Source organism: Dryobates pubescens, chromosome 19 (genome assembly GCF_014839835.1).
Source record: "Dryobates pubescens isolate bDryPub1 chromosome 19, bDryPub1.pri, whole genome shotgun sequence".
NCBI lineage: Eukaryota > Metazoa > Chordata > Aves > Piciformes > Picidae > Dryobates > Dryobates pubescens.
Window position 1 is genome coordinate 1,398,860 of NC_071630.1, and position 60,948 is coordinate 1,459,807.

General features: G+C 63.1%; 3 protein-coding genes across 6 annotated transcripts; 2 read left to right on the top strand and 1 right to left on the bottom strand.

Moving 5' to 3' along the window:
- Positions 1 to 3,315: 3,315 nt before the first annotated feature.
- LOC104308658 (C-factor) lies at positions 3,316 to 5,199 on the bottom strand. Its single transcript, XM_054170252.1, has 6 exons — positions 4,977 to 5,199; positions 4,676 to 4,727; positions 4,275 to 4,462; positions 3,963 to 4,121; positions 3,730 to 3,849; positions 3,316 to 3,504 (listed from the first exon to the last, which is right to left on the bottom strand). The coding sequence occupies exons 1-6, from the start codon at positions 5,121 to 5,123 to the stop codon at positions 3,391 to 3,393; spliced, it is 780 nt and encodes a 259-aa protein (XP_054026227.1). The 5' UTR covers positions 5,124 to 5,199; the 3' UTR covers positions 3,316 to 3,390.
- A 4,767-nt stretch (positions 5,200 to 9,966) lies between these two features.
- LOC104303036 (C-factor) lies at positions 9,967 to 12,510 on the top strand. Its single transcript, XM_009903611.2, has 4 exons — positions 9,967 to 10,132; positions 10,451 to 10,609; positions 10,888 to 10,998; positions 12,090 to 12,510. The coding sequence occupies exons 1-4, from the start codon at positions 10,082 to 10,084 to the stop codon at positions 12,201 to 12,203; spliced, it is 435 nt and encodes a 144-aa protein (XP_009901913.2). The 5' UTR covers positions 9,967 to 10,081; the 3' UTR covers positions 12,204 to 12,510.
- A 3,079-nt stretch (positions 12,511 to 15,589) lies between these two features.
- RIPOR1 (RHO family interacting cell polarization regulator 1) lies at positions 15,590 to 58,089 on the top strand. Of its 4 annotated transcripts, XM_054169938.1 has the most exons (24): positions 26,068 to 26,181; positions 43,309 to 43,435; positions 45,957 to 46,106; positions 46,434 to 46,512; positions 46,801 to 46,824; positions 48,133 to 48,186; positions 48,342 to 48,494; positions 48,577 to 48,640; positions 48,715 to 48,758; positions 49,073 to 49,198; positions 49,400 to 49,548; positions 49,769 to 49,898; positions 50,033 to 50,173; positions 51,038 to 51,829; positions 52,393 to 52,532; positions 52,858 to 53,032; positions 53,569 to 53,704; positions 54,006 to 54,167; positions 54,273 to 54,431; positions 54,790 to 54,986; positions 55,071 to 55,154; positions 55,742 to 55,832; positions 56,069 to 56,132; positions 56,986 to 57,089. In XM_054169938.1, the coding sequence occupies exons 1-23, from the start codon at positions 26,115 to 26,117 to the stop codon at positions 56,089 to 56,091; spliced, it is 3,267 nt and encodes a 1,088-aa protein (XP_054025913.1). In that variant the 5' UTR covers positions 26,068 to 26,114; the 3' UTR covers positions 56,092 to 56,132; positions 56,986 to 57,089. The 4 variants fall into 4 exon arrangements, with proteins under 4 accessions (XP_054025914.1, XP_054025913.1, XP_054025915.1 ...); XM_054169939.1 differs by lacking the exons at positions 26,068 to 26,181; positions 56,069 to 56,132 and adding an exon at positions 15,590 to 15,683 and having other exon boundaries at positions 56,986 to 58,089; XM_054169937.1 differs by lacking the exons at positions 26,068 to 26,181; positions 56,069 to 56,132 and adding an exon at positions 31,499 to 31,787 and having other exon boundaries at positions 56,986 to 58,089.
- The last annotated feature ends 2,859 nt before the right edge of the window (positions 58,090 to 60,948 follow it).

A 60,948-nucleotide genomic window follows, 5' to 3' on the forward strand; every position in this document is an offset into this window, starting at 1 on the left:
ATCCTGGAAGTGCTGTGTGATTGCACTCAAGGTAACCTGTTCCATAATCTTGCCTGGCACTGAGGTCAGGCTGACAGGCCTGTAATTCCCTGGCTCATCCAACCGGCCCTTCTTGTGGATGGGCACCACGCTGGCCAGCTTCCAGTCCTCTGGGATGTCTCTAGTGAGCCAGGGCTGATGAAAAATGATGGAGAGTGGCTTAGCCAGCTCATCTGCCACAGGAGCAACCAGGTGTGCAGACACTGATGGGACTTGGAAATTCCCGGCTGGCTCGGCAGAAGCGGTTGTGCTTCTTTGGGTGCTACCAGGTGCTCTTTGGGACCCCACTGCCGCTGCTGGGCTCGCTTGCGTTCCAGCCGCTGCAGGCGGAAGGCTTTGTGCCTCTTTAGCTTCGGTAATGCCCACAGCTGGCGGAGTTGCCGCCGGTGCTGCTGCAGCTTTCCGCAGGGTCTGCCGGCGCCCTTACACATTATACACTGGCAGACCTGCATTTTGTACGCCGCAGTTCTTCCACCTCATTCCTACGAGCGATGTTACCGCATGCACCACCGCTCACAGCTGTGCTCCCCGCCGCCTGCACAGGGGCTGCAGGCGCAGCCGCCATGGGCGCAGGGCTTGCCGGCGCTGGAGTGGCTACTGCCGGCGCCGCTTGAGCTACCAGCCACGGCCCCACTGGCTTTTTGCCAGCGGTGCCGCTCGTCCCTGCCGGGGCTGCCGGGGTTTTGCTTTGCTGTCTTACATCAGGCACTAGAGGAACCACCTTGCCTGTTGCTTCCAGATCTCTGGGTTGGTGGGAAATGGGGGATCTGGACGTGGTCTTTCCCTTTCTAAAGGTATTGTGGCTATGTGTTTCTTAGCTCGGTGCTTCTGTTGTCTTCTCCCTCCCCTGTCGTGATCTGAAACTGCTTTTTTGTTAACTCTTAGCTCCCTGCCGCTGCCTGCAGAAGGAGTAAAATCTTGCCTAGTTTTAACGTTTTTCTCTCTCCACAAAGCTATTGCCAACCCCAATATAGCAACAAAACCCAGGAAGTTCAGGCACAGAGGACAAAGCATAGTAGGATTCAAATCTTACAGTCATGGGGACTGTGAATTGAAAAACTCAGGAGGAGTATGTACAGAAGTGTTACCATATTCCCCATAACAGACAAAACCAAAGCAATGATCACCGACACCTCCAAACATTGCTTTCACCAAATTCCACAGCTTCATTTTGGTTTCCTTAGTCTGAGCACTAATTAATCAATCAACTGAGCAATGCCCCACATGGGGTGCCTATTAAAGAATGTGGTGGGTTGAAATTACCTCCCCCCCCAAACTAATTTGAGAGAATTTGAGGCCCAGGGGGATCCTGGGACATTCAGAAGAGTGCATCCAGCAAATCCAGGGAGGTTCTCCTCCCCCTCTGCTCTGCCCTAGTGAGGCCCCTCCTGGGATACTGCATCCAGGTCTGGGCTCCCCAGTTCAGGAGGGACAGGGATCAGCTGGACATAGTCCTATGGAGGGCTACAAGGATGCTGAAGGGAATGGAGCACTACCTGATGAGGAGAAGCTGAGAGCCCTGGGGCTGTTTGGAGAGAAGACTGAAGGGGAATCTGATCAATGTCTATAAATATCTGAGGGCTGGGTATCAGGAAGGAAGGGACAGGAGCAGCCTCTGCTCACTTGTGTCCTGGACTGAGATCCTCCAGGACAGAGATCATGGGTGGGTGCCAGCCCCCCTTACCAAAGGGCAATACTCCCTTGGCTTTCTTTGCCACATCCATGCCCTAGGTGCTGCTGGTATGGTGCTGTCTCTTCCAGGCTGCCTGGGACATGGTGACAAGGTGCATGACTGCAGAGCTCCAAGACAGCTGGGCACCAGTAGTGTTCCCCAGGGCTCCCTGCTGGGCCAGTTCTCTTTAACATCCTTGTCAATGGTCTGGGCAGGGCCATGAAGGCACATTAGTGAAATCTGCAGATGACACTAAATTGGGTGGCAGTGTAGAGGAGCTCTGCAGAGGGACCTGGCCAGGCTGCATCCATGGCTGAGGCCAGTGGGCTGAGATTCAAGAAGGCCATGTGCTGGGTCCAGCACTTGGGTCACAACAATCCCAGGAACACTCCAGGCTTGGGGCAGAGTGGCTGGAAAGTGCCCAGCAGAAAAGAACCTGGGGGTGCTGGGTGACAGCAGCTGGTGGCTAAGAAGGCCACCAGCAGCCTGGCCTGGATCAGCAATGGTGTGGCCAGCAGGAGCAGGGCAGGAATTATCTCCAGTTTATCCCCAGTATTGGGCACTGGAGAGGACACAGCTTCAGTACTGGGATCAGTTTGGGGCCTCTCACTCCCAGAAAGACACAGAGAGGCTGGAGCAGGTCCAGAGAAGGGCAACAAAGCTGGGGAAGGGTCTGGAGAGCAGGGCTGGTGAGGAGCAGCTGGGGGTGTTTGGTATGGAGAAGAGGCTGGGGGGAGACCTCATTGCTCTCTACAGCTCCCTGAGAGGAGATTGCAGTCCAGAGGGGTTGGTCTCTTCTCCCAGGTAGCAAGTGACAGGATGAGAGGAAATGGCCCCATCTTATTCCAGGAGAGGTTTAGGTTGGACATAAGGAATAATATCTTCCCTTTGAGGGTCAACAAGACCTGGAACAGGCTGCCCAGGTGGGGTCTCCATGCCTGGGAGGGTTTCAGAGAAGTGGAGATGTGGTGCTGAGGGCCATGGGTTAGTGGTGCCCTGGCAGTGCTGGGTTCACTATGGGACTTGAGCACCACAAAGGTCTCTTCCACCCAAACCCATTCTGTGAATCCACGACAAGGGGATCTTGTGAGCAGCCTTTGGTTCTGCCTCGGTGAAGCCCTGAGAACTGGGGATGCAGAGAAGGCAGAGCTGCTGAATACCTTCTTTGCTTCAGTCTTTACTCCCAAGACCAGACCCTGTCAGCTCCAGTATTACTTTACTGTAATGGTCACAGAGCCCTGCAACAGGCTGCTCAGAGAGGTTGTGGAGTCTTCACCTCTGAAGACTTTCCAGCCCTGTCTGGATGTGTTCCTGTGCCACCTATGCTGGATTCTATGATCCTGCTCTGGCAGGGGGGTTGGAATGCAAGCTCTCCAGAGGTCCCTTCCAACCCCGAACATCCTGTGAGCCTGTGATGGGGACACAGAAGGTCCTGTGCTGTGCAGGGAAGAGTCAGCAGGACCAGGCCCCACCACTCTGGATCTTCCTCTAAGGGAAGGCAGTGGCTGCACAGCCAGCTCTGAAGGCTGCTTCCCTGTGCCCATGGCCATGGGGGCTCCGGAGCCAGGCAAGGACAGGGCAGAGCACAGAGGCTGTGGCTTGCAGGCAGAGGTTTATTGAGGTGTTGGCACAGGGAGCAGCAGCACAGGGTCCCACTGCCAGCAGGCTGGGCTGGCATCTCACCAGGGCAACACCTTCCCTTCCCAGTCCAGGAAGGTGCCAGTGTCCTTCTCAGAGAGGGAGGAGAGCACCTTCAGCATCCCTTGCACGCTGGCATCCACTGTCACTGGGGGCTGTGGGGCAGAGGGGCATGGTCAGCTCATGCCCAGGCCTGGCTCAGGGCTGCTCAGGGGCAGCTGTGGCCAGGGGACGTAGACCCTTGGGCTGAGAGGAGAACGCCAGGCCCATGCTTGAGGCCCAGGGGACTGGGGGCACCAGGAACCCAGGGTCAGGCAGGGAGGTCAAAACAGGGGCCCAGAGCAGCAGCGTTGAGGGCACTGCCATGGTGAGGCTCATACCTGGTGCCCAGCAGCACTCCCCATGTCAGTTTGCACCCAGCCAGGGTGCAGAGCAACGCAGAGGATGCCGTGCTCCCGGTACCCCAGGGACTGGCACTTGGTCAGCATGTTGAGAGCAGCCTGTGGGGACACAGGAGAGGCTGCTGGGGGCAGGGCAAGGCTGGCTGCAGGGGGCCATGTCCAGATGCCAGGACAGGGGCAGCAAATCTGTGCTCAGCATGGCCTGGGGGTACCTTGCTGCAGCGGTAGGAGACAATCTGCATCACATCCCAAGCGAACTGAGAAGTGATGGAGCCACCAATGCTGGACATGTTGACTATGGCTGCCTTGCTGCAGCTCAGTGGTGAGCCTGGGCTCCCCTGGGCAGCCTTCTTCAGCAAGGGCAGGAATGCCTTGGGGGAGAGAAGAGGAAATGGAGGCAAAAAGCAGCCCCACAGGCTCCTGAGCTCTAGGTTGCAGCTCCACAACCTGAGGCAGAGGCAGGACCCTCTCCCACCTGTACTTTATGCTCCTCTGGGACAGCCCAGCCTGGGTGAGGCTCTCACCTGGCCCATCAGCAGGGGCCCAATGGTGTTGGTGGTGTAAATCTGCCTCATGTCCTCCAGGGTCTCATTTGCTAATGAATTAATCTTGATAATCCCAGCATTGTTGATGAGCAGGGTCAGCCCTGAGCCCCCCAGGTGCTTCTCGACTGTGGCTGCAGCTGCCTTGATGCTGCCAGGGTTGGAGACTTCTGCAGAGCCAACACAGGGCAGGTCAGAGCCCACAGCCCCCTGCTGCTATGGGGTCCTCTGTGACCCCCTGGGGATGTTCCCTTGGGGCTGGCCACAGGCAGGAGGGATGGCAGTGCCTGGTGTCCCTGCAGGCACCTGCGTGTTGGCACAGCTCCCTCCTGGGCACTGGGCAGAGGAGCCAAGGTGAGGGACTCCCACCGCGCGGCACCTACCGAGAGGGATGATGACCAGGTTGGGGTGCTTGGAGGCCAACTTCTGTAAGTCCTGCAGAGAGGGAACTGTGTGGGCATGCAGAGGCAGTAGGGGCTGTGCAGAGGCTCCTCCCATGTACCACTGTCCCCTCCTCACAGCCCCTGCCCGGCTGGTCCCACAGCCAGCCCAGCACAGTGCCCTGTGCCATGGGTGCCCAGCTGCACCCCCAGCCCTTTGCAAGCCCCCTCCCTGCTGCAGCTGCTGCCCAGTCCCCCAGCTGCCATCCCCGGCCCTGTCCAGTGCGTCCCAGCCCAGCCTCACCTGTGCTCTCTGCCCCTTGGGGTCCCTGCACCCCGCAAAGACCCACTTGGGTGGGGTTGGCATCCCCAGGAAGTGCTGGACGAGCCCCAGGCCGATGCCCCGGTTGGCGCCGGTCACCAGCACGGAGTGGATGCGAAGTTCTCCCATGCTGCTGCTGCTGCTGCCTCTGCCCCAGCTGCTGCTGTGTGCTCAGCTCCCTGGTGCTTCTTTATAGCATGGCCATGGCCACCCCACCCATGCAGGGTTTGTGCTCACTTGACTCCTGGCACCACCTCCCCAGCTCTTTGGACTCCAGGACAGAGGTCCTGTCTGGGTGCCCGCCCACCTTTATCAGAGGCCAGTCCTCTTTGGCTTTCTCTGCCACATCCACTGTTCAGCCACTGTTCTGAAGGCTGCTGCTGGACACCTGCAGAGTGCATGATTCCTTAGCTTATGTTATAGTTTAAGCTTTCCCAGCATCCAAAAGCCCAAATGCAACAGATTTAGATTGCCTCTCCTCTCCCTTTTTTGCCTGGTAGGGTAAAAGCAAATTAGGCAGTGGAAAGGAGAGGTGAAATGACAAACAGTCTGGAATCACTTTGGAAGTGCAAAAGGTAAGTTTAACAAAATGTATCTAGCATCTGAGTAAGGGGGAGAGTTACAAAGGTATAAGGAAAAGGGTAAATTGAAAAATGTGCAAACCCAGGCCCAGCTGGCGTTGGATTCCCTTGCTGAAAATGTGGATTGTTTTTGGATAAAGCCCTTAGAAGTGTGGAAGCAGTGTGGTGGGTTAAAATTTCCCCCAACATGACATTTGCGAGACAGCTCGGTTAAGCAAGTGAAAGCTGTATTTACAAGCAAAACGACAATCTACAATGAAATGCAATGAATATGTGCCAAATAGACAGTGTGCCAAATAGACAGGTGAGGTGCAGGAGCAAGAGAGGCTTGCTGGGCAGGAATACAGAGTGGAATAGACCTTGACTCCAGGGACCCCTCTCCATGGGAGTTGGGACCCAGTCTCTCCCTGCCCACCTAGGTCAGGTTTCTTTGTCCACCTGAGGGCTGGGGTTCTTTTCAGCCCTTCCAGGGATGGGTGTAATCTGGCATAGCTCACCAATTCCTTAGATTCTGTGTAGAGCAAACCAGTAACATTCCATGTGCCAAGAACAACATCCTCGTGTTGGCACCCTTGGATTGGCACACGCTGGTACCTCGCATTGGGAAAAGATTTCAGCTCATATGTGTGCTTGGGTTTTACTGGTTAAGGGACTGATAACAAAGAGTATGGAAACAGCCACTGCGAGCTGTAAGGTAGATTGGGGTGGGGGCTGCTAGGGACTTCTGCTTCTGTTAGATAGCTGCTGCTGGCTAGGGCTTTGGTGTAGGGTTGCTGTGAGGGATATCCTCAGGACTTGTGTTAGCTGCTTCATCTGTTAAGGGCATCTGGGACTTCTGCTGTAAGTGGCACTCTGAGACTCTGTAATGTCACAGTGCAGGAAGACTTGACAATACAATCAATATGATTGATAAGCAAGCTTCAAACTTTATTCAAAATCACACAGGTTATATAGGAGAGCTCATTCATACATTCAAATCCTTATCATACTATTGGTTACATGTTAAATGTCAAGCCTATCCCCTGTGGTTTTTACAGCCTGCTAAGCTAACCACAAGTTCCTCTTTCTGTGAGCTAAGTTCCTCATGAACCTAAACCCCATGCTTTGCCAAGTCATGCTCTGTCAGCTAAACCAGCTATGTCCTATGCTTTGCTAAATCATTCTCAGTCAGCTCATTCTTATGTCCTTTAGTAACCAGCCAATCCTCCACACTCTAATGCTGGGGGATCCACAATGCAGCAATAAAGGACTTCTGGGAGGACTTCTGAGATTCTCTGCATTTCTGGAATCTCATTGCTATATGGCAACAGGGTTTGTGCCTTCATTCATCACCCAATGGCCCCTGAATCGGGGGAGAAAAATCAACAATCCATGCCCCAGGTGCTGCTGGCACAGTGCTGCCTCCTCCAGGTGGCCCAGGACATGTTGACAAGGTGCATGGATGCAAAGCTCCAAAAAAGATAGCTGGGCACCAGCTGGGCTCCCTGCTGGGTCAGTTTCAATCCATTGCTTAGTGTCCTGTCACTAAAAGGATGAGAGGAAATGGCCTCAGGTTGTACCATGGGAGGTTTAGGTTGGACATGAGGACAAATTTCTTGAACTCAAGCGGTGTCAACACCAGAAACTGCCTGCACTGGTGGAGTTTCAGAGGAGTGGAGATCTGGTGCTGAGGGCTGTGTCTTACTGGTGGCCTGGCAGTGCTGGGTTCACAGTGGAACTTGAGGACCTCAAAGGTCTCTTCCACCGAAAACCATTCTGTGAGGGGAAGGCCATCAAGGGGACAGAGAAGGTCCTGAGCTGTGCAGGGAAGGGTCAGCAGGACCAGGCCCCACCACTGTGACTCTTCCTCTAAGGAAAGGCAGGAGCTGCACAGACAGTTCTGAAGGCTGCTTCCCTGTGCCCATGGCTGTGGGGCCTCCAGAGCCAGGCATGGGCAGGGCAGGGCACAGAGGCCATGGCAACCTGCCAGCACTGGATCCAGGGATCCTTGGAGGAGAAGATGACAGCAGCCTAGGATGGTGTCCCTGTGTGGCCAGGTGTCCTCAGGCCCAGGCTGTCACCACAGAGTGTGTGAACACCCAGAGTAGGAGCAGATCAACACACAGCCACAGCCTGCACAGCCCAGGGCTAGGCCAGGCACGGTTCCCCTGCCTCCTCACCAGTAGTGTGGCCATGCAGGGCAAGGTGTGCTGAATGTCCCTCAGCCTCCCTCACCAGGCTGACACCATCCCTGCTCTCTGGTTGCTCATTGGAGATGTTTTGTCTGCACTCCTCACAGGAACCACAGGAACAATGGAGCTGAAGCAACAGTGCTGACTCACCTGATGGGACCTTAACATCCTTTGTGCATCTGGGATCCCAGAGAACAGCTGAAAATGAAATAGCTCAGCAGAGCAGAGCCTCATCCAGCCTGGCCTTGCAGGGAGGAGGCATCACAGCCTCCCTGGGCAACCTGTGCCACTGTCTCCCCACCCTCAGTGCCAAGATTTTCTTCCTCATCTCTGTAATAAACTACAGATCTATTTTACATTTAATCTTTCTGGGGGTGCTGTCTTCAGGCACTGCTGTAACCTATTTACAAAGTGCATTCAGGTTCTGTTACTTGGTTGTGGGCAGCATCTTCCACAGACAAGGCATATAAGGCAGTTTGAGCAATTGAAGCACAAATCTGAGTGATTTACACTGGAAACAGAGATGCCAGGATCTGCAGTTCCCCACGAGGGGCATTCTGTAGCAAACTGGCTGCTTACTCACAGCTGGCTACTTTGTCTGGGATCCTTGTGGGGTCTGTAATCATAATTCCAGCAGTTTCTTCCCGGTTCATGGGCTGTGTGGCTGGTTCTTGGCTCACAGAGGGCTAAAGGGCCTCTCTCCTCTCATGGCCAGTTCACAGGCTCTAGCAGTGCAGCTCTGCTGGGATTCAGTTCTCTTGGGGCTTTTCTGCTTTCTGCCTCTGGTGCAGGGTTCTTGGAGTGCTGGTTGCCCTGGGCCAGGTGCAAGGCCCAGGTGTGGGTTTGCCTGCTAGGGCAGGCTCTTCAGCTTCACCTCTGGCAGCATTTGGTTCTCGTTGCTTCTTGGTGAGAACAAGGCCAATTTCCACCATCTTGGATGGTGCCCAAAGACAATTAATGCCTGTTGGTAACTGAAATTGTGAAGTGCCAGGCCAATGGATGTACACATCCCAATAGATTCTGTTACCAGCACAACCTCAGGGAGACTCTCCTGGACAAATCCCTGGCCAGTCTGAATAATTTCCCAGGTGAGCTGGTTCTTGGCAGTTGGGTCTCCTCCCTTGCTGTGGCTCCACCTGGGGTGTCCACATAGGCCCTTTGGGAGCGTGGCCATGTTGCAGTTGTGGCCCTGCCACTCTCTGAGTACATTGCTTTGTGGAGCCTAGAAGAGGCCTGAGAAGCTGGGCAGGGGCCCAGTCCAACCATCCACAAGAGCTGAGTAACAGCTGGGAGATGTTTCCCTCCGGGTGCACCACTGCTGGTGGCCCAGGATGATGCTTGGCATCACCTCCACCTCACGCTGATTGTTTCATGTCTCTTTTGTAGGGGCTGAGAGATCTGGCATCCAGACACCCAAACCTGGTTCTTGTGAAGCTGGGTAGGTGTCCCTGAGATGGTGAATTTGTGCCTGCTGGCCACACTTGCACCATTTGTCCTTCCCTCCCTGCCTTCAGGCCCCATATGGGGATCCAGTTCTTCAGTGCTGGCTCAAACGGTGCTGCCAAAAGCCCGGCTTCTCCAGCCCTGGCTCAGCCCCAGTGCTGCGTTCCCTGGAGCCTCCTTGTTCTGTGGCCACAGGACCAGGAGGTTCTTGGTCCCCATCTTGGGTGACCTCCAGCTTCCCCAGCTGAGTCACCACAGCCTTGCTGTGCCATGCAGATGAGCTTCCTTGATCCCGAATGCCAGTGGGGCCAGGAGGGCTGCGGGAGGAAGGCAGCTCCCATGGAAATAGCATGAGATGAACGCAGGCCCTGGTGAGGAGCTGTGGGAGCCTGCAGAGCCATCCTGCAGCCTGTCCCAGCACAGCCCCTGTGGGGACTGTGCCCCCAGAGACAATCCTGGGTTCCCCAGAGCTGTCACAGGCGTGGACCTGGCCCCCGCACGGGAGGCCGTGGCTGCTGGGACCCCGCATGGGGGTGGCTGCTGTCTGCAGCCGGGGGCGCTGCCCCGGGGCGGGGTCCTTGGGCTGCGGGCGGAGGCGGCGGCGGAGGCGGTGCGGGGCTGAGGTTGCACAGTGCCACCTGGCGGCCGCATCTGGGAGCGCGCCTGCGCCTCAGCCTCCTCCTCCGCTTGCTCTTCCCCCCAGGCCCCACGGGCGGACCTCCGGCGCTCAGCCCTCCTCTGTCCCACTGCAGATGTCGCAGACCCCTCCGCTGTCGCTGCTGCGGTGAAGGTGGTGGAGAGGAAGCTGAACGGCCTGGGCCTGAACTTGCTGATAAACAACGCCGGCATCTACACCCCCACGGCCTCGCTGGACACCGTGGGCGCCGATGACATGATAAGGATCTACCAGACCAATACCGTGGGGCCAATGCTGATGTCCCAGGTGTGGATGAAGCTCTGAAATGGAGCTCACCACAGAAGGGGACTTTGGCCAAGTCCATCCATGGGCTTGCTGGAGATTGCAGAGAGCTTTTTCCAAGCTTCCCAGGGCTGAGGGAGGGAGGGAGGGAGGGAGGGAGGGGCAGTGCTCTGGCTGCTCTCCCATCCCAAGCCCCCTTGCATTGTACTGGGGCACTGCAGCACGACACCCTGGCTCTCTCAGCTTCCTGCTGGTCCTCCTCATCCTCCCTGCCATAGGCAGGCTGGGCTGGAGTGGAGCAGGCTGAAGGCACAGTTCTCCCACAAGGCTGCTTCTCCCCAGGCCTTCCTGCCCCTGTTGAAGAAGGCTGCCCAAGAGAGCACAGAAAAAGGCCTGAGCTGCAGCAAGGCAGCCATCATCAACATCTCCTCTGTCCTGGGGTCCATCACGAAGACCCCTGAGACCTTCTTCAAGCCTGTCATCTCCTACCGTTGCAGCAAGGTATGGAGGCTGGGGACCTGCCTGTGCTCCTCAGCTCATGGGAGTCAGAGCTGCTGCTTGCCAGGCCTGAGATCAAGGAAGCAGCTGGGGTGGAGGGACAGACCCATGCTGATCCCTGTCTGAGCTCCCTGGGCATTCCCTTGCCCAGCTGCTGCCCACCTAGGGCAGGTCTCTTGAAGAGACCTCACCAGGAGGCAGCAACGGAGGGGGGGGGGAGGAGGGTCCCTTGTGTGTGGGGCTTTCTTCTGCCCATGGCTGATGTCTCCTTCTTCCCCCAGGCTGCCCTCAACATGCTCACAAAATGCCAGTCTCTGACCTACAGGGACGCTGGCATCCTCTGCGTGGCACTTCACCCCGGCTGGGTGAAAACCGACATGGGCAGCCAGGAGGTGGGTTCCAGCTGAGCAGGTCCAGAGGGGAACCCATGGGTGGCACTACAAACTTGCAGAGGAAGTGCCTGAGGTGGTGGGTGTGGCTTTTGGGAGCGAGGAGCCATCTGAGAACGAGCTGCCCATGTCTTTGCTGGGCCACTGCAGAAGGCGTGGGTGCTGCCTGGGCCATAGCATCAGCACACACCCAGGCTGAGCAGAAGGCCTGAACAGGGGGAAAGGGCTTTGGGAAGCCTGGAGATATGCAGAGAACCTGACTGTGACAGCAGGGAGGAAAGGAGCAGCACCATCCCATCCTGTCCCCTTCCTGTAAAAGCTCTCCCCTCATCCTGCAGGGTCCCTGTTACAGGGTTGGGGTGGTCCCTGCAGCCACCCTGGCTTGCAGCAGGGATGTCTCATGTGTCCTGTTGGGTTAAGCCTGGAGCTGGCTTCCCGGCCCAAGGCACCTCCATCAGTGAGCATGGAGATACCCAACCACCCTCCCGTGTAAGGGACCTGTCCCACCTCCCATGGCTCTCTGCATTGCTTTTTCTCCCTCACTGTGAGGCAGTAGTGGGAGGGGAACCTGGTGTGTGGACCTTCCTCCTGCCCATGACTGGTGCTCACTCTGCAGAATAGAAGGCTCCAGGGGGACCTTAGAGCATCCTTCCAGTACCTGAAAGGGCTCCAGGAGAGCTGGGGACTTTGGATAAGGCCTGGGAATGCCAGGATGAGGGACTGGCTTTGAGCTGGGAGAGGAAAGATTGAGACTGGAGATGAGGAAGAAAATCTTGGCAGTGAGGGTGGGCAGACACTGGCACAGGTTGCCCAGGGAGGTTGTGCCTGCCCCCTCCCTGGAGGTGTTCCAGGCCAGGCTGGATGAGGCCTTGAGCAGCCTGGGCTGGGGGGAGGGGTCCCTGCCCATGGCAGGGGGTTGGAGCTGGATGAACTTTGAGGTCCCTTCCAGCCCAACCAATTCTGTGAATCTATGATTCAGGTGGAAGGTGATGTGCAGGAGCTGAGTGGGTGCTGGTGGGTGCCCAGGAATGATGTTGGGGTCTTGGTAAGGGTGGTGGGGTCTGGGTCCTGGCCCTCACTGGTGCCCATTGCAGGCTGACCTGCCGGTGGACACCAGCGTGCAGGGGCTGCTGTCTGTGCTGCCCACCCTCTCTGAGAAGCACTGTGGGGCTCTGCTCAACTGGGAAGGTAAAGCCATTCCTTGGTGACCAGAGGACTTGCCTCTGGGGCTGCAAGGGACCTGTCTGTGCCTCCAGCAAGTGTGCAGGGCAGCCTGTGACCCCTGCCTTCATCTTGCTGATCAATAAAGCCACTTGGTACCTGTGCCTCCTCCTGGCTCTGGTGACCTGCTGAGGCTGGCTCTGCCCTGGCCTGGAGATGGTCCCTGCCAAAACCAAGCTGGCTCCAGAGCAGGTCTGCCCAGCCTCTGCCATGCTTCCACCCAGAGCTTGGTGTCTTTGCTGCAGGCTTCTTGGGGGGACTGTTCTGCACCACTGAGCCATGGCCCTCAGCACCACATCTCCAGGGATTTGAAAACCCCTCCAGGGATGGAGCCTCCACTACTGCCCTGGGCAGCCTGGGCCAGGCCTTAACAACCCTTTGGGGAAAGAAATTGTTCCTCATGTCCAAGTGGTGCAACTTGAGGCCATTTTCTCTCCTCTTATCAGCCCAGTTCTGGCTTGGAGACATAGCCAAGCCTCCACCAGGAGCTCTCCCTGCCCCTTGGCAGAGGTTCTCCTCCACAAGAGAAATGAAAGGTGGCCAGTCCCTGTGGGATGACTCCCTGCCCATCTCTCCATGTTTCTCACTTCTGCCCCATGCCACGGGCTGGATCCTGGGAGATGAGCTGTGTGTGAGATCTCACCACTGCTTGCAGGCAGCTCATAGCCCCACCATGGCCATTGCCAGCCTCACAGGATGGGGATTCCCCTGGGAATATGGGGAGAAACAGGGGTGCTGAAAGCTTGGCTGGGGGTGTTGGTGCCACCGGGTGGTTGCCCACCTGCTGTGGCTGTGAGCTTCTACCGACCTCAGGAGGCTGAAAAACTCTGAGCATCATGCTCCAGCCCCCTGGGACACCACCAGGTGGGCAGGTATCCCGGGATGTGGCAGGAGCAATGGGAAGCTCTGCAGCTGAAGTCTGCTCTGGCAGGGCTAGCAGCCTGCCTGCTGGGGCTGAGAAGAAGCCCCAAGGGCTGCTGGAGGTTTAAGCACTGTGGGCATCAGCCCCTTGGAAGCCCAGGGTGGTGACCTTGCCTTTGGACACGGGACAGCAGGCCAGGTGCTGTGCAGAGCCCAGGAGCAGCAGGTTGCTGGTGGCAGTGCCAGACCAACAGGAGGCTGGGGCAGGATGACTCAGCCTGGACCTCTGTGGCAGATGGAGCCAGTGGCTGCCCAGGAGCCCTGCAAGGCAAAGCTCATCCCAGGGAGCACACTGCAACCCAGCTGCTACAGATGGTGCCCACCATGGGAACTTGGAGGCTGGGGGTCCCTGAGCATCTTGAGGTGCTCCAGGAGGTGTGTTCCTCAGGAGCCCCAGCGAGGGGGCAGCTGGGCAGGTCCCAGGAGCTGCCCAGAAGTGTTGGTTTTCCCTGTCAGAGTTCCGGGCGTCATCCTCCCACAGCCATTATCTCCCAGCTTCCTCCCTGCCTGATGTTTCCTGCTGCCTTGGCTGCTCTGCCCTCCGTGTCAGGCTACTCCCCTGCCTCTGCACACTGTCAGACCTCATCATGCCCTGTGTCCTGACTGCTCCAAGGGGCACCTGAAATGCCACTGCTGCTGCCTCATCCAGCATGGGGCAGAGCAAGGGTGAGGTAGGGTCCAGCTGTTTTCAGGAGCTGATCCACCTCTGTTCTGAAGCTGGTGGGCAGGTGTCTGCTGGGCCAGAGCACTGACACTGGTCCAGCAGTTCCACACAGCACATGGGAACACATCTGGAGACTTCCAGGGACCATGGGTGAGGAGGCTGTCACCCAGAGAAGATTGGATTGCCCCCACCAGCCACTGTGGAGTAGCATCCGGTGGCAAACATCTCTGCTCTGGGGAGCCCAGGAGCTCTCCAAGCTCCAGGGATGACTTTCAGGGGTGGGAAAGGGCCATATTTTCCAGGGTCTTCCACCAGCTGCCTGCTTGCAGCTCAAGAGCCACCGGCAAAGACTCGATGCACCAGGAGCTGGGATCAGGCAGGTCCGTGGGTCAGGAGGGGAGTGGGGAGGACATGAGGAGTCCTGGCGGCAAGACTCCTTTTGAGAGGCAACCTGCCGTGGCCATGTTGGCAACCCACAGCAGGCAGAGCCCCTGTGAAAGGCAAAGGCCACCCCAGGAGGAGAGGGCCAGGAGGCTGGGAACGGAAAAGGGCTGCTCCCTGACACGGCTGCGGAGGTGGAGCAGCAGGCAGGAGGCAGGGCACAAACACCCAGCCCGTGAGGAAGCGCCGGGACAGCGGCCAGGGGGTGGCTGCAGCAGCTCCAGGTGCAGCAGAGCTTCACTGGACGAGGAAGGACCATAGCAGGGGCAGCCAGAACTTCAGAGACCTAAGCCAGGACTTGGAGATCCCCTCAGCAAGAGTCTTCCAGCCAAGGCAGGTCTCCGTGCTGCCAAGGGGCAGGTACTGACTGTGCCGGGGCGGGACAGGGCAGCAGGATGGTCCTGGTGGGGACACCACTGTGCTGGGTGGCATTGCAGTCCTGTGGCTCAGGACTGGGCTGGGTGACCGTGCCAAAGCCAACGGTGGTGGGTACAGCGGTGCTGGGCAGGCTGCATGGCCTGGGGACCTGCAGCTCCCTGCGGGTGTAGTGCCAGGAGGCAGCTGGGGTGCAGGAGAAGCACAGCTCAGGAGGAAGCACATCCAGGTCCCTGCAGCACAAGGGCTGCCAAGGAAGCCACGTGGGGCCAGAAGATAGTGCTGAGGCTTCCTCCCAGCTGCTCCATCGCTATCCGGCCCTGCAGAGCCCACTCCAGCCCTGTCCATCCCTTCTCCTCTGCTCTGTTATTGTTAGCTGGGAGGAAGCAGCTCACCAAGTCCCACCTCGGGCTTTAACCCCCTGCTGCCTGGCCTGCTGCTCTCTGCGCCACCAGCCAGGAAGGAGATTGCTCTGGTGCTGGAAGCTGGCTGCAGACTTACCTCCCTGGGGACCAGGAGCACCCCAGGGCACGTCTCCCCCAACCCTGTTGTCTCCCCCAGCCCCTCCTGGAAAGGGAAGATGCTGCTTTGGCCTCTCTCAGTGTGGAGGGAAGGGCCTGAGGGCTTTGGGTGCTGATGCTTCTCTCCTTGCTTTCTCTTCCCCCTTCAGCTGGTCAGACCTGCCTGGTGCTTCCTGTGGGAGTCCCCCTGGCCTGCTGAAGGGGCACCATGCAGGTGCCAGCTTTGCACAGATTCGCCCCAGACCCTTAAGAGCCATTCTGGAGGAAATCCATCTTGGGAAGCAAAACTGCATCACTTCCCTGGCCTCATCTGGGCAGCTGAAGCCCAGGGCCTCTGGAGGTGCCACCTGTGCAGACCAGACAGACACTTCAGCAGCCTTCTCCAGATCATGTTCTTCTCCAGGAGCTGATCTCTTCTTAACTGTGCCCCCCTTCTCATCCAGCAGGGAGAGGACCTCAGCGTCCTGGCACCCTCCCTGCTCCCCCCTGGTGGTGATCACCGTGGGACACCTTTCCTGAGGGGCAGTGTCCATGCAGGAGCACAGGTAGGTGATGCAGAGGTGCTCCCTGGCTCCTGCACACACACTATCAATGTTGATGTGCCCACCACACGCCCTGGTGTCCCCAGCATAAACCAGTGGCTCCCCTGGGCCAGCCTGCTCCTTGCCCTGGAGCTGTGGCACAGCCAGCCACGGGGGTCTTCCCCAAGCACCCCCATTTTGGAGCTGTGTGAACCACCTTGTCACCTGAACTTGGCACAGGAGCCTCCACGTGTGGGTTGCAGGGAGGTTCTTGCCCCACAGGTGGGGACATGCCCATGGCCACAGTGGTGCCCATAAAAAGGGGGGATGCTGCCTGAGTCAGCCCTTGGCTGCAGGACCCCATCCTGCTTTGCAGGGTCCTGCTGGGGGCTGCTGCAGGTCAGTCTGCCCCTGCCTGTCCCCAGCACCACCCGGGCCTGAATTTCCAGCTCCTGTAAAACAAGCTCCCAGGAGCTGGCACAGTGCCAGGCTGCCAGCCAGCCTGTGCCAGGCTGCAAGCCTGCATGGAGGGCTGCCAGCACGGTGGATGGGGTGAAGGTGTCCAGGAGATTGCATAGGCTGGAGCATGGCCGTGCTAGGGGAGTTGTCTCCTCAGACATCAGCATGCCAGCGCCCAGCTGTGTCTGTGCCGACACGGTGAGTGCCACAGGGACTTCAGGAGTGTCCCTGGAGACCCAACCCATCCTCTCCAGCCACATGGTTTGTCTCCCAGCCTTTGCCAGGGACACAGAGTGACACAGCAAGGATGCCCACCTGGGTGCCAGCCCTGTTTCCCTGGAACATCCATGCCCCCCTGCTGGCTGTAGTGGGAGGGGGAAGGCTGCAGCTCCTCCTGATGAGCTCTGTCCTGCCCTGTCCGTCTGCTCGGAGCCAGGGGAGTGCTGCTGGGAGGATCTTGGCTGCTCTGCTTTGTTGTGACAGGGTGAAGTTTCCTTTTCCAGGCAGGGCTGCACAGCAGCTGGGAACATCCCTGCTGCCCAGCACCCACAGCACTCTGCTTCCCCTTGTGCTCGCATGGAGCCAGCCTGTGCCCAGCCCTGGGCACTGCCAGGGGCACATGGACTGGGGGGTGCCATAAAGGAGCCTCCAGGCTCTGTTCCCAGCCTGGAAAGCTGGAAGCAAAGAGAAAAGGCCTCTCCCCAAAGAGAGGAAGCTCCTCTGGCTTTGTGGGGAAGAAGGAGCAGCAAGGGCTGGGAGCAAGGGGAGGGCAGCAGGGCTGGAGGTGGCCAGGGTACATGGAGCCACCAGGATCTGTGGTGCTTTGGAGAAGGTCCTGTGGTGCTGCCCTCACTGTGACTCAGCTGGGGACCCTCTCCAGGGGACACACCACTGGGGAACTACTGCATGTGAGCAGAGTGCTGACATGCAGCTGGCACCCATCTTGCCAACCAGTCCAGGTTGGCATCTCCAGGCCATGTGAAGCTGCCCTCTGTCCTGAGCACCAGCCTCTATCCTGGGTGGTCCCCAGTCACAGAATCGTGGAATCACAGAATGGTTTGGGTTGGAAGGGACCTTCATGATCATCCAGTTCCAGCCCCCTGCCATGGGCAGGGACACCTCCCAACCAGGACAGGTTGGGAGCTGGCACCTCAGCACCCCAAGCCTTTGCAGACATGGGGGGGTCCTCAGCAGTGTCCTGGGCATCCCACCCACGCCTGACCCTCTAGAGAGGGCTGGGACCTTGCTTAGACCTCTCCTCCATGCCCCCCATGCTGAGCCATGACGTGCTGCTGGGGTGGAGGGGAAGGAAGCTGGCCTGGTGGAGCCGAGCCAGGGAGAGCTTCCTGGCAGGCAGCTCCATCCTCCTGCACCTTCACGCCTGCAGATGGCTGGAAGCAGGGCAGGCAGCAGAGAGGCTGTGCCAGCCCTCCCCAGCCACTTCCCAGCCTGGCACCCACCTGCTGGGACTGCTCAGTAGGCACCGTGCTGGGGCCCTGGCACTGTGGTGCTGGAGGGAGCTTGACTCACCCCTGGGACTCACACATGCAAGCAGAGTGCAGGGACAGGCAGGGGCACTGGAGAGGCTGGAACCCTGGGGCTGGAACCCTGGCCTGGGGCTGGTGGCACCCACATGTGTGCTGCAGGGCTGGGAGAGGGCCTGGCCAGCAGCATCTGCTCCTGCCTCATCCTGAGACCCAGAGGGCATGCCTTGTGGGGAGGAGGCAGCAGGCTTCACACTGTCAGTCAGGTGCCCCCTCTGCTACCTTTGCCCCTCCAGTGGCTTTTAGCAACCAGTGTCACCCCTGGGCTGCCTGGCTGGCTGCCACTGTGTCCCTCCAGAGACAGCCTTCCCAGTGGGAGCCAGTTTGGACCAAGAAAGGCAGAAAAGGTGCAGGATCACAGAATCACAGAATGGTTTTGGTTGGAAGAGACCTTTCAGATCATGAAATCCAACCCTCAGCCCAGCACTGCCAGGGCACCACTGAGCCATGGCCCTCAGCACCATATCTCCAAGGCTTTGAAACCCCTCCAGGGATGGGGACTCCACCACTGCCCTGGGCAGCCTGTGCCACGCCTTGACAAGCCTTTGGGGGGAGAAATTGTTCCTCATGTCCAACCTAAACCTCCCCTGGGGCAACTTGAGGTCATTTTCTCTTGTCCTATTGCTTGTTCTTGGGAGACGAGCCCAACCCCCACCTGGCTCCAGCCTCCTCTCAGGGAGCTGCAGAGAGCCAAAAGGTCTCCTCTCAGCCTCCTCCTCTCCAGACTGAACAGGTCCCTCAGCTGCTCCTCACAAGACTTGTGAGGACCTCTAGATGAGGACAAAGCTCCTGAGATACCATCTCATGGTGCCAGCTGCAGGAGCTGAGTGCAGCTCGTGGCGTCAGGAGGGCTGCCTGCATCTGTGTGGAGATGGCGTGAGCATGGAGCTGCTGGTCCTGGGTGCACAGAGGCTCCCTGGGTGCCTGCTCCCTTGCTGGAGCAGGGGTCACTTGGAACCCTCCAGGCTGTCCAACTTGCTCCCCAGCACGTGATTTCCCCTCGGCTTTATCGTGCCTGGCTGTGGGATCCGGGCTGGGAGAGCTGCAGGGACAGGAGATGATGACAGCCACTTCCTCCTGACCCCCGCAGCTGCCCTCATTTCCTCCACCCAACGGCTTGGTTGTTTCCCTCTGCAGGGAGGGAGCTGAAGGCTTGGTGCCTGCTGCAGGGGCACTTTCTCTGGGAGACAAACCTGGGTGCCTGCTGCTCTGGAGAAGTGGCTGAGGGGAGACCTCATTGCTTTCTGCAGCTCCCTGAGAGGAGGCTGGAGCCAGGTGGGGGTTGGGCTCTGCTCCCGAGTAACAGGAGACAGGACAAGAGGAAATCGGAGGACCACAGAGGTGGGGGTTGTAAGGGACCTCCAGAGATTATCCAGTCCAACCCCCCTGCCAGAGCAGGGGCACCCAGGACAGGCCACACACTCCAAAGGGTGGCCTCAAGCTGTGCCAGGGGAGGTTCAGGTTGGATACGAGGACAAATTTCTTCCCAGCAAGGGCTCTCAGGCACTGTCCCGGGCTGCCCAGTGAGGTGGTGCAGCCCTCATCCCTGGAGGGGTGTCAGAGTCGTGTGGGTGCGGTGCTGAGGGATGTGCTGCAGTCGAGGACTCCTCAGTGCTAGGCTGATGACTGCACTGGGTGCTCTGGAAGGGCTTCTCCAGCCTGGGCGGCTCCGTGATGCCATGAGTCCCCAGGCTGCTGACCCCACGCCATGGTGGGGCTGTGCCAGCCTCCCTGCTGCCTGTGCTGAGCTGGGCTGGTCCATGAGCTCAGCTTTCCTGCTGGCTGTGTGGGATGGTCCCGAGGAGCTGCAGGAATCGTGTGAATCATGAATGCTTTGGGAGTGACTCCTCCAGGCGGTGCGGGAGGTGATTGCTGCTGCACCGAGGCGATGGCTGCCCGAGGGGAGGTGGTCTCGGGGGACATTCAGCCCCTAGGCTGAGCCATGGTTGGAGACGCTGCCTGCCACCTTCCCAGGGTGGTGAGGGCAGTTACAGGCCAGCTGGATGGTGGCCAGAGAGTCTGGACTAGCCCTTGGTGCCCTCCTGCAGCTCCTTGCCCTGCTTGGCCCATGCTGGGCTGCAGCTGTTGCAGTTGCAATCTGGACCTTCTGGCTTTGCTGCAAAGCCAGCCTGGGTGTCTGCTGCTGGCCAGAGCCTTTGGGTGAGAAGAGCACCCAGCACTGGCCAACACTTCCCAGGCTTGTGGCCACTCTGGAAATGTTCTCACCTGCTTTCTCCAGCCCCATGGGCAGGCAAAGTGCTGGGACAGGCAGCTCTGCCCCATGGAGAGAGCCAGGCTGGGTGAGGTCTGCACCCCAGCCTGCTGCTGCTGTAGGGTGACCCTGAGCCTGATGGGGAAGGGTTTCCTGCAGAGCTCAGAGGTGCTGCCAACCAGTTCCTGGCATGGCCAGGTGCCCATGAGCCAGCTGGAGACCTGCTCAGGCTGCAGTGGCACCGCCCTGGCTCCCCCAGGCTCCCCCAGGCTCCCCCAGGCTGTGTCCCCAAACCTGTGCAGCCAGAGGGGCAAGGAGCCCAGAGCCAGGATGGTGCCAGATGCTCAGTTCCAAACCTGTGGCCTTGATGGGGCACCTCAGCTGCTTCTGGTGATAATGGCTGAGCTGTGAGTGTGCCCAGCACACGTGGCTGTCCCCACAGCAGGCTCTGGTCTGAGCTCACTGCCTTGCTCCAGCTCCCGGCAGGAATGCTGAGCATGCAGTGGCTCCGGGAGGCAGGCAGGGAGGCAGGGAGGCCTGCAGCCAAGCGCTGGCCTCCTGCCCTCCGCAGAGCAGGGAGAGGACATGGCTCCAGGCCCAGCCTGCAGCCAGAAGAGTAGTTTGGGCAAAAATCCCAGGGCAGGAGGGTCCACTGAGAAGACCTTCCCCTGCATGGCAGCAGGCAAACACAGACAGCTGGCACAGCCAGGGAGAGGGGAACGTGCTTAGAGTGATCCCAGACCCCAGCAAGGTGCCATCCTGTGCTAGGAGATGCTGGGCAACGCTGGGTGGTGCTGAGCCAGGGCATCCTTGCACTCAGGGACTCTTGCCTGCACTATCACCCAGCCCCCCGGCGCTGGCAGGGGCTGCCGGGAAGCCTCCTCCCATGGTCAGGGGCCAGCAGCGTCCATGTCCGTGCTGGGAAGCTTAACCCCTGCTTGCCAGTGGGCACCAGCCTGGTGTTGGGCAGTAGCAGGCCAGGGGGTGCTGCAGGGCTGTGGGTGTGGAGCCTGCCCTGGCTTTTGCTGGCAAAGCTGCCCTGTGCTGGGCAGGTGCCCGCTGACCTGGGACAGCCTGTGTGGGGCCACAGCCCCAGCCCTGGCACAGGCAGTGGTTAGCTTGGCATGCCCAGGCTGGCAGAGCAGGTGGGCATGTGGCCGAGGTTAGGAGAGCTGCAGGCAGCCCAGCTGTCCCCAGCACTGGGCTCTTTGTGTCTGCAGGGGGACACAGGGCTCAGCAGGGCAAGTGTAGGGTGGTGCCCCTGGGGAGGAGCAACCTCCTGCAGTAGCACAGCTGAGGGGCAGCTGCTGGAGGGCAGCTCCATGGAGAAGGACCTGGGAATGCTGGGGACAGCAAGTTCCCCATGAGCCAGCAATGTGTCCTTGAGGGCAAGGAGGCCAAGAGGGTCTTGGGGGCATTCAGAAGAGTGGCCAGCAGGGCAAGGGAGGTTCTTTGCCCCCCTCCACTCTGCCCTGGTGAGGCCATATCTGGAGTCCTGGGTCCAGTTCTGGGCTCCTCAGTTCAGGAGGGACAGAGAACTGCTGAGAGAGTCCAGCAGAGGCTGGAAAGCTGCTGAGGGGCCTGGAGCAGCTCTGGGAGGAGCAAAGGCTGAGAGCCCTGGGGCTGAGAGCCTGAAGAAGAGCAGCCCCAGAGGGGAGCTGAGCAATGCTCAGCAAGAGCTAAAGGGCCCTTGGAGAGCTCTTGGGGGTGGGAAAGGTGGTGACATCATCCACAGGGTGTGGGTGGCATTGAGCCCTCAACATGATCCATGCAGATTAAGCCCTGACAGCTGGTGTGGTGATCACCACTCTAGGCATGAGGGGGGCAGTCCTGGTGTGAGGTGGGGTTGGTCTCTCCTCACAAGCAACAAGCAACAGGAGGAGAGGAAACAGCCTCCAGCTGTGCCAGGGGAGGTCAGGTTGGACATCAGGAAAAATCTCTCCCCAGCAAGGGCTGTCAGGCACTGCCCCAGGCTGCCCAGGGAGGTGGTGCAGCCCCCAGCTCTGGTGGGGTTTGAAAGCTGCCTGGATGTGGTGCTGAGGCAGGTGGCTCAGCGGTGCTGGCTCAGCAGCAGTGGTGGCAGTGTGAGCTCTGGGGTAGTGCTTGTGCTTGGTGATCTCCAAGGACTGTGATTCTGTGACAGGGAGTGTGTGGTGCTGGGACCTGGCTGGCTGGATCCACACATCCTGCCTGCCTGGTTTGGCTCTTCCCTGGTGGCCATGGGAACTGCATCTTTGCAGAGCTCTTCCCATGGAACCAGGCCATGGAAGGGCTGGGAGCTGAGCCTGCTCCTCACCAGGTGTCCTTGGCAGCATTTCTCCACTCCCTGGTGTGACCCCAGGAGGGCAACCACTGTGCACTGATCCCCTTGTCATCGACATTGCCCTGCCCCACGGAGCTCCCAGACGTGGCTGTGGCCTAATTAGTGCAGCTCCATGGTGGGGCTGGCAGCATCCGGTCCTCGCCTGGGGGACATCTCAGCAGGGCTCGGCAGCCCCAGTTAAAATTGGGTCAGCTTGGTGGGATCTAGGGCGGGCAGGAGGACGAAAGGGGCATCAGATACAGTGGGGAGAAGTGTGGCTTCATCCCTCCCCTCCACCTGGAGCTCCAGGGGTGCTCCAAGGTGTCAGGATTTAGGGCCTGGACCGGCAGGATGTGATCCAGGGCAGCTCATGATGCTCCCTGAGGAAGCCGGCACAGCACCCATCAGGTTGGCAACCTGCACTCACGCCTGGGCTTGGGACACTGGGAGAGCTCCTCTGTGCCCTGTGGAGGCTGAAAGGGACAGGGAGGGTGGGGTGGTGCTGCCCCAGTGTGGACTTGCTGCCTGTCAGAGGCTTGAGCACAGCTCCTGCTCCCCACAGCTGGGGTTGGAAAGTGGTGGTGGTGGTGAGGGCACCAGGTGCAGCTCAGAGCAAGGGTGCTGGGTTCTGCCTCTGCCCCAGTGCTCAGCCCTCCTCATGTCTCTCCACTGCCTGGAGATGCTGTCAGGGGGCTGCAGCATGTGTGGAGTTTAGAGAGAGCTGCAGCCTGGGAGACTGTGGGAGCATTGGAGGGGTTCCAGCCTTGGCTTTCCTGGCAGGAACAGGCTGCCAGGGGGCTGAGCGAGCGTCCCCCGGGAGCGTGCACAGGCTGCCTGTCCTGGCAGGACTAAGCACAGGGCACAGGCAGCTTGCTCCAGCTTCAGCTCTTGCTGGGAGTGGTGGACCCCCAGAAAATGCTGATGTGCTGAGTTGGTGGGGCCAAGGCCCCTGCCAAGCCATGGTGGTGGTGGTGGCTGTGGTGGTGTCAGCAGTGGGAGTGGAGGTCATGGTAGTGTCAGTGGCATGTGTTGGTGGTGGCTGTGCTGGTGATGGCCATGGCGGTGTCATTGGTGGCCATGGGTGGGAGCGATGGGGGTGGTGGCCATGGCAGTGTTGTTGGTGGCTGTGTCAGTGGTGGCTGTGGTCATGCCGGTGTCAGTGGTTGGGGTGCTGGGGGTGTCGGTGTGGGCAGGGATGGCAGTGGCAGTGGCAGTGCCTGTAGGGGTTGCCGTGGCAGTGTTGGTGCTGGTGTTGGTAGCAGTGGGGGTGGCCGTGGCAGTGCTGGAGCCGGTCCCAGTGGCGGTGTCGGTGTCAGTGGGGTGTCAGTGCTGGTGTCGGTGTCAGCACCAGTGCCAGTGCCGGTGTCAGTGGGATGTCAGTGCCGGTGCTGGTATCAGTGGGGTGTCAGCACCAGTGCCAGTGCCAGTGCCGGTGTCAGTGGGATGTCAGTGCTGGTGTCAGTGTCAGTGGGGTGTCAGCACAAGTGCCAGTGCCGGTGCTGGTGTCAATGCCAGTGTCAGCACCAGTGCCAGTGCCAGTGTCAGTGGGATGTCAGTACAAGTGCCAGTGCCAGTGCTGGTGTCAATGCCAGTGTCAGCACCAGTGCCAGTGTCAGTGGGATGTCAGTACAAGTGCCAGTGCCAGTGCTGGTGTCAATGCCAGTGTCAGCACCAGTGCCAGTGTCAGTGGGATGTCAGTACCTGTGCCAGTGCCGGTGCTGGTATCAGTGGGGTGTCAGCACCAGTGCCAGTGCCCGTGTCAGTGGAATGTCAGTGCTGGTATAGGTGTCAGCGGGGTGTCAGCACCAGTGCCAGTGCCGGTGTCAGTGGGATGTCAGTACCGGTGCCAATGCTGGTGCTGGTACCAGTGGGGTGTCAGCACCAGTGCCAGTGCTGGCGGCGGTGCCGGTGTCAGTGGGCTGTCAGTACCAGTGCCGGTGTTGGTGTCGGTGCCGGTGTCGGTGGGGTGTCAGTGCCGGTGCCGGTGTCAGTGGGGTGTCGGCGCCGGTGCCGGTGTCAGTGCCGGTGCCGGTGTCAGTGCCGGTGCCGGTGGCGGTGTCAGTGGGGTGTCAGCACCAGTGCCGGTGGCGGTGCCGGTGTCAGTGCCGATGCCTGTGGCGGTGTCAGTGGGGTGTCAGCACCGGTGCCGGTGTCAGTGCCGGTGCTGGTGGCAGTGCCAGTGTCAGTGGGGTGTCAGCACCGGTGCCGGTGTCAGTGCCGGTGGCGGTGCCGGTGTCAGTGGGGTGTCAGCACCGGTGCCGGTGGCGGTGCCGGTGTCGGTGCCGGTGTCAGTGGGGTGTCAGCACCGGTGCCGGTGTCAGTGCCGGTGCCGGTGCCGGTGTCAGTGCCGGTGCCGGTGTCAGTGGGGTGTCAGCACCGGTGCCGGTGGCGGTGCCGGTGGCGGTGTCAGTGGGGTGTCAGTGCCGGTGTCAGTGCCGGTGCCGGTGTCAGTGGGGTGTCAGCACCGGTGGCGGTGTCAGTGCCGGTGCCGGTGGCGGTGTCAGTGTCAGTGTCAGTGCTGGTGCCAGTGCCGGTGCCGGTGTCAGTGGGGTGTCAGCACCGGTGCCGGTGTCAGTGCCGGTGCCGGTGTCAGTGGGGTGTCAGCACCGGTGCCGGTGCCGGTGCCGGTGCCGGTGTCAGTGGGGTGTCAGCACCGGTGCCGGTGCCGGTGCCGGTGCCGGTGTCAGTGGGGGTGTCAGCACCGGTGCCGGTGCCGGTGCCGGTGTCAGTGGGGTGTCAGCACCGGTGCCGGTGTCAGTGCCGGTGCCGGTGTCAGTGGGGTGTCAGCACCGGTGCCGGTGCCGGTGCCGGTGCCGGTGTCAGTGGGGTGTCAGCACCGGTGCCGGTGCCGGTGCCGGTGTCAGTGGGGTGTCAGCACCGGTGCCGGTGTCAGTGCCGGTGCCGGTGTCAGTGGGGTGTCGGCGCCGGTGCCGGTGTCAGTGCCGGTGCCGGTGTCAGTGCCGGTGCCGGTGGCGGTGTCAGTGGGGTGTCAGCACCAGTGCCGGTGGCGGTGCCGGTGTCAGTGCCGATGCCTGTGGCGGTGTCAGTGGGGTGTCAGCACCGGTGCCGGTGTCAGTGCCGGTGCTGGTGGCAGTGCCAGTGTCAGTGGGGTGTCAGCACCGGTGCCGGTGTCAGTGCCGGTGGCGGTGCCGGTGTCAGTGGGGTGTCAGCACCGGTGCCGGTGGCGGTGCCGGTGTCGGTGCCGGTGTCAGTGGGGTGTCAGCACCGGTGCCGGTGTCAGTGCCGGTGCCGGTGCCGGTGTCAGTGCCGGTGCCGGTGTCAGTGGGGTGTCAGCACCGGTGCCGGTGGCGGTGCCGGTGGCGGTGTCAGTGGGGTGTCAGTGCCGGTGTCAGTGCCGGTGCCGGTGTCAGTGGGGTGTCAGCACCGGTGGCGGTGTCAGTGCCGGTGCCGGTGGCGGTGTCAGTGTCAGTGTCAGTGCTGGTGCCAGTGCCGGTGCCGGTGTCAGTGGGGTGTCAGCACCGGTGCCGGTGTCAGTGCCGGTGCCGGTGTCAGTGGGGTGTCAGCACCGGTGCCGGTGCCGGTGCCGGTGCCGGTGTCAGTGGGGTGTCAGCACCGGTGCCGGTGCCGGTGCCGGTGCCGGTGTCAGTGGGGTGTCAGCACCGGTGCCGGTGCCGGTGCCGGTGTCAGTGGGGTGTCAGCACCGGTGCCGGTGTCAGTGCCGGTGCCGGTGTCAGTGGGGTGTCAGCACCGGTGCCGGTGCCGGTGCCGGTGCCGGTGTCAGTGGGGTGTCAGCACCGGTGCCGGTGCCGGTGCCGGTGCCGGTGGCGGCGGGGGTGTCGCTGCGTGCCCGGCGCAGGCCGCGGCGGCGCCGTGCGCTGGCGGTTTCCTGCGCCGATCACATGGCTCCGCGTTTCCATGGAGAGCCCCGGGGTGGGCGCTGCCAAGAGCCGCACGGACTCGCCGCTTGCTCCCGGTCCATGGGAGTGGAACAAAGGGGATGCACCGAGCCGGGCCCGCTGTCGCCCCCCGCCTCTCCCGGGACATGTGAGTGCCGCTCGCAGCCCCGCGCCCCGCTCGGGCCGCGCCGGTGGCGGGCGGGGAACAGGCGAGGGGGGAGCGGGGCCGGGGGGCTTGGGGAGGGCTACACCCTGGGGGGGGCCACGTCGCAGCCTGCCGCCGCCTGCCAGCGTCCTCGTCTGCCACCCGCCGCCCGGCCCCGCACCGGGCACCCGAAGGAGCACGGCGGGGAGGGTGGGGATGGGGACGTGGGGCTCCGCTCCGCCACCCCGGCCCCGTGGCTGGCACAGCTGCTCCACACCCTGCACCCGGCACGCCCGGGGAAGGAGCCGCCGGACCGCGGCGTGGCGGGGCGGGCACCCTCCACCAATGTCACCGGGCGGGCACCACCCACCAATGTCACCGGGTGGGCAACCCCCGCCAGTGTCGCCCGGTGTCCCCGCAGCCCCTGGCTGGGGAGTGTGAGGTCCTGCAGCCGCCGCCTCGCTGCCGGGTGTGGGGTAGTGGCCCTGGTTTTGCGCCGTGGAGGAGATAGTGGCTGAGCCGTGCGCAGCCCGTGTCCCTCGGGACAGCCGGGCAGGGGGACAGCAGGCGCAGGGCACAGTGGGCACAAGGGGACAGCAGGCACAGGGGGGACAGTGGGCACGGGGGGACAGTGGGTATAGAGGGACAGCAGTCACAGGGACAGTAAGCACGGGGATACAAGAGGCACAGGGCAACAGTGGGCACAGCGGACAGCAGACACTGCGACAGCAGGCACAGGGGGACAGCGGGCACGGGGGGACAGCGGGCACAGGATACATCAGGCACAGGGCTACAACAGGCACACGGGGACAGCGGGCACAGGGGGACAGCGGGCACAATGCCTGTGCCCATATAGGGCCCTGCCCAAGCACCTGCGGGACACCAGAGCCATCAGTGCCAGGGGAAAGGCTGTTGCCCACCTGCCCCACTCACACCCCTTGCACCCAAGCAGGATGCCGAGGGGCAGTCCTGGGGGACCTGGGTGCTCTTGGTCAGCTGGGTGCTGCCACCTCCTCCTGGGCATGGGGGGAGGAATGCCTGCAGGAGTTAAGGAGACAGATCCCCTTTGTTGCTGGCCCGATCCTGCTGTCTCCCAGCCCTCCCCAGCCTGCCAAGAAGTGCTGGGGAAGGCCTCACACCATTAACTCCTTCCTCACCGCACCTCCGCCCAGCTTGAACAGCCCCTGCCAGCTCTGCCCCTGCCACAGTCCCAGCAGAGACTTGCTGAGGCCACCAGCAGGTCCTGGCCTTGCTGTAAGCCCCAGGCTGGCCGAGGCTGGTGGCTGAGGAGCAGCTCTGCTGCCCTGCCCGAGCAGGGCTGGGACGTGACGCTGTGACGCTGCAGCAGGACTTGGTGTCGCCACTGCTGCCCACTCTCGGCTGGTGGAGGTCCTGTGGGGGGAGAGGAGCAGTGGTGGGACCTGGGGTAATGGTGGCTGAACCCTTGTGGAGGACGTGGTGTGGTGGGGTTGAAAGTGGGAATGCACCGAGAGATGGGCAGGGCAGGGATGGGGGTGCTGGGATGGGCAGCTGATGGGGTGGGTGTTGGGGTGCAGCCAGGAGGGGGCTGCTGACCTGCAGCATGGATGATGGGAGGGATTGGGGCATCTCCTTCCAAACCCTCCCCAAGGCTCTCCTGCTTTGCCCAAGAATCTGCAGCCCAGGTTGTCAAAGGGTGCCTGGGACAGGCCCTGAGAGGAGCTGGGATGGGGCATGGGGACATCCCTCAGGGCTGCCACCATGCTGGTCACCAGGCTGGGCTGATGGCTGAGGAGAGGCAGGCATGTCACTGCTCCTGCCACGGCTCGGACCGAAAGGTCAGGACCCAGAAGCCCCAGCGTGGGCAGGGAGCTGGCATTCAGGGTCCCCAGGGCAGGGCGAGGGCAGCCCCTGGGCTGTGTCTGCAGGCAGAGGCCACAGCTGGGCTGAGCCCTGGGCCCGGCTCGGGTTATTTATAGGGCTGCCATTTATAGCTCTGCTGCTGCTGCTGCCCATGGGCACCGTGGGGGCAGGGCTGCTGCTGCCCGTGGGCACCGCGGGGGCAGGTCTCCAGCACTCTGCCGCTGCCTGGATGCAGGGTGCCTGGTCCCTCCGGCAAGGGATGCCGCTGGTGGCCTCGGTGCCAGCCTGGCTGTGGGTAGAGCCTGGCTTGGCACAAGAGCTGGTCCTGCTCCAGCCCTCGGGACATCAACCCTGCAGGGAAAACCCAGCGCTGGGCGGGCCTTGGGCTGCCAGCAGGCTGTGGAGCTGCCCCTGCTGCACTCTGCAAGGAGCAGAAGTCGGAGGGGGCAGCTGTGGGACACTGGGGGGGTGACCCGAGGGGTCAGCTGTGGTGGGACTAACATCTGAGGGGTCAGCCATGAGACTATGGTGGGGTTGACATCTGCATCCCCCCGACCAGGACTGGCCCCTGCCTGGCCACCAGTCCCTTGGTTCTCCTCCCAGCCCTGAGGGTGAATCTTCTTGGCAGAATTGTCACCTCCTGCCCCCAGCTAGGGTCTCCCTCATGGCCAGGAGCTCTTCAGGTGCTCACCAGGTTGGTGCCTACGCACTGGCACTCATCTCCCCAGCCCCCTTTGCCCAGTGGTGATTCCTGCCCACTAGGCACCTGCTGAGGCTGGCCTGTGCCCTTCCCTGCCGTGCAAGGGTGTCCAGGCACTACTTGCCTGCAAACTGCCTGAAGTAGCTTCTTCATCACCTTGGCCTTGGGTGCTGGTGTCACCAGGGGAATGTGCTCCTGGGGCTGGTGGCACCTCCAGAGAACGAGTGATGCTGGATGGGCACAGCCGTGGTGCTGGTGGTCCCAGGGGCAGAAGGGAGCCCCCAGCAAGCCTCCCCAGGACTCAGTTCTGCAGGCTGTGGGGTCTCTGGTGTGCCATGGAGGGCTGGGCGATGGGAATGCCCTCTTGGATTGCCTGGAGTTGGGCTGTGCCTGCCCAGGCCCGGCAGTGGCTGTACCCCCGGGTCTGGGCATGGCTGCCCAGGCAGGATCCTGCCTGTGTGTCCAGCTGCTGAGCTGGGCTCGGGGTGCTGGGGTCAGCTCCTCAGGCCCGGCCTGACTGGGACACCCCACAGGGGGCATGCAGGAGAGGTTCCACCCACAGCCCTGCTGCGTGGGAGGGTGGAGGCAGCTGCTGAGCCTGCAGGGACATCCCTGAGCTGGGGGAGGTGACCAGCAGCCTGCGTGGTCATCAGGCTGTCCCTCTCCCCGTGCCTGCCCCTGGCCCTGGCCCTGCCAGGGGACAGTGATTTATTTAACTCAATTAGTGCCCAGGCCTGGCAGCACTGGCACAGCTTGTGCCCTTCCTCTGCCCTCCCCTGGCAAGGTGTCTCCACGCAGGCAAGCCCTGCTGAGGGCTGTGCAGGGTGCTGGGAGCTGCTTGGAGATGTCCCATGGCTACCTCTGGCATCCTCTTCCAAGCTCTGAAGTGCTCAACCCCACCTCCTGCTTCTCCTAGGGGCATCCCCATGGGTGGTGCCCAGGATGTTGTGCCAGGCAGCTTTCCTGCACTGCCCCAGCTGCCCCGTGGCCCTTTATGTGCCCGCAGACACTGCCAAGAAGAGGCAGGGTCCTCCCCAGGTGGCATGGCCTGGCTGGCACCCTCCTGGTAGGGAAGCCTGGGCGTCCCTTCACTCTGTGTGGCACCTGAGAATGCCTCTGCCGGCAGCTTCAGTGTGGCTCTCGTTAACCTTTAATGAGAACAAACGAGCTGGCAGGGGCTGGCACTGCGGGCACGGCGCCTGGCCGCCCGCCGGACACCGGCTCCGCATGGCTGCCAGCGCAGCAGAGGCTCTGCAGGAGCCCAGCCAGTCCCGGGGCACTGCCAGGAGCAGTGCCTTCCAGCCCTGGCACAAGCAGCAGGGGCTGGCAAGTCCCCTGCCCACAGCAGCCCCCAGGGCAGGGCACTGCCCCATGCTGGGGGGATGTATCTCCCCTACGTGTGGTCCTCATGCAAGCTCTGGAGGGCTGGTGTGGAGGTGGATCCCTCCTCACCACACTTTGGGTGTGCCAGGCTGCTGGCTCCTCTCCATGCCCGTGTCAGGGATGCAGGTGGGCAACAAGATCCTTCCATTGGCCTCTGGTGAGACCCTGGCACAGGTTGCCCAGGGAGGGTGTGCCTGCCCCCTTCCTGGAAGTGTTCAGGGCCAGGCTGAATGAGGCCTTGAACAACCTGGGCTGGTGGGAGGTGTCTCTGCCCATGGCAGGGGAGTGGCACTGGATGAGCTTTGAGGTCCCCTCCACCCCAAACAAACCATTCTGCGATGCAGGTTTGGCAGTCCTGGGATGGTCCTCTGGGGCCCCTGATCTCCCAATGGGGCTAGTGCTGGGCACCCCCCCACTTAGGCACCAGGATGAGAGGGTGACACTGCTGCAAGCTCCACCTTGCCCATGGCAGGCAGACTGTGCCACCCTACCAGGTGTCCCAGGTGCTTCTCCTTCCTTATCTACTGGCTGTGGGACCAGCTCTGGGCTGTGGCAGTGCTCCCACAACTGGCTCAGCCTCCTCGGGAGCAGGCAAACCCCTCCACGATGCTACCCCAAGTTTTTCCTGCTGAACCTGGCCTGACCTCGCTCTAAAAGCAGCAGCAAACAGGAAAGGAGCCTGGGAGGGAGGTGTCCCTTCCTGCCCCGGTGACGTGGTGACAGCAGCTGGTCCCAGCTTGGATGGAGCTGGCTGCTCCAACCTCCTCCATGGCAGCTGGGAGAGGGCTGTCAGTGCTGGGTGCCTCAGGGCCAAGACCTGTGCAGGGAGCTACAGAGCTATAGCCACAGAATCTCCTGGTTGTGTAGGGCATCCCTATGTCCCAAGCAGGGTGTTGTGGTGCCCATGAGGTGCTGCCAGCTGCTGGAGTTGGAATGGAGGTCAGGTGGACCCCTGTGGGCATGGGGGCATCCATGTAGGAAGGGCACCCAGCATCTTTGGAGATCCCTCCAAGGAAGCCCAGGCTGGAGCCAGCCCCTCCCAGGCTCTGGAGACCCACATGACAAAAACTGGGGGTGTAGGGGGGTACAGGGTGGCCATGGGGATGCCCACATCAAAGCCACGGTGGATACCTGGAAGGGAGTCTCTGAGGGGAGCAGCCGCACAGGGGACTGGCTGGCGCAAGGCTGGCATGGCTGGTGGGGGACACTGCAGTGCCCAGCCTGGGCTGCAGCCTGTCCCATTCTGCTTTAAAACCCAGAGCAGGGCTGGGGGAGGCGGGACTTGGCACCACAGTGGGGTCCCCTCCCATCTCTCCGTGCCTCAGTTTTCCCATGGGGGTGGTGGGGAGGGAAGGATGGGGACTGAGCTGTGCCACCCCTGCTCCTGGGGCAGCCAGGGCTGGTGAGGTCTCCTGTCTCCGAGAAGGACGAGTGTCCGTCTGTCCCTCGTCCTGCCGCCTCCCGCCGTGCCCAGCCCGTGGTGCTGGGCGGTGATGTCAGCCGCGGGCAAGGGGAAGCGTGGGAGGAGACTGCGGCCCGGGGGGAGCCCTGCCGGCCCCGGGCCCCGCACGCAGCGCTGCAGGCAGACGGACAGACGGACAGGCATGAGAGAGCCACGGGCCGCCCAGCCGCCGAGCCCAGCCCGGGGGCGACGCTCTGCCCGCCATGAACGGCAAGCCCAGAGGTACCGAGCGCTGGCAAAGGCCGCCCGGCTGGGGTCAGGGGGGGCTGGCTGGGGGAAGCAGCTCGCCCGGGCAGCAGAGCTCACCTTGCCCGGGGGCAGGGACGTGGCTGTCCCCATGGTGTGCAGCCATGGGGCAGGGTGTCCATGGCAGGGTGGCGCCCGCTGGCTTCCAGCCTTGCTGCTGCCCAGGTTGAGAGCCAGGCTCAGCACCCCAGGGTAGGAAAAGGGCCACAGCTGCCCAGCGTGGCACTGTGGCTTTCCTTGGCAAATTTGTTTTCTCCCCTTGTGCCCTCCACATCTTGCCCATGCCTGTGCCAGTGACGACAGAGCACAGGTGCCAGGCCTCCCTGGTACCGTGGCCCCACGGGACCTGGCCAGAATGGGGGAGCATGGGGCTGTGGCTGCTGCCCAGGCAGGGTTTGGGGGCTGAAGCTACTGGTACCCAGCAGGGCACCCTGGAGATGAGCAGCACTGGGGGAAGGTGGCATGTGGGATCTTTGCTGCAAGGTTATGCCAAGCCCAGCAGGGTCGTGCTGAGCCCCGTCTTCTGCTCAGCACCACTGAGAGGGGTCACAGCCCACTCAGGAGCAGGGTCTGGTGCCCCTGGCCCAGCTGCAGTCCTGTCTGGCAGGGTGTGGAGTTGACTCTCTAGGCCTCTTGAGCCTGGCTGGGTGCTCCTGTGCCGCTGGGGAGGTGGGGGAGGACCCACTTGAGCCATGGTGGTCCTGGGCTGGTTCTCAGGAGCCATCCTCGGAAACAGGTTGGGCTTGAGCTCAGCCAGGCTCTGGGGAACCCCTGGCCTCAGCTGCAGCCACCCCCCAGGGTCCCAGTTTGGGGCTGGTGTCCCCCTCTGGCTGCCAGCTGGGAGCCCCTGGGTGGGTGTTGGGGTGGTGGCCGGACTGTGCCGGAGCCGTGCCCTGCCCTTCCTCAGGGACACTCAGGGTAAATCAGCACTTCCTGCCATTCTTCCCGCTCAGCTCCTTCCCTTTCCTGCCGCCCTCCCGCTCGGCCGAGGAGCCAGCCAGCCTCCGGGGCCGCCAGCGTGGACGCTGCCCACTGTGCCCTGCGCTGTGCCCTCCGCTGTGGGGCCAAGAGCACCCTGCCAGCGCCCACACCACCGTCCGCTGCTCGGCTGGGGGATGCCACCTCATGGCCAGGGGCTTCTGTCCCTGTGGGGTGCCAGGGAGCTGGGATATTGTTCGCTGACTGATCTGCGCCCCCCCAAAAGGTCTCAAAGGGGGAGGAGGTGCCAGAGGCCTGCCTGGAGGAAAGGCAGAGCATGGAGGGGGCAGGGAAGAGGCACCCCAGGTTCCCTGTGACAGCATGCCATGGTGTTGGTGCCCTCTGTAACTGAAGTGCCATGGCACTGGTCCCCAGGTGTCCTCTGTAACTGAAGTGCCAGGGTGTCGGTGCCTGGGTGCCCTGTGTGACTGAAGTGCCATGGTGTCGGTGCCTGGGTGCCGTGTGTGACTGAAGTGCCATGGTGTCGGTGCCCACGTGCTCCCTGTGACTGAAGTGCCATGGTGTCAGTGCCCGGGTGCCCCGTGTGACTGAAGTGCCATGGTGTCGGTGCCTGGGTTCCCCCTGTGACTGAAGTGCCATGGTGTCGGTGCCTGGGTGCCCTGTGTGACTGAAGTGCCATGGTGTCAGTGCCTGGGTGCCCTGTGTGACTGAAGTGCCATGGTGTCAGTGCCTGGGTGCCCTGTGTGACTGAAGTGCCATGGTGTCGGTGCCCACGTGCTCCCTGTGACTGAAGTGCCATGGTGTCGGTGCCTGGGTGCCCTGTGTGACTGAAGTGCCATGGTGTCGGTGCCTGGGTGCCCTGTGTGACTGAAGTGCCATGGTGTCAGTGCCTGGGTGCCCTGTGTGACTGAAGTGCCATGGTGTCAGTGCCTGGGTGCCCTGTGTGACTGAAGTGCCATGGTGTCGGTGCCTGGGTGCCCTGTGTGACTGAAGTGCCATGGTGTCGGTGCCTGGGTGCCCTGTGTGACTGAAGTGCCATGGTGTCGGTGCCTGGGTTCCCCCTGTGACTGAAGTGCCATGGTGTCGGTGCCTGGGTTCCCCCTGTGACTGAAGTGCCATGGTGTCGGTGCCTGGGTGCCCTGTGTGACTGAAGTGCCATGGTGTCGGTGCCTGGGTGCTCCCTGTGACTGAAGTGCCATGGTGTCGGTGCCTGGGTGCCCTGTGTGACTGAAGTGCCATGGTGTCGGTGCCCATGTGCTCCCTGTGACTGAAGTGCCATGGTGTCGGTGCCTGGGTGCCCTGTGTGACTGAAGTGCCATGGTGTCGGTGCCCACGTGCTCCCTGTGACTGAAGTGCCATGGTGTCGGTGCCCACGTGCTCCCTGTGACTGAAGTGCCAGGGTGTCGGTGCCTGGGTGCTCCCTGTGACTGAAGTGCCATGGTGTCGGTGCTCGGGTGCCCCCTGACTGAAGTGCCATGGTGTCGGTGCCTGGGTGCCCCCTGTGACTGAAGTGCCATGGTGTCGGTGCCCACGTGCTCCCTGTGACTGAAGTGCCAGGGTGTCGGTGCCTGGGTGCCCCGTGTGACTGAAGTGCCATGCTGTTGGTGCCTGGGTGCCCCGTGTGACTGAAGTGCCATGGTGTCGGTGCCCACGTGCTCCCTGTGACTGAAGTGCCATGGTGTCGGTGCCCACGTGCTCCCTGTGACTGAAGTGCCATGGTGTCGGTGCCCACGTGCTCCCTGTGACTGAAGTGCCAGGGTGTCGGTGCCTGGGTGCTCCCTGTGACTGAAGTGCCATGGTGTCAGTGCCTGGGTGCCCTGTGTGACTGAAGTGCCATGGTGTCGGTGCCCACGTGCTCCCTGTGACTGAAGTGCCAGGGTGTCGGTGCCTGGGTTCCCCCTGTGACTGAAGTGCCATGGTGTTGGTGTCTGGGTGCCCTGTGTGACTGAAGTGCCATGGTGTTGGTGTCTGGGTGCCCTGTGTGACTGAAGTGCCATGGTGTCGGTGCCTGGGTGCCCTGTGTGACTGAAGTGCCATGGTGTCGGTGCCTGGGTGCCCTGTGTGACTGAAGTGCCATGGTGTCGGTGTCTGGGTGCTCCCTGTGACTGAAGTGCCATGGTGTCGGTGCCTGGGTGCCCTGTGTGACTGAAGTGCCATGGTGTCGGTGCCTGGGTGCTCCCTGTGACTGAAGTGCCATGGTGTCGGTGCCTGGGTGCCCTGTGTGACTGAAGTGCCATGGTGTCGGTGCCTGGGTGCTCCCTGTGACTGAAGTGCCATGGTGTCGGTGCCTGGGTGCCCTGTGTGACTGAAGTGCCAGGGTGTTGGTGTCTGGGTGCTCCCTGTGACTGAAGTGCCATGGTGTCGGTGCCTGGGTGCCCTGTGTGACTGAAGTGCCATGGTGTCGGTTCCTGGGTGCCCTGTGTGACTGAAGTGCCATGGTGTCGGTGCCTGGGTGCCCTGTGTGACTGAAGTGCCAGGGTGTCGGTGCCTGGGTGCTCCCTGTGACTGAAGTGCCAGGGTGTCGGTGCCTGGGTGCTCCCTGTGACTGAAGTGCCATGGTGTCGGTGCCTGGGTGCCCTGTGTGACTGAAGTGCCATGGTGTCGGTGCCTGGGTGCCCTGTGTGACTGAAGTGCCATGGTGTCGGTGCCCGGGTGCCCTGTGTGACTGAAGTGCCATGGTGTCGGTGCCTGGGTGCCCTGTGTGACTGAAGTGCCATGGTGTCGGTGCCTGGGCTCCCCCTGTGACTGAAGTGCCATGGTGTCGGTGCCTGGGTGCCCTGTGTGACTGAAGTGCCATGGTGTCGGTGCCCGGGTGCCCTGTGTGACTGAAGTGCCATGGTGTCGGTGCCTGGGTGCCCTGTGTGACTGAAGTGCCATGGTGTCGGTGCCTGGGCTCCCCCTGTGACTGAAGTGCCATGGTGTCGGTGTCTGGGTGCTCCCTGTGACTGAAGTGCCATGGTGTCGGTGCCTGGGTGCCCTGTGTGACTGAAGTGCCATGGTGTCGGTGTCTGGGTGCTCCCTGTGACTGAAGTGCCATGGTGTCGGTGCCTGGGTTCCCCCTGTGACTGAAGTGCCATGGTGTTGGTGTCTGGGTGCTCCCTGTGACTGAAGTGCCATGGTGTCGGTGCCTGGGTGCCCTGTGTGACTGAAGTGCCATGGTGTCGGTGCCTGGGTGCCCTGTGTGACTGAAGTGCCATGGTGTCGGTGCCTGGGTGCCCTGTGTGACTGAAGTGCCATGGTGTCGGTGCCTGGGTGCTCCCTGTGACTGAAGTGCCATGGTGTCGGTGCCTGGGTGCCCTGTGTGACTGAAGTGCCATGGTGTCGGTGCCTGGGTGCCCTGTGTGACTGAAGTGCCAGGGTGTCGGTGCCTGGGTGCCCTGTGTGACTGAAGTGCCATGGTGTCGGTGTCTGGGTGCTCCCTGTGACTGAAGTGCCATGGTGTCGGTGCCTGGGTGCTCCCTGTGACTGAAGTGCCATGGTGTCGGTGCCTGGGTGCCCTGTGTGACTGAAGTGCCATGGTGTCGGTGCCTGGGTGCTCCCTGTGACTGAAGTGCCATGGTGTCGGTGCCTGGGTGCCCTGTGTGACTGAAGTGCCATGGTGTCGGTGCCTGGGTGCCCTGTGTGACTGAAGTGCCATGGTGTCGGTTCCTGGGTGCCCTGTGTGACTGAAGTGCCATGGTGTCGGTGCCTGGGTGCCCTGTGTGACTGAAGTGCCAGGGTGTCGGTGCCTGGGTGCTCCCTGTGACTGAAGTGCCAGGGTGTCGGTGCCTGGGTGCTCCCTGTGACTGAAGTGCCATGGTGTCGGTGCCTGGGTGCCCTGTGTGACTGAAGTGCCATGGTGTTGGTGTCTGGGTGCTCCCTGTGACTGAAGTGCCAGGGTGTCGGTGCCTGGGTGCTCCCTGTGACTGAAGTGCCATGGTGTCGGTGCCCGGGTGCCCTGTGTGACTGAAGTGCCATGGTGTCGGTGCCTGGGTGCCCTGTGTGACTGAAGTGCCATGGTGTCGGTGCCTGGGCTCCCCCTGTGACTGAAGTGCCATGGTGTCGGTGCCTGGGTGCCCTGTGTGACTGAAGTGCCAGGGTGTCGGTGCCTGGGTGCTCCCTGTGACTGAAGTGCCAGGGTGTCGGTGCCTGGGTGCTCCCTGTGACTGAAGTGCCATGGTGTCGGTGCCTGGGTGCCCTGTGTGACTGAAGTGCCATGGTGTCGGTGCCCGGGTGCCCTGTGTGACTGAAGTGCCATGGTGTCGGTGCCTGGGTGCCCTGTGTGACTGAAGTGCCATGGTGTCGGTGCCTGGGCTCCCCCTGTGACTGAAGTGCCATGGTGTCGGTGCCTGGGTGCCCTGTGTGACTGAAGTGCCATGGTGTCGGTGTCTGGGTGCTCCCTGTGACTGAAGTGCCATGGTGTCGGTGTCTGGGTGCCCTGTGTGACTGAAGTGCCATGGTGTCGGTGCCTGGGCTCCCCCTGTGACTGAAGTGCCATGGTGTCGGTGCCTGGGTGCCCTGTGTGACTGAAGTGCCATGGTGTCGGTGTCTGGGTGCTCCCTGTGACTGAAGTGCCATGGTGTCGGTGCCTGGGTGCCCTGTGTGACTGAAGTGCCATGGTGTCGGTGCCTGGGTGCCCTGTGTGACTGAAGTGCCAGGGTGTCGGTGCCTGGGTGCTCTTGGCCTCTGGCGGGGCGGGCCGAGGGGCGCCTGGACGGCAGAGCTGCTGCAGCCCGCAGTGGGAGGGGGCCCGGGGCCGGAAGGGGCTGGCGGGGGGCCGGGGCGGCGGCGGGGTCACGGCAGCGGGGCCGCAGCTGTCCAAACAGCGAGCAGCGCCGCGGGGGCTGGCGCCAGCGGGCCGCGTTCGCAGGCTCCCGAGGTCATCTCCGCCGTGTGCCCACGGGACGCTCACCCAAGGGTGCCATTGGGCGCCGGAGTGGGTGGGTCGTGCCGCCGGGGTGGGGTTGGCAGCACCCCCCGCTTGCCACATAGGCCTCAGGTGACCGAGCCGCTGGCGGGATGGACCCTGCCACCCTGGCAACCATGCCAGGCCCTTGCTGCCCTGTCGCCCTGCTGTGCCCAGGGAGGGGGCCGCAGTGCCACCAGCATGGGGACCACAGCCCAGTCCTCACGGCCGCTCCTTGGGAAGCGCTTTGGGGTTGTCCGTGGATACCGGTCCCCCGGGGCGAGGGGTGATGAGCAGCCGGCACGGTGCGTGGCGTTGCTGGAGATGCTGCTCAGAGCCCCCCCAGTGCCAGTGCTGCGCGGCCGGGCTCGGGGGGAGCCGGGCCGGGGCGCCTCCGAGCAGGGCAGCGTTGATAAAGCCGCCGGAGCGACCTGGGGCTGCTGTCTGAGTGTCGGAAACAGAAACCAGCTGGGACCAATCCAGCCGGTCCGACTGCCCCCTCCGCGCTCCGCCAGCATTCTTGGGATCCCAATCACCTCCGGAGCACCGGGCGGGCGGCGGGACGCGAGCGGGAGCCCGGGCTGGAGAGCCCCAAAGTGGGCTCCGGCACCCGCTCCGCCGCGCTGCCCACCCAGCTGCGCACAGCTGGCTGCTCTGCCCTCTTGGGCACTGCCCCGCGGGCAGCGCTGGCTGGGGACAGGCGGACAGACGGACGCCCAGGATTGCGTTTCCGGCTGCGGGAGGGCTGCGGGAGACCTGCAGCGCAGGCACAGCGAGGTGAAAAGCTGGGGCGGGAGGCGGCTTCGTTAGCACCGAAACCCTAATTAAGGGCGGGGGGCTGGCAGGGGCTGGACCTTTGAAGCAATACTTCTGGGTCACCACCTTTGGGACAGGACATTTGGGGCATCACGTTTGATAAAGGACCTTCGGGACAAGAGCTTTGGGGAAGCCCATTTGAAGCAGCATGCTTGGGACGCAACCTTCGGGACAGGACCTTTGGGGCAGGACATTTTGGAGCAGGACGTTGTGGGATGGGATTTTTTGGGCTCTTCATAAGAGGGAGGGATGTGTTTGGGGCTCGGCGTGTGGCAGGGACATCAGCGTGCTGCTCTGCCCGGTGCCATCTCCTGGCTCCTGGGGCTGGGTAGATGCTGCTGGCCCCACCGGTGCCCCCTGCGCTGCTGGCGGCAGGGCCGTACCAGGTACCTCTTATCTCAGTAATGTCAGGAATGCACCATGCCGAGGTTTTGCCCTCCCGGGGTTTGACCTCCTAAGCGTGCCAGGAGCCAGGACCCCACACCCTGCCTGCCCTCTTTCATTCTGCCCTCAGGCACCCAGCTCGCTGACTGCCCGTGCCAGGCTCCAGCATCCTTGGGGCTCCTGGAGCATTGCTCCCGCAGAGCCAGGGGCACAGTGTCCCTCTCTGCAAAGGGGGCTTGGGGTGCTGGCAAAGGAGCTGGGCTGCAGGATGCCAGGCCTGGAGGTGACGGGTGTTGTGGCAGACAGGCTGGCGCTGGCAGTGCCTGGGGCTGGGCACTGGGCTGGCTGGCAGCATGTCCCTTGCTGCCACTCAGGTCTAAACCCATCCTGTCAGCAATCTGGTGCAGTGCAGTGCAGTGTGTCGTGGAGGGGTTTGGGGAAGAGCTGTGTCCCTGGACTGGAGCACAGAGCTGTGGTGCTGGCACCAGCCACTGAGCCTGGCACTGCTCCATGTGCTGGAGAAGCAGCCTCAGGTGGCAGCATAGAGCAGGTGGCAGCAGGAGCCTCTGCAGGGTCTGGGTGAGCAGCTGGGGATAGCTTGCACTCTCCTGGGGAGTTGTGCTGGGGGCACTTTGACAACCCCAGATCTTCCCCTGTGTCACCCCCAGCACCCTTCCCCCCGTGTCACCTCCAGCATCCTTCTCCTGTGTCACCCCCAGCATCCTTCCCCCTGTGTCACCCCCACATCCTTCCCCTGTGTCACCCCCAGCATCCTTCCCCCTGTGCCACCTCCAGCATCCTTCCCCCTGTGTCACCCCCAGCATCCTTCCCCCTGTGCCACCCCCAGCATCCTTCCCCCTGTGTCACCCCCAGCATCCTTCTCCTGTGTCACCCCCAGCATCCTTCTCCTGTGTCACCCCCAGCATCCTTCCCCCTGTGTCACCCCCACATCCTTCCCCTGTGTCACCTCCAGCATCCTTCCCCCTGTGTCACCCCCAGCATCCTTCCCCTGTGTCACCCCCACATCCTTCCCCTGTGTCACCCCCACATCCTTCCCCTGTGCCACCCCCAGCATCCTTCCCCCTGTGCCACCCCCAGCATCCTTCCCCCTGTGCCACCCCCAGCATCCTTTCCCCTGTGCCACCCCCAGCATCCTTCCCCCTGTGTCACCCCCAGCATCCTTCCCCCTGTGTCACCTCCAGCATCCTTCCCCTGTGTCACCCCCAGCATCCTTCCCCCTGTGCCACCTCAGCATCCTTCCCCTGTGCCACCCCCAGCATCCTTCCCCTGTGTCACCCCCAGCATCCTTCCCCCTGTGCCACCCCCAGCATCCTTCCCCCTGTGCCACCCCCAGCATCCTTCCCCCTGTGTCACCCCCAGCATCCTTCCCCCTGTGTCACCCCCAGCATCCTTCCCCCTGTGTCACCCCCAGCATCCTTCCCCTGTGTCACCCCCAGCATCCTTCCCCCTGTGTCACCCCCAGCATCCTTCCCCCTGTGTCACCCCCAGCATCCTTCCCCCTGTGTCACCCCCAGCATCCTTCCCCCTGTGTCACCCCCAGCATCCTTCCCCCTGTGTCACCCCCAGCATCCTTCCCCTGTGTCACCCCCAGCATCCTTCCCCCTGTGTCACCCCCAGCATCCTTCCCCTGTGCCACCCCCAGCATCCTTCCCCTGTGTCACCCCCAGCATCCTTCTCCTCGGTGCCAGGACCCGCATCTTTCGCCCTGTCACCCCCAGCATCCTCCCCAGTGCAGGTGCCTGCCTGAGTGACCCTTTTAGCCTGTCCCCCGTGTCCCCAGGGGGCAGGGTGGGCTGGGGCAGGGCTGGGGCTGGATGTCCTGGTGTTGCTGTGCTCACCTCGCTGGAGCTGCGAGCCGCCCCGGCCGTGGGCAGCCCCACGGAGCCTATTGGGTACCTTCCTTGCTGTCACATCCACGTGGGACAGCCAGCAGCGGTGCCCTGGGCCCTGCTCGGTGGGGAACAGATTAAAGAGCCCTGCCAGGGGTAATCTGCCCAGGCCCTGCGGCTCAGCCGGGCTGCCAGGGATTACAGCTCCTCCTAATGAGCTTAATTGGGGCAGGGTTGGCCTGGAAACTGGAGGGACGCCGAGGGGGCAGGGCCCACAGAGCAGCTCCGGGGGCTTAGCCTGGGCCCCGTGTGCTGAGGAGGCAGCTGAGGGACCCTCTGCAGCCCGGCCCTGCTGGCATGGGAGGCACTGCTGGTGCCCAGCTCTGACTCCAATGGCCTCGGCTCCTCCCGGGCACTGCCACCCCCGGCCCCAGCGCTGTGTGCAGGGCGGTGACAGCAGGGCTGGGGGAGGTGACAGCAGGGGTGGGGGAGGTGACAGCAGGGCTGGGGGAGGTGACAGCAGGGCTGGGGGGAGGTGACAGCAGGGCTGGGGGAGGTGACAGCAGGGCTGGGGGGAGGTGACAGCAGGGCTGGGGGAGGTGACAGCAGGGCTGGGGGGAGGTGACAGTATAGATAGGGGAGGTGACAGCAGGGGTGGGGGAGGTGACAGCAGGGCTGGGGGAGGTGACAGCAGGGCTGGGGGGAGGTGACAGTATGGATAGGGGAGGTGACAGCAGGGCTGGGGGAGGTGAGAGCAGAGCTGGGGGGAGGTGAGAGCAGGGCTGGGGCAGGTGACAACATGGCTAGGGGAGGTGACAGTATGGCTAGGGGAGGTGACAGTATGGATAGGGGAGGTGACAGCATGGATAGGGGCGATGACAGCAGGGCTGGGGGGAGGTGACAGCAGAGGTGGGGGAGGTGACAGCAGGGCTGGGGGGAGGTGACAGCACGGCTGGGGGACAGCAGGACCCACGGTGCCCAGGGGATGCCCGCCAGCGGCCAGGCAGGTGTGTGCCAGGCAGGGCTGCTTGGAGTGGGCTGCCCAGCTCTGTTGTGCCAGGGGAAGGAATGGGGGTGGTGATGGGAGCTCTGGCAGTGCCAGTGTCCCCATGCTGTCCCTGGTGTTGCTGGGGCCGGGGGGTTGCTGCTGGTTGTGCCAGGGTGGGAGCAAAAAGCCCCTTAGGGAGTGGGGAGGTGGTTGGGGCTGGGTAGCTGAGGCTCATCTTCCAGCTCGTGAAGCTGCACCCACAGCAGCCCACTTGGCCTTCCCTGGCAGGGTTCATGTCCACTGGGCACCCAGTGGCCTGGTGTGTGGTGGCTCCTGGCCCCCATGGCTGGGCTCTGGGAGCTGGCAGGGTCATTGGCACCGAGTTGGTATCAACGGTGGCTGAGATGAAGTGGAGCATCCAGCAGGCTCTGTCCTGAGGACTGGGCTCCTCAGTGTGCCCAGCTGGCACTGCCAGGTCTCACAGGGCTAGGAGGAGCCCTGGACTCCCCTGCCTTGTGCTTTGGGCTGCTTCCTCAGGCCCTGGGCAGGGCTGCAGTGATGCTCCCTGTGACGTGGGCTGGCACTAGGGTCCAGGCCCCAGGACTCAGAAAGCTGCTCAGTCCTGGCTGGCATCGACTGCACCAGCCACCATGGGGACAGGCAGGGACAAGCAGAGGTTTCTGGGGCTCCTGGCACCATCCCTGGCAATGCCAGGAACAAAGGGCAGGGCTGGGGTTAGTCATGGAGCTGGACACATGCTGCCCACGGGGACTTTCCAGGGTCCAGCAGGGAATTTTTCAACCTCTCCTTCCCCAAAGCCAAGCTCCTGGACAAGCAGGGGACTTCTCAAAGCCCTCTGCTGCCCTGGCTTTCCCTCCTGGCTGCTGGCACCAGGAGAAAGCAAAGGGCTGGGCAGCTGGGTCTGCCCCCACGCCCTTCCTGCCCCTGCAGCAGGGTGGTACAGGCAGTGTGGGACATGGGACAAGGCAATGTTCAGGAGGGGGTGGCCAAACTGGGGCACAGCAGAGGGTTTGCCATGGTTGTGTCTGGAAGGGCCATGACAGGCACTGGGCATCAGCCCCTCCCTGGGGCTCCTTGCTCCCTGCAGCTCCCTGAGAGGAGGCTGAAGCCAGGTGGGGGTTGAGCTCTGCTCCCTGGTGTCAGAAGGAGAGGAAATGGCCTAAAATTGTGCCAGGGGAGGCTTATGTTGGAGAGGAGGAAAAATTTCTGTGCTGCCAGAGGGGTCAGGGCCTGGCAGAGGCTGCCCAGGGAGGTGGTGGAGTCCCCATGGCTGGAGGTGTCCCAGAACCCTGTGGCCATGGCACTTGGGGCCAGGGTTTGGTGGCCACGGTGGGGTTGGGTTGGTGCTGGACTGGATGGTCCTGGGGAGGCTTTTTCACCCCAAACCATTCTGTGATTCCCCCCGGGCAGGACACTGGCACCATCGCTGTGGGCCAGCAAGGGACCCGTGTCCTCGGTGCCAGCAGGAGTGTCCCTGGGCCGGCAGGGAGGGCAGGCTCCCCTCCCACGGGTTCTGTGACCGCCTGGCTCGGCGGCTGGCATCCTGGGTGGCAGCAGAGGCTGTGCCCAGTCGTGTGCCCCCGCGCTGCTGACCTGGCTGTGCTGTGCCCGCAGGGAGGCCCTGCAGGTCGCCCTCGACGATGTCGCTGTCCGTGCGCCCGCAGCGTCGCGCCCTGGTGCCCAGGATCAGTAGGAGCCAATCCTTCGCCGGAGTCAACTGCGCCCCCGAGCGGCCGCTCAGGTGCGTCACGGGCCCTAGGCTGCCCCCCGCCGGGCTGCCCCCCCGCGCCGGGCTGCCCCCCCCGCCGGGCTGCCGCCCCCCGCCGGGCTGCCCCCCCCGCCGGGCTGCCCCCCCCGCCGGGCTGCTGCCCCCGCCAGGCTGCCCCCCCCCGCCGGGCTGCCCCCCCGCGCCGGGCTGCCCGCCCCCTCCGGGCTGCCGCCCCCCGCCGGGCTGCCCCCCCCGCCGGGCTGCCCCCCCGCGCCGGGCTGCCCCCCCCCGCCGGGCTGCCCCCCCCGCCGGGCTGCCCCCCCCTGCCGGGTTGCCCCCCCCCGCCGGGCTGCCGCCCCCGCCGGGCTGCTGCCCCCGCCGGGCTGCCCCCCCCCGCCGGGCTGCCCCCCGCGCCGGGCTGCCCCCCCCTCCGGGCTGCCCCCCGCGCCGGGCTGCCCCCCCCTGCCGGGTTGCCCCCCCCCGCCGTGCTCCCCCCCGCCGCCGCTGCCCCCGGGACACGCAGGGCAGGCTCGGGGCTGGGGGGGCGGGCAGCTGCTGCCCCTCCCGAGGTGCCTTTCCCACCCTATCCCAGCACCTCCTCCGGGGACTTTAGTGCCAGCCGGTGGGGGGCAGGCTGCAGGGAGCCCCGAGGCCACGGGGGAGCCAGAGCCTCTCACCCCACCCCCAGCTGTGCCCTGTCCAGGGCAAGGTGAGGACTCTGCAGCCACCACAGCTTGGAGGTGTAGGTCATGCTCAGGCTCCAGGCAGCTCTGAAGGGCTTTCCTGGGGCCAGCTCTCAGCGGCTGTGGGTGTGGTGAAGGAGCTGGGGTGGCTTTGAAGTGTGTCTGGATGGCTCTGACGTCCTGTGCCTGCTGTTGTGGGAGTCTGGGGGAGCTCAGGGCCCGCTCCAGCTCCTTCCAAACCTGCTGCTGAAAGGTGGCCTGGGCTGCCCCTCAGCTGTGTGGTGAGGAGCAGCTGCTCCCTGCTCCTCTTCTCTGTCTTGCTTTGCTCCCATCACCGCCTTCCTCCTCCTCCCTGCTGAACCTCACCTTGGTGAGGAGCACCCCACATGCTGCCACGCTTCACACCTGTCCCTGTTCCTGGCTGCCCTCTCAGGTGGTCCCTGGCACCTGGGCATTCCATGGCTTTGGCCTGTGGGAACATTTTAATGCTTTCTACCCCTTTTCCTAGCACCCAGGCAGGCTCCACTGGTCCCATCTGAGAGCCATCCCTCAGCCATGTGGCTGGAGAAGGCAATGCCAAGTTGCCCTGCCAGGCTGTGGGCACCTTCACTGGGTGGGCACAAGCCCAGGAAGAGCCTCCCCGTGCCTGGAAGCAGACCTCCAGCCCTGCTCAGTGCTTGTCCCAGGTCTTCTCCAGCCTCTGGGCCAAGTGTCACTTTGCAGGCCACACTGTGGGATCTGGGGGTGCCTGAGGGGACAGGGAAGAAGGAGGACTTTTGGTTGGCTGGAGCCAAGTGTCTGGTGGGGAGCTGCTTGTGGGAGATGCCTCCAGGGGCCCTGGAGGTTGGGAATGGGGAGGGATGGTGGAAGTCAGACACTTACCCCTGGCTCTGGCTGGGGAGGAGCCCAAGGCATTTGCTGCTCCCCACCAATAATTCAGGGAAGTCTTTTGGCCACTCCTGGGAAGAGCAGCACAGGATGGGAGGTGCAGGCTGGGCTGAGAACTGAGGAGCCTGTGGTGTGTCCTGGGATGTGCTGGGAGCAGGAAGGGAAGGGCTGGGAGCAGGGTGGTGCTGGCTGGGCACAGGGCAGGAAGGGAGGGGATGGGTGCCGCCTCACTGCAGGCTGCCCCAGGGAGTCCCCAGGGTTAGGGGGCCAGGGGGGTGCGCAGGTGGAGGCAGCAGGCAGCTCCTACAGTGGGTTTGGTGGCTTCTGGAGAGGCTTAGCACCAGTGAGGATGTCTCTGCCTCCTGCTGCCCTGTGTGCTGGGGTGACACAGCAGATGGCCTCAGGGTGCTGCCATGCTGCCACCCCCTGGCATCAGCCTGGTCCAGGGAGCTCATGGTAGCAGGGTGGCAAGGTGATGGTGGCATCCTGCCATGGTGCCCCTGTTAACCTGGGGTGCTGGGGAGGGAGCTGAGCATGGCCCCTTCAGAAGGTGGCCAGGGCTGAAGATGTCCCCATGGGCACTCTGGGAATGTAGCTTGGCTCTGGCTGATGCCAGCTCTATTTACCTCTGCTCCCTCCAGCCGGTGCCTAAGACCCCCAGAGCTCCCCAGAGGCTACCCCAAGGGCTGACCCCACTGACCCCACTGAGACAGGCTTCAGGCCCTGCTCTTCACCAGCAGCTTCACGTGTTCCTCCTGGTCCTTGCCGTGGCTTAGGGGCAGCCAGATGAGCTGGGGCAGTGCAGAGAACAGTGCCCAGCCCCAGGACCCACCTCACCCAGGGACTCTGCCTTCTGGGAAGCCCTGGGGGAGGCAGGCAGGTCCAGCTGGACCAGGCTGCCATCCCAGAGCTCCTTCTTGTCTCAGGACAAGGTGCCAGGCAGGCTGGGGCACCCAGCAGGGTTTGTCTGCCTCTCTCCCCAGGAACCTCTCACCCTTCACCCCCACTGTGTCCCGCAAGGCTGGCTCCAGGGTCAGTAGGATGTTCTCCATGTCCCACAAGTCCCCACCCCCCAAGGTGCCTCAGCCCAACCGCCTGGACGAGGTCTACGAAGCGCTCAAGAAGGGCCTGACGTGAGTGCCTGGGGGCAGGGGGCTGCGGGCAGGGAGCCCCCCAGGGGCAGAGGACAGCTTCCCACCAGTGGGGGTGGCAGATCTCTGCTCCCAGCAGGCAGGGACGTGTCAGATCTCCCAGGTGTAGTGTCTGAGGGTTCTGGAGCTGTGTGGGGTCCCGGGCCCCGCTGTGTCCCGTACTGAGGCACAAGCGAGCTCCCTCACCCGGGTGCCAGAGTGAGGAGTGGGGACGTGGAGCCAGGGGTGCCAGGTTGGTGAGGTCTGTGGGTGGCAAGGAGCTCTGGATGTGGCATCCCAGCCTGACCTCTGCGGTGTGGTTGCATCCAGAGCCTACCTGGAGGTGCACCAGCTGGAACTGGAGAAGCTCAGCACCCAGATCCGTGAGTCCAAGCGGAACTCGCGCCTGGTGAGTGTGGCCTGGCAAGAGACTCGTGGGCAGGGGCAGGCAGCTGGCACTGTGGACATGGCTGGAGGAGCTCACTGTGCATCGATGTCCTGGGGTGGAGCGTGGCACAGCAGAGGGCAGCCCAGGCTCTGGTGGTGGGCTGCAGGGGCCTCCTGTCCTGCTGCCATGCATCTCCAGCCCTGGGTGCTGCCTGTGCCCGCCGGGGTGCGCTGGGTGCTGGGTGCTGGCCCTGCTCGGGTGGGCACAGCTGGCTCTGCACTGCCTCTCACCCTCTCCTCTCTCCTCCAGGGCTTTCTCTACGACCTGGACAAGGTGAGCGAAGTGGCTGCTGTCCTGTCTCTCCCTGTCTGCCCATGCCTGGGATGTGCTGCTGCCAGCCCCCTCCCCTTGCACTGCCCCCACTGCCTGTCCCTGTCCCCTCCATGGCAGAGTCCCTGTGGGATGGTATCAGGGCTCTGTGGGTAGGGTGGCTCTGGGCAGGGAATGAAGCAGGGGCAGGCAGGGGCCTGGGACCCTCTTCTTGCAAACAGAAGCTGCTAGTGGTGAGCACTGAGCCTGAGCTAGCTCTGAGGTGGGGATCACAGAACTGCTTTGCTTGGAAACCCCTCCAGGGGTGGAGAATCCACCACTGCCCTGGGCAGCCTGGGCCAGGCCTTGACAATTCTTCTGGGGAAGAAAGTGTTCCTCGTGACCAACCTAAACCTCCCCTGGGGCAACTTGAGAACACTTCCTCTCATCTTGTCGCTTGTTGCATGTGAGAAGAGCCCAACCCCCACCTGGCTGCAGCCTCCTCTCAGGGAGCTGCAGAGAGCAAGGAGGTCTCCCTCAGCCTCCTCTTCTCCAAACCAAACCCCTCCAGCTCCCTCAGCTGCTCCTCCCCAGCCCTCTTCTCCAGACCCTTCCCCACTTTTCTTGCCCTTCTCTGCTCCAGCTCCTCAGTGTCCTGGGAGTGAGGAGCCCAAAACTGAACCCAGGATTCAAGCTGTGGCTTTCCCAGTGCCCATTCCAGGGGCACAATCCCTGCCCTGCTCCTGCTGCCCACCCCAGTGCTGCTCCAGGCCAGGCTGCTGGTGGCCTTCCTGCCCCCCTGGGCACCCCCTGGGCTCATCTTCAGCTGCTGCCCCCCAGCACCCCCAGGTCCTTTTCTGCTGGGCACTTTCCAGCCACTCTGCCCCCAGCCTGGGGCTTTCTTTGGGTTATTGTGAGCCAAGAGCAGGACCCAGCCCTTGGCTTTGTTAAACCTCACACAGATGCCCTCACCCATGGATGCAGCCTGGCCAGGGCCCTCTGCCCTCCAGCAGATCAACTCTGCCACCCAGCTTGGTGCCACCTGCAAACTGACTCAGGGTGCCCTCAATCCCCTTGTCCACACCACTGATAAAGATCTTAAGCAGTACCCTGGGGCCTGGCCCCTCCAGAGCGAGGGAGGCTGAAGAGTGCTGCAGCAGATAGCTGCAAGTGCAGGCTCTGCTCTGCTCACCTCCAGCTGCCATCCTGCACCTCCCAGGCAGGGCTGTTGGCCAGGACCCATGCCAGTCACAGCATGGGCACGCAGCAGGGCACATCTTGCCCCACTGCTCCTCTGCAGGGAGGCTGACAGCATCCTCTCTGCCTCTGCAGCAAGTGAAGGCTATCGAACGCTTCCTGCGGCGCCTGGAGTTCCATGCCAGCAAGGTGAGAGCTGGGCACAGGGTGAGGGCTGGGCATGGGGTGAGAGCTGGGCACTGGGGTGAGAGCTGGGCACTGGGGTGACCTGGGGACAACCTGGGCACATCCCTGGGCCGGCAGTGCTGTGTCCAGGCTGGCACTGATCAGGCCTGTGCCCGCAGATCGATGAGCTGTACGAGGCCTACTGCATCCAGCGGCGGCTGCGGGACGGCGCCCACAACATGGTTCGGGCATACAGCAGCGGCTCCCCGGGCAGCCGCGAGGCGCGAGACAGCCTGGCCGAGGCCAGCCGCGGCTACAAGGAGTACACAGAGGTGAGCGCCCGGCGGGGCCGGCCGGGGGTGCCAGGGGTGCCACGGCCCCGGGCGGCTGCTGATGGCTGCTGTGTGCCCGCAGAACATGTGTGTGCTGGAGAGCGAGCTGGAGAGCCAGCTGGGCGAGTTCCACGTGCGCATGAAAGGTGAGGTGCCCGCCGCAGCCCTGCCCGCTGCCCGCCGCCCGCCGCCCGCTGATGCCCTCTGCCCTCTCTTGCAGGACTGGCAGGCTTCGCCCGGCTCTGTGCTGGTGACCAGTACGAGGTTGGTGGTGCAGGCCGGGTTGGCATCTGCTCTTCTCCCTGCCTGGTGGGCTATGGGATGCCTGGGGGTGTAGGTGGGCGCTGCTGGGGAGGAGGGCGTGTTGCAGGGCGGTGGTGGGTGGCATGGTCCTAGCTGTGCCTGGGGACACGCAGGGAGTGTCCTCCAGCCTGGTGGTGCATATCCTGCAGCTGGGTGATGCATCTCCTGCAGCCTGATGATGCATCTCCCGCAGGCTGGTGCTGCATCTCCTGCAGCCCGGTGATGCATCTCCTGCAGCCTGGTGATGCATCTCCTGCACATCCACACCTCTGCAGATCTTCATGAAGTATGGGCGGCAGCGGTGGAAGCTGCGTGGCCGCATCGAGGTGAACAGCAAGCAGGTGTGGGACAGTGAGGAGATGGTTTTCCTGCCCCTCGTCACGGAGTTCCTGTCCATCAAGGTACAGTGCAGCAGGGGGCAGGGACGATGGGGGCCAGCTGCCACCCTCCATCCTAGCTGGCCTGCCCTCCAGGATCTCCCCTCACCCTCATCCTGGCAGGGCTGGAAGGAGGCTGTCTGCTGCTGGTGGCATCCTGGTCTTCAGCATGGCTAAGATGGAGCCTGAGGCTTCTCTCATCCTCTCTTCCCTACCCGGTTCCAGGTGACAGAGCTCAAGAGCCTGGCCAACCATGTTGTGGTGGGCAACGTGTCCTGTGAGACCAAGGACCTCTTTGCAGCCCTGCCCCAGGTTGTGGCTGTGGATATCAATGACCTGGGCACCCTCAAACTCAGCCTGGAGGTGACCTGGAAGTGAGTATCTGTGCGGACACTGCCGGTAGCACCTGGCAGCCCTGGGGATGCCCAGCCTGGTGTGTCAAGAGGTGACCTGCCCCAGGCTCTCTGCCATCCCAAACCCAGCCTGCAAAACCAGCCTGGGACTGGCTGGGGTCCTGGGGACGCCACTGCAGGGCAGTGCTGAGACCCTCCCGAGGCTGGCAGATGCTCCTCAGCTGCCTGCCCTGCTCCGCAGCCCCTTCGACAAAGACGACCAGCCCTCGGCCGCCAGCTCTGTCAACAAGGCCTGCACGGTGAGCAAGAGGTTCTCCACCTACAACCAGAGCCCCCCGGACACGCCCTCGCTGCGGGAGCAGGCGTTCTACGTGAGTGCTGCTCCGGCAACCTGCGCCGGGACCCTGCCCGCGGCGGGGGGGCAGGGAGGGGTGGGCAGGGCCTCTGCAGCCCTACGGCCGCCGTGCCCCTCCCGCGCTCACCGCTCCTCTTCTCTCTGCCCAAGAGCCCGGGGCGGGCATCTGCCAAGCACGGGTGGTCCTTGGTGGACATCTGTCGGGAGACACTCTTGGAGAAGCTGTCTCAGAGCTGCTCCTGCGGCGACGTCTCCTCGGCCGAGCTCGGGCGGTGGCCGCGGCAGGGCCGCGTAAGTGCAGGGCTGCAGCCGGCCGGCAGCGCTGCCACCCTCCCGCCCTAGCCGTAGCCGCTCCTTGTCTCCTGCCCGCCGGCTCTGGACCGTGCCCAGAGGCCTGATCCTGCCGCGCTGTTCTGGGTGTCCTTGGGGACACGGTTCCAGGCTTCAGGAGCCTGGGCTGCAGGGCTGGCCCTGCTCTGTCCACACCTCCTTGTGCAAGAGCTGGACGGTAGTGAGTAGAAGGCTTGGCCATGTCCCTGCACTGCTGCCGCTGGTGTGCTGTGCCCTAGCAGTGATGTGGTGCTGGTGACGGTGCTGGTGTGCTGGCACTGGTGCTGGCACTGGTGTGGTGGTGCTGGTGTGATGGTACTGGTGACAGTGCTGGTGTGGCACTGGTGTGATGGTGCTCATGACAGTGCTGGTGTGGCACTGGTGTGACACCAGTGTGGTGTTGGTGTGGCACTGGTTCGGTGATGGAGAGCCATTGGTATGACATCAGTGTGGCTCACGCTCATGCTGGTCACTGTGAGCTGCTGCTGGAGCTGCCACTCTCTATGCAGCTGTGGTGGGTGGTGCCCTTGGCCCCACATGCCACACCTGGTCACAGCCACCCTGCAGCTGGCACTCCAGGGTGTGTGTAGGGGGGGCTCAGAGGGGCCAGACCCCTCACTCTTGTGGGGAGGTGCAAGGCCGCAAGGGGGAACCAGGGTCTGTTGGATGCTCGCTGCCCATCCTGCTGTGCCAGCAGAGCCGGAGGGGTATGGCAGCCTCTGCCGCGGCCTCTGCACCCTGCAGCTGGGGAAGCTGCCCCCTGCCTGCTGAGAAGGCAGCCGGAGGCAGGGGCGTCCTGCCTGACACCGCTTTCCCCCTGCCCAGAACATGCTGCGGCGCCAGGAGGAGCTGGAGAACGGCACGGCCTGGTCCATCTCCTCCGAGTCCTCCGACGACTCCTCCAGCCCGCAGCTGTCGGGCAGTGCCCGCCATGCCGCGCACCGCCCACTGGTGCAGCCCGAGCTGCAGGCCTCCGCCCCTGCCATCGACATCTCCTTCTGCCAGCAGCCGGAGGAGCCCGGCCCTGCCGCCAGCGCCGCCCCCCAGCCCGGCTGCCAGCCCCAGGAGCTGGACCCCCTGCGGAAGGAGGCGGTGGCCAACGGGCACGTGCCCTACTGCCGGACTCTCAGCCACATCAGCGAGGCCAGCGTGGATGCCACCACGGAGGCCAAGGCTGCGGAGAGCCCCTGGGAGGCCGCTCCCAGCCCGGAGGACACGGGAGTGTGCGAGCAGGACACGGACACCCTCCCCGGTGCCTCAGTGGCAGCCCCCGCAGCAGGGCAGGACAGAGGGGCTGAGGCCAAGCCTCGAGCCGCCGCAGCCTGGGCTGTGGAAGAGGCTGAGGTGGCTGAGCCGGCGCAGGGCCAGGCGCTGGCACAGGGTGGCTGTGGCACCACAGTCCCCACAGTGTTGGCACGAGCTCCGACGGAGGAGAGGCCAATCCTTGCCCTACCGCTGCCTGCCAGTGTCCCCGAGGTGCCGCGGGCAAAGGTGGTAGACTCAGGTCTAGAGGAGGCCATCAGCCTCCTGGGCTCAGCCCTGGACGACTACCGGGGGCAGTTCCCGGAGCTGCAGCCCCTGGAACGAGAGCTCAAGCACCTGGAGGAGATGCTGCTGGTGAGGGGCTCCCAGCGGTGCCCAGAGGCGAGGGGGATGGGGCCATCCTGGCTGGTACCACCCATGCCAGTGGGGATGATGGATACTGGGCCAGCCCTGATGGCAGTGCCCAGGGATGGTGGGGACAGGGTCATCCTGGCTGGTCATGCCCAAGGATGATGGGTACAGGGCTGTCCTTGCTAGGCAGTGCCTGGGGGCAGTGGGCATGGGGGCATACTGGCTGGCAGTGCCTGGGCATGATGGGTAAGGTGACACCCCTGGTGGCAGTGCCCATGGGTGGGGGTGGCAGAGTCATCCTTGGTGGCAGTGCCTGGAGGTGAGGGGGACAGGGGGTGATGGCAGTGCCCAGGGGTGAGTGTGGCATATTCATCCCTGATGGCAGTGCCTGGGGATGAGGATGTCAGGTTCAATGAGGATTGGTCCATCCCTGATGGCAGTGACTCTGAGTGTGGGTGGCATGTTCAATGGGGACAGGACCATCCCAGCTGGCAGTGCCCAGAGATGAGGGTGGCAGCGCTGTGGCTGGCCAGCCTGGCACTGAGCCCGCGGTGCCTTCCTCGCAGCACAAGCAGGGCATCTTCCTCAGCCGCGCCTCCAGCATCAGCCTGACGGTGGAGCATGCCCTGGAGAGCTTCAGCTTCCTCAACACCTCTGACATGGAGGACTCGGAGGGCTCCGAGGAGGAGCCTCTTCAAGACGAGAGGTGCATATGGGGTGGGCTGTGGGGCAGCACACAGCCGGGGGGCAGTTGGGTTGGGGGATGCCCAGCTCTGCCAGGGCGCCCAAGCACATTTCGGCCAGCCCCTCACAAGGACACGAGGGCAGGTCCGGGTCGTGAAGCACTTGGCCCTTCTGGTGGCTCAGTGCCACCCTGCATCTCTGCCTGGGGGCCCCTGTGCCCTGCTCCTTCACCCAGCCCTGACACCACACTGTAGGGCCTACAGAAGTTGTGCCCAGTGTCGTCCCTGCGGGTGGGGAAGGGTCAGGGCAGGTTTCTGGGCTGACCCTGGTGTCTCCCTGGCTGGCAGGAAGGCTGGCAGGCCCCGGCACAGCAGCAGAGCCCCCAGTGCTGGGGAGGCCGGGGCGGAGGACGCCGGCATGGGCAGCGGCTCCGAGGCCAGCACCGACCCCATGAGCACCGGCAACGAGTTCCTGGATAAGGCCCTGGTGCTGCACCTCAACAGCTGCAATCGCCTGCTGCTGGTGAGCACAGCTGGGCAGCGCTGCCCCAGGCACCTGGGGGAGGTTCAGCCTGGAGGAAAGGCTGAGGGGAGACCTCTCTGCTCTCTGTGGCTCCCTGAGGGGAGGCTGCAGTGAGCTGGGGTTGGGCTCTTCTCCCAAGGTAGAAATGATAGGACAAGAGGCAATGACCTCAGGCTGCATCAGGGGAGGTTTAGGTTGGACATGAGAAAAAATTTTCTTCCTATTGAGGGTTGGCCAGGCCTGGCCCAGGCTGCAGTGGCGCAGTCCCCATCCCCAGAGGGGTTTCCAAGCCCTGGAGCTGTGGTGCTGAGGGACGTGGGGTGGTGGTGCCCTGGCAGTGCTGGGCTCAAGGTTGGACTTGGCCGAAACAGCTCCACGGGTCCTTGGTTCTATGATTCTCTACCAGGGGCTGGGAGGAGACATCCTGGGCAGGGAACCCCTGGGCAGGCTGTGGGTGCTCCCTCAGGGGGTGCCCTATTGTGGCAGGGAGGCTGTGCCATGGGTGCTGAGGTGCCTGTTTTGGCCTTGTCTTGCAGAAGCTGGGCACCTTCGGTCCGCTGCGGTGCCAGGAGATGTATGCCCTGGACAGGCTGCTGCGGGAGGCGCAGGTGCTGGAGGTGGCGTGCCAGCTGCTGGCCGAGCGCGCTGGCGTTGCCAGCTCCGCTGCTGATGGTAAAGACACAGCCCAGGGGAACACCTGTGGCACCCTGTGTGCCACACAGGGTCTGGGCTCACCCTGTGGGCATCTGCCAGCTGGGGGGCAGGAGTCACCTGCCCACTGCCGGTGGCCCAGGCTGAGGCTGCATCCCTGGAGGCTGTGGACAGGCTGAGGCTCCATCCCAGGAGACTGGATGTGGCCCTGGGCAGCCTGCTCTGGCTGGAGATGTCCCTGCTGCCTGCAGGAGGCTGGGCTGGATGCCCCTGGAGGGTGCCCTGCAGCCCGGGGTGGTCTGTGACGGTTCTGTCCCCACAGTGGTGCAGTTCTCCACGCGCAAGGAGGGAGTCCTGTCCCTGTGGGACCGCTGTGTGGAGGTGCCCAACATCTACACCTGTCCTGTGGAGCGCTTCCTGCAGGTGCTCAGCGCCCAGTACACAGCACCCATCAGCGAGCGGCACCCCGGCCTGGCTGATGCTGGTGAGTGGGCACCCGGGGTGCCAGAGAGACTATGAGTGGGGCCGGGTGCCCCACAGAGGGGTGGCCAAGGCTGCAGCAGGCCCTGAGCCAGGCCCTTCCCTGCAGTGTGTGTGAAGCTGGTGGAGGACATCCTGAACCGGCGGCTGCCACGCCGGCCTGGCGGTGCCCAGGGCGAGCAGGTCACCATCTTCCAGTACTGGAGCCACTTCGAGTCGCTCGGTGCCCTGGTGCTGGACACCTACATGATGGAGCTGGCAGAGGAAGGTGAGTGCCCTCCCTCCCCCTCTAGGCCTTGGCATGGGGTGCTGGAGCATCACCATAGGGAGGTGACCTTGTGGCACTGCCATGTGAACCCTGGGCATCCCCCAGAGGTGCAGCCATCCTTGGGGTGGGCGAGCAGGTCTGGTCTGGGGCACCCCCCTCTGCCAGGCTGCCTTTCTGAGCACCCTAGGGCCTCGCTGTAGATCTTGGCTTGGGTGTCCCAGCGGCTCCTGGCACTGGCACCCTGCACGGGGTCAGCTTTCCCTGGCCCAGCACAGGGTGCCTAGGCTGGGCTTCCCATGGAGGCAGGGCCGTGCGGGCGGTGCCACCGTGCCTGGGCTCAGCCGCCGGTGCCCCGCAGCGCTGCTGGCACAGAACCTCAACTCAGACGAGCAGGATGTGGTGCTGCGTGCCCTGAAGCGTGTGCCCGAGGGCCGCCTGAAGAGGGAGGCCCTGAAGGCCCTGAGCCTGCTCCTGGTGGAGGGCAACAGCAAGGTGGTGAGCGCCGTGTCCGGGCAGCTGCGCAGCCTGGCAGACAGCCCTCGCTTCCGCCAGCGGGTAGGTGCCGCCCGGGGGCGCTGGGGCCAGGGTGCCCTCGGCTGCGCTGGGGGCCCTGGCACTGACCCCCCCTCTCCTGGCCAGGCTCTCGTGTGCTACCTGGAGCAGCTGGAGGATGAGGAGGTGCAGACGCGCGTGGCAGGGTGCGTGGCGCTGGGCTGCCTGAAGGTGAGAGGGGCGCGCCAGGGCTGCGTCCTCGGGAGGGAGGGGAAGCAGCTGGGGCCCCGAGTTTGGAGACACCTCTGCAGGGCCTCTGCTCCCGGGACAGAGGAGCTGGGGGTGCCCCTCGTGTGCTGGAGAAGCAGGAACGGCAATGGGGAGGGAAGGGACAGGACGAGAGACTTCCCTGTGCCGTGAGACCTTCTGGCTCTCTGCAGCTCCCTGAGGGGAGGCTGGAGCCAGGTGGAGGTTGATCTCTTCTCCCAGGGAACAAGTGATGGGACAAGAGGAAACAGCTTTAAGTTGCTCTGGGGGAGGTTTAGGCTGGACATGAAGAACAATTCCTTCCCCCAAAGGGTTGTCAAGGCCTGGCCCAGGCTGCCCAGGGCACATCTGTGCAGATGTGGTGCTGAGGGCCATGGGTTAGTGGTGCCCTGGCAGTGCTGGGTTCAGGGTTGGACTCCATGATCTGAAAGCTCTCTTTCTACCAAACGGCTTCCATGGGGCTGCAATGCCCTGTGCTGCCTTCCCCTCGGGGCTGCATCCCTGCTGCCAGCCCTGCCAGCCCCCCTCAAGGCCCTGTGCCCCCCTTGCAGGCCAAGGAGAGCATCGAGCAGTTGGTTTACCTGTGCCAAACCGACAAAGAGCCTGTACGGGAGGCAGCCAAGCAGAGCCTGATGCTGTGTGGTGAGTGTTCCTCTGCTCCTCCCTGCTTCCTCCCCACCCACAGCTTCCCCCCTGGCATCTCCTGGTGCCAGCAGCACCCATGGGAGGAGAGGGCCTCTGGTTGGTCACTGCCTACCCTGTGCACTGTGGCTCGTGGTGGCCTGAGCTGTGCCAGGCAGGAGCAGGCTGGCAGCAGGTGCTGAGTGCATCCCATGGGCACCAAGCACTGAGTGTGGCTGTTGTCTGTCATTTGCTAGATGGCACTGAGAGAACCATCTGAGAGGGGTTCTGGGCCTCCAGCTCGGGGCAGCTGCTGCTCAGGTTGGGACATGTGAGCCACCCTCGTGCTCCTGTCACCCACCCCTGCTGCTTCGCTCACGACTGTCCCTGGCCTGCAGCCTGCCAGCCCTGCTCCCTCCTGGCCTCTCTGTGGCTTGGCTGGCACTGGGAGCCCAGCCCTGGCACCTGTCGAGCCTTGTGCCTCTCCCATGGCCCAGCAGTGTCCAGCAGTGTCCAGCAGTGTCCCAGCAGTGTGCTAGCAGTGTCCCAGCAATGTCCAGCAGTGTCCCAGCAGTGTCCAGCAGTGTCCCACATCCCAGCAGTGTCCAGCAGTGTCCCAGCAATGTCCCAGCAGTGTGCTAGCAGTGTCCCAGCAATGTCCAGCAGTGTCCCAGCAATGTCCAGCAGTGTGCCAGCAATGTCCCAGCAGTGTGCCAGCAGTGTGCCAATGGTGTCCAGTAGCATCCAGCAGTGTCCCAGCAGTGTCTGTGTCACCACCTCTTGGCTGGGGCTGGCTGCAGTGATCAGATTGGTGCTGGGGGAGGAGGGGTGAAGGTCTCAGAGCCAGTCTGTGGCATGCGTGGGTGTCTGTCCGTGTCTGTGCCCAGGGCAAGGCCATTAGGGTGCAGATGTGCACAGCTGTCTGAGACAGCCCTGAGCTCTGCCCCCCAGCCCCGAGCTGCGCTCTCCACAAGCCACCAGCGTTGGCAGCCCTGGCAGCCCAGCCGCGGGAGCTCCCTGCCCCGCCTGGGTGCGGCAGGATCCGAAGGGTGTGGAGCTCCGGGGGCCGGCCGCTGGCTCGGACGTGCCGAGGAGGGCGAGAGCGGTCTCCTCGCTGGGGCAGGGCAGGGGCTGGGCAGAGCTGCAGCGTGCTGAGCAGGCTGTGCCCTTGCAGGGGAGGACGGCAGATCGGCTCACCGGCGGCTGGAGGAGACCCTGGACAGCCTCCCGCGCATCTTCGCCCCAGCCAGCATGGCCAGCACAGCTTTCTGAGCCCACGGCGCCAGAGCCACCTGCAGGGCAAAGGCGGCGCCGCCCGCCCGGCCTGGCTGCCACTGGAGCCCCGGCAGCCCCCGCAGCGCCCCCGGCCCCGGCCGCACGCTCACTGCCTTACGGAGCTCCCACCGCGGGCCCCCGCCCCACTAGCCGCCCCCTACGCGCTCCTGGGCGTCAGGAGGGGACCCCCTGCACACCCCCCACCCTCCTACTGCTATTGACCCCACCCGGGGGAGCACAGCCCCTCCTGCCCGCCCCGGCGGGGGAGTCCTGGCGGAGCTCTCCGGGCAGGACCTGCACTTTGGGAACCACCACCACGGCTGCTGCCCAGGAGCTGCCCGGGCCGGGGGGCAGCTGCCCTGTGCCATCTGGAGCACCCAGGACTGAGATCCAAGGAGAGATGAGATGTTATTAATATATTCTGTTGGCCTGCTCCTGTCCCCTCCCCGCTGTGGGGAGCAGGACGAGATGCGGGGCCCCTCCTCGCCTCCGGAGCCTTGTGCGGCCTGGAAGGACAAGAAGGGGCAGGAGGAAGGGCAGAGGGACAGACAGAGAGAAGCTGCCACCTTGGTTTGTGTCTGGTTTTGTGGTTTTTATTGACAGATTTTTTTGCAGACAAGCAAAAGCAAACCCAAGTCCTCTTCTGCCCTGTCTGGGTCTCTGCCTGGTGTCAGTGCAGAGCGAGCTGCTTCTGATCTTCCACCAGAAATAAAAAGCCAACCTTTACGGAGGGCCACGGCTGGTTCTGCTGCCCCACTGCCCAGGGTGGGCAGGCTGGCACAGGGAGGGTCCCATGGGCCACAACTGTGATGTCTGGCATCACCCAGCCAGCAGTTAGCTCCTGCTGCTGGAGGCTGGGCAGCTCTCAGTCACAGAATCCTTCTGGTTCTCTAAGGTCACCAAGCCCAACCCTGGTGCAGGGCTCATCACTGAGCCACAAGAGATCAGAGCCTCAGGACAGCTGAGGTGGGGAAGGGACCTTTGGAAGTGCTCATCCATGCCAGCTGGGAGCACACCTGGCTGGGCTTGGAGTACCTGCAGGGATGGAGACACCAGAACTTCTCTGGCCAAGCTGTGCTGGTGCTTGACCATTCTCACAGAAGCAGCTTTCTGGAGTCTCACTCAAGGCTCTGTGCTTCAGCTTCAGTTTGGTGCTTGGTCTTCCACTGAGCACTACAGAGGACCATCTGCCTGGCTTCTTTACCCCCCACCAGGTATTAACAGAGAAGCCCCCAGCCTCCATTTCTCCAAGCCAGCCAGTCCCAGCCTCTCCTGCCATGACAGCTACTCTAATCCCTTAAGCATCTTAGAGGCCCTTATGTTCCTGGGCAGAGTCCTCAGCAGAGCTGAGAGCAGCAGAGACAGGGACCTCATGGCACTGCCACCTATGCTGGAGGAGGCAGCCACTGCATGGGCACTGCCAGTGCTGGTGGAGCATTGGGGCCTCCAGCTCAAGTAGGCTCCTAGGCAAGTTCCAGCAGGTTACACTCTCCACATCCTTCTTCCTCACTGGAGCAGAACTTCCCAGTCATGGAATGATTTGGGTTGGAAGGGACCTTCAAAGGTCATCTAAAAATGTGGTGGCAGCCCAGCAGGCAGCTGTGTGCTGAGCTGCAGCCAGAGCAGGGAAGAGCAGCAGCACAAGGAGGGGATTCTGCCCCTCTGGCTCTGCTCAGACCTCACCTGCAGCAATGCCTCCAGCTCTGGGGCCCACAGCACAAGAAGGACCTGGAGAGGGTCCAGAGGAGGCCAGAGAGATGATCAGAGGCTGTAGAACCTCCCTTGTGGGGACAGTCCGGGAGAGTTGGGGCTGTGCAGTCTGGAGAAGAGAAGGCTCCAGGGAGACCTCAGAGCAGCCTTCCAGTACCTGAAGGGGCTCCAGGAGAGCTGGGGAAGGACTTTGGACAGGGCCTGGGAGCGCCAGGACGAGGGACAATGGGAGAGAGGGCAGACTGAGACTGGAGAAGAGGAAGAAATTGTTGGCAGTGAGGATGGAGAGAGCCAGGCACAGGTTACCCAGGGACACTTTGGCTGCCCCCTCCCTGGAGGCGTTCCAGGCCAGGCTGGATGAGGCCTTGAGCAGCCTGGGCTGGGGGGAGGGGTCCCTGCCCACGGCAGGGGGGTGACACTGGACAATCTCTGAGGTCCCTTCTAACCCAACCCATTCCATAATTCCATGATCTAGACCAAGTCCTCTGCAGTCAGGGGTTGGCTGTGTGAAAGGAGCCTTCCTGCCAGCACCTCCTTTGCCAGCAGGTCTGTGTCAGACCTTCAATCACCTCCCTGTGGCAGGGCCGTGCTGTGCTCAGCTGTTGCAGCTCCTTGCTCCTCTGCTGCTAGGAGCTGCAGCCTGTGGGAGGGTGTCTGTGCCATGCTGACACTCCCTGTGCCCAGCTTTGGCACTTGCTCCTTTTCCCCATTTTTGCTGCCTCCCTGTCAGCACAAGGGCTGCCCCTGGGCTCTGCAGCATGTGGTGCCACCAGCTTTACCCTGCTGGGCTCAGGGTGTCCTCAGGACCCCCTGAGGGTGCTGGAACACTGCAACAGGTCACCCAGGGAGGGAGTTGTGGCCCCGTCCCTGGAGATGTCCTAGGTCAGGCTGGACAAGGCTGTGAGTAGCCTGCTCTAGTGGAGGATGTCCCTGCTGCCTGCAGGGCTTGGACTGGATGCCCTTTGGAGGTCCCTTCCCACACACCCCACTATGTGGTTGCCTGATCAGCACCAGATGAGTGCTGAGGCAGCACAGCTGCTGTGGGGTGGCAGTGGGGCTGCTGGGGCTGCCGAGGGTGGGACAGCCAGAGTGGCCCTGCTCTGGAGCACCATGAGCCCTGCTGCCAGCAATCTCGATGCCAAGTCCTTCTGAGGGGGTCCTGCTTGCAGATGTCTGGCTTCTCCCCTCGCCCCAGGCTTGGGTGAAATCCTGTTCCCAAGGCACCGAGGAGCTGAGCAGGCTCTGAGGCACCACCAGGCAGCAGCCTCCCACGATGGCTGACGTGCTCCTGGCAGGAACACAGGCAGGGGCTGCTCCTCCAGGGACCACACCTAGGGTGCAGCTGGGGCCTCGCTTCAAGCAGAGACCAAGAGGTGCTCCAGGCAGGCTCCAGAGCTGAGCTGCCTGCTGGCTGGCCAGCTCTGCCGCTGCCTTCCTTAGAGCTGCGGGAGCAGGGGGGTGCTGGCTCTGGGGGCTTGTCCAGCACGGGGGTGATGAAGGCAGCAAGGTGAGGGAGCGCACCCAGGGCCTCAGCAAGGTGGCCAGGAGCCCCCCAGCCCCAGCTGCCAGCTTCCTGCCTACGGGCAGGGCACCTGTGGGACAGGCCTCACCCAGGTGGTCCCTCCAGAAGGAGCATCTGCCCCTGGGTGCCAGACTGGGACAGGCTCTGGGGCTGGGTTTTAGGAGCACCCGCAGCTAGGATTGAAGCTGGGGGCTTGAATCCTCTGCAAACCACCCCACAAGCACCTCCAAGTGAGAAACCCACCCTCAGGTGAGCCCCCAGCCCACGCTGGTGGATGTTTTGAGACACTTCTGGCAGAAGCCCAGGAAATGTCTGCCAGAACTTGCTCCCTGAGCAGTGACATTAGAACCATGGAATGGCTGGGTGGGAACAGACCTTCAAGATCATCCAGTTCCAACCCCCTGCCATGGGCAGGGTCACCTCCCACCAGCCCAGAATGCTCAGGGCCTCATCCAACCCGGCTTAGAGCCTCCACAACTTCTCTGGCCAACCTCTTCCAATGCCTCACTACCCTCAAGGGGAATTTCCTCCTCATGTCTCAGTCCAGCTTCTTCCAGCCTGAAGCCATCAGCACTCATCCTGTCACCCCAAGCCTTTGTCCAAAGTCCCTCTCCAGCTCTCCTGTAGGTA

Coding starts and splice junctions, on each gene's coding strand:
- LOC104308658 (XM_054170252.1), bottom strand. CDS start 5,123: ATGGGAGAACTTCGCATCCACTCCGTGCTGGTGACCGGCGCCAACCGG. Junction 4,122..4,274: donor GGCCCCTGCTGATGGGCCAG/GTGAGAGCCTCA, acceptor CTCTCCCCCAAG/GCATTCCTGCCCTTGCTGAA. Junction 3,850..3,962: donor TCTCCTACCGCTGCAGCAAG/GTACCCCCAGGC, acceptor GTGTCCCCACAG/GCTGCTCTCAACATGCTGAC.
- LOC104303036 (XM_009903611.2), top strand. CDS start 10,082: ATGATAAGGATCTACCAGACCAATACCGTGGGGCCAATGCTGATGTCC. Junction 10,133..10,450: donor GGCCAATGCTGATGTCCCAG/GTGTGGATGAAG, acceptor GCTTCTCCCCAG/GCCTTCCTGCCCCTGTTGAA. Junction 10,610..10,887: donor TCTCCTACCGTTGCAGCAAG/GTATGGAGGCTG, acceptor TTCTTCCCCCAG/GCTGCCCTCAACATGCTCAC.
- RIPOR1 (XM_054169937.1), top strand. Junction 48,641..48,714: donor GTTCCACGTGCGCATGAAAG/GTGAGGTGCCCG, acceptor CCTCTCTTGCAG/GACTGGCAGGCTTCGCCCGG. Junction 50,174..51,037: donor GGTGGCCGCGGCAGGGCCGC/GTAAGTGCAGGG, acceptor CCCCCTGCCCAG/AACATGCTGCGGCGCCAGGA.